Source organism: Vigna angularis, chromosome 2 (genome assembly GCF_016808095.1).
Source record: "Vigna angularis cultivar LongXiaoDou No.4 chromosome 2, ASM1680809v1, whole genome shotgun sequence".
Classification (NCBI taxonomy): Eukaryota; Viridiplantae; Streptophyta; class Magnoliopsida; order Fabales; family Fabaceae; genus Vigna; species Vigna angularis.
In genome coordinates, this window is record NC_068971.1 from 42,024,884 (window position 1) to 42,085,831 (window position 60,948).

General features: G+C 38.4%; 5 protein-coding genes across 6 annotated transcripts; 1 reads left to right on the forward strand and 4 right to left on the reverse strand.

Annotated features, from left to right (window-relative positions):
- The first annotated feature begins 5,464 nt into the window (after positions 1–5,464).
- On the forward strand, positions 5,465–8,028 carry LOC128195419 (inorganic phosphate transporter 1-4-like). 2 transcript variants are annotated; one of them, XM_052872853.1, is made up of 2 exons: positions 5,465–5,520; positions 6,122–8,028. In XM_052872853.1, the coding sequence occupies exon 2, from the start codon at positions 6,184–6,186 to the stop codon at positions 7,804–7,806; it is 1,623 nt and encodes a 540-aa protein (XP_052728813.1). In that variant the 5' UTR covers positions 5,465–5,520; positions 6,122–6,183; the 3' UTR covers positions 7,807–8,028. The 2 variants fall into 2 exon arrangements, with proteins under 2 accessions (XP_052728813.1, XP_052728812.1); XM_052872852.1 differs by lacking the exon at positions 5,465–5,520 and adding an exon at positions 5,596–5,679.
- Positions 8,029–29,498: 21,470 nt separating this feature from the next.
- LOC128195360 (uncharacterized) lies at positions 29,499–36,700 on the reverse strand. The gene is made up of 2 exons (XM_052872635.1): positions 33,138–36,700; positions 29,499–32,943 (listed from the first exon to the last, which is right to left on the reverse strand). Exons 1-2 carry the CDS (start codon positions 36,698–36,700, stop codon positions 29,499–29,501), a joined length of 7,008 nt encoding a protein of 2,335 aa, XP_052728595.1.
- Positions 36,701–37,451: 751 nt separating this feature from the next.
- On the reverse strand, positions 37,452–38,852 carry LOC128195361 (uncharacterized). Its single transcript, XM_052872636.1, has one exon. It carries the CDS (start codon positions 38,850–38,852, stop codon positions 37,452–37,454), a length of 1,401 nt encoding a protein of 466 aa, XP_052728596.1.
- Positions 38,853–51,349: 12,497 nt separating this feature from the next.
- Positions 51,350–58,551, reverse strand: LOC128195362 (uncharacterized). Its single transcript, XM_052872637.1, has 2 exons — positions 54,989–58,551; positions 51,350–54,794 (listed from the first exon to the last, which is right to left on the reverse strand). Exons 1-2 carry the CDS (start codon positions 58,549–58,551, stop codon positions 51,350–51,352), a joined length of 7,008 nt encoding a protein of 2,335 aa, XP_052728597.1.
- A 751-nt stretch (positions 58,552–59,302) lies between these two features.
- On the reverse strand, positions 59,303–60,703 carry LOC128195363 (uncharacterized). Its single transcript, XM_052872638.1, has one exon. It carries the CDS (start codon positions 60,701–60,703, stop codon positions 59,303–59,305), a length of 1,401 nt encoding a protein of 466 aa, XP_052728598.1.
- Between the last annotated feature and the right edge of the window lie 245 nt (positions 60,704–60,948).

A 60,948-nucleotide genomic window follows, 5' to 3' on the forward strand; every position in this document is an offset into this window, starting at 1 on the left:
TAAAATGTTAACAATAAAACCCTATCATAACACTGTTTACTGATATATTAGCACTTTATGGTATTCATTGTTTTTGTACCCAAACTTGCAAAGCTCCATATATGGACAGATGAGAATTGTATGTTTAACCGTTAAAAACACTAACTTCGCTCTCGTCTTCGTTTTCTATGTAATGAAGATTTGGGGAATAACAAACCCTAACATAAGAACAAAACTTCGTGGACATCTAAAAGAATTTTCAATTTCATAAAACTCAGAAAAACAGATACGCACATGAAACAAACAAAGTAAGAAAAGAAAAAAATAGCAAATACATACAAACATTCGTATGAATAATTCCTAATACATAAAATTATTCATACTATAATTCATCATCGGAATCTATGTATTGATATCATACTCATCTATGTATTGATATCATACTCTGAGGAATCATGCATTTATGGTGTCTTTTAATATCTTGTAGAGTTATTATGAATAGATTTCACTCTACCCCACACAAGGCTAATCGGTTAATTCTTGAGTATAGTAAAATACTAGGACCTCTTGTTCTTCTCACCACATACTTCACCTTTCTCTACTTAAGAATGAATGTTTAATAGAGTGATATGATACTTCCAATACCGAATCCATTCCTCAAGACATACACTATTGAAATCACTACAAGAAACTTATCATTGAAATTCATTCCATAACATTCATCATACATACTTACAACCATGTTATTAATCCATAATACATTTTAAATATATCTCATATCCATAGGAATCCATCTCAAATAAACCAAAACATCATAAAATCACAACATATACATTGACGCTCGAAAGGGCACTCAACACTAGACCTTTACAAAAAACAGTACTCAACGATAGTCTAGGTGAAAGATAACACTCAAAGATAGTCCTAACGTTATTCTTCTTGTAAAACGTCGCGCTCAACAACACCCTTTTTAAAACTCAATCACCTGGAATTAAATTGTTCCAAACCATGAAAAATAGTTGACGCCAAAGTGTTTATATTTTTGCACACTCATGGTACAAGCGTAATGCTCAATAGTTTAGAGCTAAAATTCTCCTAGACCTGTACAAAAAAATGGTGCTCAACATCAGCTTATCATCACTCAACGCCATACCAAAAATCAACATACTTAAAACTATGATTTGAAAAAAAAAAGATCTGTTCAAATGGTCAAATTAATATTCCTTACTTAGTACCTTGGTAAAAAAAATAGCTTTTAATGTCAGGATACATACCATACCAACTTACTCAAATGATTAGATCTTAGGTTACTTGATTCAACACCAATTCAAAGAATGCCATTAGCACACAATCATTTAAAATTTTCAACAACTCAAACACCAATATCAACAGTTCAAACAATTTTATGCCAACTAGTCCTGCAAACTAAAATTCTCAAAGCATCTATCAATACATGTAATTAGTTTTTCTTACTTGAAAGATGACAAAACAACCACTACAAGAAAAAATGTCATTACCTACAACCAAAATTTGTAGGTAATTCACAAAATTTGTAGGTAAGATAGTGTTACCTACAAATTACTTACAGACAAAAATCTACAAGTAAAATGATTGTAAGTAATATTACCTACAAATTTATTTGTAGGTAATTACCTATAGATTTTCTGTATGTAATTACCTACAAATAAGCGGTGTTTTACGAGTTGGGAGAAACGAGAAGAGAGGTGGTTCTCGGCATTGGTTTTTATTGACGATACTAAGGCAGTCCTGGTGTCGTCGACAATGACTTTGGCCAACCGGGGGTGGTATGATGATGATGAGGGATCTGACACGATGATCTAAGAAATGACTAGGGTTTTTCTTCTAAATTGTAGCAATTCACACAAAATTTGCATTAAATCACCACGCATGTTTATATCTAATGCTTTTACTAATTTTTAGGTGAAAAAGGGTAAAATATTAAGTTTATGCAAGATAATCAATCAAGATAACTGTCAAAATGTATGTGAATTATAAGCAAAATAAACACTTATCAAAAGACTTGTGGTTTTATGCTATGTAGTTTTGTCAAATGATTTGTTAAGACCCTAGACAATATTATATCCATTTAATTGGTCTAAACTTTGGTGTAATTTTTATTTAAATACTTAGTTGAATTAAATCTACATTGTTCAAAAGATTATTCCAGTGTGTGTCCCATGAAAGCTTCATTTCATCAGGTAGTTTGTTTGTCCACATTAGGAATCTTTCATGAAGTGTTTTTCTCTAAACCCAATTTCTTTAACTACAAAGTTCTCCAAATGTTTTAGATGAAACTCTAAGTTTGTTTTGTCTCAGAATTTTGTTAGATTAACTATGTGAGATAATGACTCAAGTTCGTCCATCCTTCAAGGTGTGTTAGATGAAATATTTCAAACTAATCATTCAGTTTGTTTATACAACATATTAGATGCAATATTCAGATGAAGTCTTTGATATCTTATTTTATTGGCTCAAATTCAAAATGTGTAAAATAAAACATCCAAATTATAATAATCATAATATATCTTTTAAAAATTAAAAAAGTATTATTTCATAAATATGAGATGTTACGAGGGGTCTTCACTTGTTTATTAAAAAACTATAACTTAAGAATATTGTCACACTCTAATGACATATCCCTTAAATACATGTTTTAAAGTGTAAGATGTGTTATGTAATTGATTTTGTATAGATATTTAAAGTTATAAGATTGATGTGTAGGGATTGAAATATATGATGAATTAATCTATATAATGTGATGTATTGAATTCAGGGAAGATTTATGCATACGATTGTATCATAATCAAGTTATAGTTGTTATATTAAGCATAAAAGTTACAGTTGGCAAAGTGGGTCAGAGTGGCTTAGCACACCAAACTAGCATGCCAAAGGTGGGTTGAGACGGACTTGCCTACTGGTTTAATTTTTTAAAATTAAAAATTGAAATAAAAATAATTTAAAAGAATAAATTTTCTATATCATATTTTAAGGATGAAAATATGCAATACCATTGTAATTTAAATAATGGACACTTACAAATTAAATTTCAATTATTTAATACAATAAAGTAATTTAAATGTAATATAATCAATTAAAAGCTTGAAAAATATTTACATGATTAAATATATTTTTAATATATATATTGAAATAAAAAAGTTTTAAAAAAATTTGAAGGCTTGGCTTGCCAACCTACCAACTCGTCCATTAGCGGGACAAATTAAGATTTTTAGTCTATTTTAATAAAATGGGTCAGCATGTCTCGTCCTATTTTTCTGTTGCTAATGGCTAGGTGAGTTAACTTATTTTGCCACTTCTCACAAAGACACATTAAGGAAAAAAGTTATTCCAACTAATTCAATAGTCTAAATAACGGAGATTAAAACATCCATTTATGAGAAGTTGGATGAGTTTCTTGTATCATGTTTTATACAATAGATATAAGATGTCACCTTAAATTAAAAAAATTGGTATTAAATTTTGATTAATCAAGTATTAATTTACAATGAGACATCAGGTCTTTTAATAAATTGCCAAAATTCATAGAAAAAACTTAAATATTATGATCCTTAAAATCACATTTGACATATTGTTTCTTTTGGTGTTTAAAATTCTGTTACATTTTTATCCTTAAAAATATATCGATTAAGATATATTTAAATTGTTATTAATATTGACTCTTAAGTTATGTGAGACTATTGACCATCGTCTAATCTAGTTGAGATTTAAAAAAATGAAAATTTATCTTAGAAATATTTTTTTCATTTTCCCAGTTGAGGACTAAAGATGCGAGGATTCATCTTTAAAATTAGCTCACAGGAACAAAAGTTTATTTTTAAAATATCTTTTTCTTTTCTATATAATGTTTCATTCCCAAATTCCCAAGTTTATTGAAATAAAATAATTATAGTTAATTATCACATATAATTATTTAAGAATGTAAAGTGATTTCAATTATAAATAGTATTTATTTGTTTAACGATCTATGTTTTAAAAGGGAATTGTAAGTTAGTAATATATAGAATGTGTGTGAGTGTGGATGTGTATTTTGACTATTAAACTATTTTTTTTTATTTTTTTTAAAATATGCTAATTTAATATATTTTCTAACTTTGCCGTGCTAACAAATTAAGTCTAAAAATAAAAAGATAAACCACATATTCCCAATAAAGTTTAGGAATACATTTACATATTTTTAAAACTTAAAGACTAAATATCTCAATTTAAAAATCTAGTGATAAAAGTTATAATAAAATACAAACACGGAAAAATAAAAATAAGATCCTCACCTACGAGCTTAGATAGTAGCAGGAGCGTTTTTGTCTATCTTTTAAACGTATTCTACTTTCTGATTCTAAATAAAAAAACATTTTATCCCTTAGTTTAAATTGTTTATTAAACCATAATAGTTCCATTAGGGAAAATTGTCAAATTATTCTTATCTTCTGCTTTGTTTGTTTGTTTTTTTCTCTCCATGACTTTTCTCTCGTATATTGGGTTAAAGACTATTAATGTGACATGTGATATAGCGTATTATTTAAACAGTTATCGAATAAATAAGTAATTATTTTCGTTATGTAGACATAAAGAACCATAACATTATAGGAAGATGAATTCATAGAAAATAATTATTAAAACTTAATAGCGACCATAATTGAGGGGTATGTAATACAAAAAGGCATAGTACTATGAATTGATTCATCATGATTCTTGAAAGTCAAAACAAGAACATGATTAATAAAAACGTCGTTGGCATTTAAAGATCAAAACTAACTGATCATTGATTCACACATATAAGTCGAGTGGTTTGAATTTGACTAGTTAAGTTGAAACAAACAGAGTATAGTTTTTGGAGGTCCCTTTCCCTACCATCAAAATTCAACTCACCATTTCTGTAGATGATGCAGTTCGTATTAGCAAATTAAAACACGAAACAACTTCATCAGTTCTGTGTGAATGGAATTTTTAGACAATAAATAAATAAATAAATAACTATCATATATAATTAAAATAATTATTATGCATATATAGTTCACTTTGTTTAAAAAAATTAATAATATGGTCTCAATAATCGAATTGACTAATTGTTTAGGTGTCACATGATTTGGATAACACGTCACTAACATATCACGTCATTATTTTCTTGATAATGTTTCATCTGACAGCAACATTAAAATAATATGTTGTTAAAAAGAATGAAACAGAAATTTAAAAATAGTGAATAAAATAAAAGAAAAAAAGAGGATTTGAATTAGTTTGAATTAAGTATAGTGTGTGTAAATGAAGAGGTAAGAAAAAGAGAATGCACAGTGATCCAAAGGCTTCGGGGAAGGAACGGCGTCGTAAAAGACATAAGAGAGGTTGGTTCAGAAATTGCATTGTGTTCCTTTTATGTCATGTTTTCTTTCTTTTTTTCTTATAAATTACTTCCACTCTCTTCACATTTTTTTTTCCACATCTCTCTTTTCTTATACTTCAAATCTTTCTCTTTCTCTATCGCTCTACAACTTTCTTCCACTGCAGGTGAATCTATTTTCTATTATTATTATTATTATTATTATTATTATTATTATTATTAAAATTTCATTCTTTTTTGGCATTCTTTCTAATGTGTCACTCCATGCATGCATCACGGGACTATCATTCAACTGCCCCGAGTCCTTAGTTCTTTTTCTTGTGACAGTTAAGATCCGTTTCATGTGTTTTCCTTCGCTTTACGTTCATGCTCATGATTTCATTCCTCTTAATCTGTAATACTTGTTTGAGCTGTTCCTGATCACTTCCAACATTGTGGGTACTGTGCCCTTTAGAAAAGACGCTCCTTGTGCATGTATGGCTTCATTCAATGTGAAAATTTCTCAAATGAGATTCGATTATTTGCATGGGTTAATTGGTTTAATCCGCTTGATATGCTTTGTTCTTATTTTTTTACCGCTTCTTATCTGGGAGTCTGAAAATTGATTGTTATGATGATTTAAAAATTAACCAGATTTTATGTGACTGTACGTCTTTTGGTTGACTTCATGTGATAACTTCTTCAAATCGATCCGAATTCTTAGTTCTTTTATTTAATCAATATGATCTCACAGTTGATCAAGTCTGACTCTTGTTTCCACTTCTGCAGAGAAGGAAAGCTTTTGATAAAGAGATACAGAAATAGCCTTGTAATTTTGGCTTGAAAAAGTCATGGCAAAGGAGCAAATTGAGGTGCTAAATGCGCTTGATGTTGCAAAAACGCAATGGTATCATTTCACAGCAATCGTCATCGCTGGAATGGGCTTTTTCACCGATGCATATGATCTATTCTGCATATCCCTTGTAACAAAGTTGCTTGGCCGCATATATTACCATGTCGACGGTGCACCAAAGCCCGGTACATTGCCTCCCAATGTTGCAGCTGCAGTAAATGGTGTGGCTTTCTGTGGAACACTTTCAGGTCAGCTTTTCTTTGGTTGGCTTGGTGATAAGATGGGAAGGAAAAGAGTCTATGGCATGACTCTGATGATGATGGTGATATGTTCCGTCGGTTCCGGCCTTTCATTCGGTCATAGTGCAAAATCTGTAATGGCAACTCTCTGTTTCTTCCGGTTCTGGCTTGGATTTGGCATTGGTGGAGACTATCCACTTTCTGCTACCATAATGTCTGAGTATTCTAACAAGAAGACTCGCGGGGCCTTCATTGCTGCAGTGTTTGCCATGCAGGGTTTTGGCATTTTGGCAGGTGGTATATTTGCAATTATAGTTTCAGCTGCATTCAATAGCAGGTATACTGCTCCAGCATATGAGGTTGATCCAGCCGGGTCAACAGTCGTACAAGCAGACTACATTTGGAGGATAATTGTGATGGTCGGAGCACTCCCAGCGGCATTGACTTACTACTGGCGGATGAAGATGCCGGAAACTGCCCGTTATACTGCTCTAGTAGCCAAGAACATGAAGCAGGCAGCAGCAGATATGTCTAAGGTTCTGCAGGTTGAGATTCAAGCTGAACCACAGAGTGAAGATCCGGCAAAGCCCAAGCCATATGGCTTGTTCTCAAAGGAGTTCCTCACTCGTCATGGACTGCATCTGCTTGGTACATCAAGCACTTGGTTCTTACTTGATATTGCATTTTACAGTCAAAATCTTTTCCAGAAGGACATCTTCAGTGCAATTGGTTGGATACCTCCAGCCAAAACCATGAATGCTATTGAGGAGGTTTACAAAATTGCAAGGGCTCAAACACTCATTGCTCTGTGCAGTACAGTTCCTGGCTACTGGTTCACGGTGGCTTTCATTGACAGGATAGGAAGATTTGCTATTCAATTGATGGGCTTCTTCTTCATGACTGTCTTCATGTTTGCTCTTGCCATCCCCTATGACCACTGGACTCATAAGGATAACCGGATAGGATTTGTGGTGATGTATTCATTGACCTTTTTCTTTGCAAACTTTGGGCCCAATGCTACCACGTTTGTGGTGCCAGCAGAGATTTTCCCTGCTAGATTCCGAAGTACTTGTCATGGAATTTCATCAGCATCTGGAAAGCTTGGGGCTATAGTTGGTTCCTTTGGATTCTTGTACTTGGCACAAAACAAGGACAAAAGCAAAGCTGATGCAGGGTACCCTGCAGGGATTGGTGTAAAGAATTCACTTATAGTCTTAGGTGTAGTTAACGTTCTTGGCTTCTTCTGCACTTTCTTGGTTCCTGAGGCAAAGGGAAGGTCGTTGGAGGAGATGTCTGGTGAGAATGAAGAGGATGTTGGGACCGGTGAAGAATCAGAACAATCACATTCTCACAACAACAACAAAACTGTTCCGTATGTTTAGGATACCTTCGTCTATAATGTTGTTGTTACAATAAAGTAGTGGCTTCAATTACACTTGGAAAGCACAAGCTTTCCTTGCCCATCACCAATATTTCTGTTAAATTTTGCTTGGACATCATGTAGTAAGAACTAGGGCTATCTCGTTTAAGAATATTGGCAAACTTGAGTTCCATTTGATGTATAATCATATTGGTGTATAGAACTTTCAATAACTAGTTTCACAGACCGGCTATCTTCTGCATGTCATCTTTATTTTCAATTTCACTTAACTCTAAGGAAAACGATGGCATTACACGAGGCATGTCTATAATTGAAATCTTAAAGAAAACAGACTACGGTTGAAAAAAACAGACTTCAGTAAAAAGTACTTAGTTTTTGCCAAAACAATTAACACCCATCATGTGGCTATGTGAAACTTGATCCCGACTTCACTCAATCAAAACTAAAAATATATATATAAATAAGAGTCTTATACACTTAAAAGATATTATTACACTGAGTAAAAGACATAATAAAGTTTTTCAAGAAACAAACATAAACAAGGATGAAACATTTTAACTTTATACTTTAGTATCACTTTAATCCTGCACCGGATTTACGAGAATATTTTTTTATGTTTATACCATTAAAGTGATTATTACAACCAAGAAAAATCACAAATAAACATACAAAGTAGAAATGGTAAGCTAATGTACAAAAAAAAATCACACAACATTTATATAGATATTAATACATATAAACATTTATATCAACAATTCCTAACACATGTAATCATTCTTACTATAATCAACCATTTGAATATATGTATCAATATCAGACCCTAGTGAGTTATGCACTTGTGGTGACCTTTACTGTTCTATATAGTCATTATGAATGAGTTTCACCATTTTCTAAATTTTATTATTTCAGCTTAATTTTTTCTTTTCTGAAATTAGTATAACCTAACGAATACGTTCACCAAAATAATATTTTTAGACAACTTTCACAAACACCCCGAGAAAACGATATTATAACTTGAAACGCCCAAAATTATTAGTTGCCATTTTTTTCAATGACAAATTTACCAAACAAAAAAGTATACTTAAAGTTTTCCATATACATTTACCAAATGATGAACACGACTTCCATTTCCCAATGAGAATATTGTCAAAAAGAACACTCTATTATGTTGAAATCAAACCAAAGAAGGAATCTAGAAAACGTTTACCAATGTTATAACCTTTAATTTTTAAGATTCTCTCATATAGATATATTTGTACAAACATTTGCAAAAGAATAAAAAATATTAGACAAATATATGTTTTTCATCCCAAAATTATTTTCAATAATTATATTATATTTTACAAATTAAATATATAAATATTTTCCCTATACCTTATAAAAATCATGTAAAACATTTTTCCTTGACAAACCATGTATAAAACTTATAATCACCGCAAAATTATAGTCTTTCACGTATCGTTTGTTACATTTTATATGACTTTTATGAATGGTAAGAACGAAATAAGCATATATGTAATTTTTTAATATAATTTGAAGACGAAAAGTATATTTCATTTAAAATTTGATTTTATATTTGCTTTAAATATGTTTATGAAGAAAGTAATCTAATAAGAATGTTGAATGCATGTGTTTTGTGGGAACTAATTTGGGAAGTTGGCATTATAGACAGAGAGAATCAAGTGGAAAAACGAAATAAAAGATATTTGATCAAAATCCCATATGGAGCATCCAAGATAGGTGGAAAGGAAGGCAAAATTAGGCCTTTATGGGATGAGCATTGCAAGTGCCACAAAAGATGCCTTTGAAGTTAGTCACAATCATTATTGCATAAAGTCCTATACTTTCAACCATACTTTTACTCCTAAAATATTTTTCCACGCCAAACAACATGGTTGCCATGAGAAAAAGAAATCATAAAAGCTTACACGCACCAAAAGGTAACAACTAATTTCATAATCCAATCAAAACGACAAACTTTATTAAAGATTAATCATGGGTTGAGCTGACATCCCTACATAAACTGTGGAAGTTTGTGCCATGAAGCAATGTAAGATCGTCAATATACCTATATATGGATCTACTTACGGATCAGTGATGGGCAGAATCATGAGCTACCGATCTAAAGCCAACCTATAATTTCTTGTAAAATATTTTTGGTTATTATACTTGTGTTCTTGTAATTATCTTTTGCAATTTTTTAGTTTGTATCGTTGTAACTGAAATATTCTCATATTCTTGGAGAATAAAAACAATTTGTAAGCATTTTACCTATAAATAAAATGTTAACTTTCACCGTCAAGCGACGAAACTATTTTGGTCTAAGCATTATTTGGGTTAAGAAAGTTCTTGATATTTTTTGTTTTCAGTAAAAGGTACTTAGTTTTTGCCAAAACATTTAACACCCATCATGGGGCTATGTGAAACTTGATCCCGACTTCACTCAATCAAAACTAAAAAATATATATATATATATATATATATATATATATATATATATATATATATATATATATATATATATAAATAAGAGTCTTATACACTTAAAAGATATTATTACGCTGAGTAAAAAACATAATAAAGTTTTTCAAGAAACAAACATAAACAAGGATGAAACATCTTAACTTTATACTTTAGTACCACTCTAATCCTGCACTGGATTTACAAGAATATCTTTCTATCTTTATACCATTAAGGTGATATTACAAACAAGAAAAATCACAAATAAACATATAAAGTAGAAATGGTAAGCTAATGTACCAAAAAAAACAATCATACAACATGTATAAAGATATTAATACATATAAACATTCATATCAACAATTCCTAACACATGTAATCATTCTTACTAGAATCAACCATTTGAATACATGTATCGATATCAGACTCTAATGAGTTATGCACTTGTAGTGACTTTTACTGCTCTATATAGCCATTATGAATGAATTTCACCCTTCCACACATAAGACTAATCCATTAACGTCTTTGGTTAAGGTAAAGCCCCTAAACTAGAACCTCCTACTCCTCTCACCATGTACCTCATCCTTCTCTACCTGAGATTGAATAGTTGTTAGAATAATAGGATAACTACTAATACAAAATACATACATCAATACATACACTATTAAAATAACTATAAAAAAATTCTCCTTGAAATTCCTTTCACAAAATTCACCATACATACTCACAACCATGTTATCAATTCATAATACATTTTAAATATATCTCATATCCATAGTAATTCATCTCAAACAAACCAAAACATAAGAAAATATCAACATATACACTAACGCTCAAAAGTGGTGCTTAATTCTAGACCCTGCAAAAGACAACACTTAGTAACAGTCATAGCGCTCAACGCCAAACCTTTTGCAAATGACAAGACTCAATGACAGTCATTGCATTCAACATCATTCTTCTTGCAAAATGTCACGCTCAGTGACACCCTTTTGCAACTCAGCGACCCAAAATTAAATTGTTCCAAATCGTGAAAAATGGTTGACGCCAAAGCGTTCATATTTTTGCACATTCAAGACTCTGAAGCTAAAATACTCTCACACTTGCACAAGGAACTAAGACTCAACATTAGCTTATCATCGATTAACGTCACACCAGAAACCAACATACTTAAAACTATGATTTGGGGAAGAAGAGACCTATATATTATATAAACACTTATCTTGCTTCAGCTACAATTTTCGTTTAAACTATATATTATATATGTTGTCACTCAAATTTTAGTATGCAGTACATGTAATCAATGATTTACTATTACTGATATTATAATCAACAAAAAAAAATTTAACTACACGTTTAACCCTCATTACACTCAAATCTTTTCTAAATATCAATGATATTGATAATAATTTTCATACTAAACATTAATTCCGTATATACTTTACAATTATTTTCAACCTTAGATACAAAGATACATACATATGTATTCAACATACTTATTAAAAATAAAAGAAATAATAGATACAAGGTGTACTTAAGATAGATAACGTTGTTTCCATTTTATTGATATTATTTTTTAAAATAAAGAATTGGAAATATGTATGTTAATCCTAACGAAAATAATATTTCTAAACAAGTTTCTAGAAGCAGTGGAATAAGAATATATGATTTCCATGACAATAGTGAAGTGGACCACCATGTGGGTGATGCATTAAGTCTTCTCCTTTCACATGCTCTTCTCACTTCCCAATATCCTCTTTTCATGTTTACACTTTATGTTGCACCATCTGCTACGCAATTTTAACGGTTGGTTCAGAAACTGCATTGTGTTGCTTTTATGTCACGTTTTCTTCCTTTTCATCCTATAAATTACTTTCGCTCTCTTTTCATTGCACTGCATTGTGATGCTTTTATGTCACGTTTTCTTCCTTTTCTTGCTATAAATTACTTTCGCTCTCTTTACATTTTTTTTCCCACATCTCTCTTTTCATTGCACTGCATTGTGTTGCTTTTATGTCACATTTTCTTCCTTTTCTTTCTATAAATTACTTTCGCTCTCTTTACATTTTTTTCCCACATCTCTCTTTTCATTGCACTGCATTGTGTTGCTTTTATGTCACATTTTCTTCTTTTTCTTTCTATAAATTACTTTCGCTCTCTTTACATTTTTTACCCATAGCTCTTTTTTCATTGCACTGCATTGTGTTGCTTTTATGTCACGTTTTCTTCCTTTTCTTCCTATAAATTACTTTTAAGTGATAATATGATTATTTAGTTGAGTGTTTATGTATTATTTGTAGCCTTCAAACTCAACTCATCTTTACATCGTGGTCCACGTTAGTAAAGCGAACCTCAACTCATAATTTTTAATTTATTTTAAATTTAAATTACGTACTCAAATTGTAGATAAGTTTGAGTATTACAAAACTAATATGGATTTAAAAAACCCTCTTCATGAAATTAGTGATCAAATCTCTTTGACAGTTTATTTTAAACCATCTATAATTTGCATTTTGGATATAATAAATGAAATTCATTCACAATATTTTGTTATCTTATATATAAATCAACATTTAACTTTGTTTGACACGAAATCAAACAACATATTTTGTAATTCTTATTATCAAAATGAATTAAAAAACCTAGAAGTTGCACCGACCCATCTAATATAATAATATGTAGTAATAGGTATTATATATATATATATATATATATATATATATATATATATATATATATATATATATATATATATATATATATATATATGTTTTTCAACTTCTTACCTCGTGATCTTTTAATCTATTTGGTTAGATCATCAATGAAGTTTCCTTCTTTTAATAGTTTTGTGGTTAATAATATGTTTATAAAGAATCACTCTTATAATGCTTATAATGGGTACACAATACTTTGACATTGAGGAAGACTTGAACATACGAGTAAGAATAGTCAAAGTAACAAGATTAATTATGTTTATTTCTCATTTAAACACTAATTTCACACTTGAGCACTTATTGCTTAATCACGTTCTTAAAAGGTTTGAGTATTTTCACAATGTCACCTTCAAGAAACTCTAAAAACATAAAGCACAGTGTTTCATCACCATACACTATATCGCTTCAGTGTAATTATATATTTGCACAATCTCACATATTTTAGAAGTTCATGCTCTATTTATATGATGCTCATATCAGCGTTATTTTCTTCAAAAAAGACAAAATTATATAAACACTTATCTTGCTTCATCTACCATCATAATACACATTTTCACTCAATTGAACACTAGCAGTCGTAAATTCAGCTATAGGGACAGCAACAAAGCTATTACAATCATGAATCACAGCCAACTCCCTAAGACCATCAACTAGCTTTTCAAAATCAGCGTCAGTGTAATTATGATCATAAGGTTCACATACACACTCAGCAAAATCAGCAAATGCATCTATACAATCATCACTCATCAGAAAATCATCATTAACAGAATTCAAAGCAGAATGTGAATCAGTGAAAGAAGGATTAGAGTATACAGAGGTAGTTGGATAATTAATCACTTGAAACTTTGGGGCAGCAGCTACCATCAGCGGTGCTTCATTGGTTGCTGCCTCTTTCTCTTCTTCAGCTCTCCCAGTCAACTTGTTGACAGGAGCTACTAACTCAGCCACTTGATTGGTCAGTCCTTGAAGTTTAGATGATGGTATGCCCTGCTGCCACTGATCAAAAAATTGATCCTGCAATGGTTGCAGCGACTGATAATTCTCCTGCTCAGGTGCAGCATACTGGTCCCAGTATAAGTGTGGCAGTTGCTGCTGCACATGCCAGGATTTCTGCTGCAAGGAATTCTCAGGGAAAGACTCATAGAACAGGTTAAACAATGGTGGGTGAGCATTATAAGGAACTGAACCGTTATCATAAGCAAAAGAATAATTCATGCTTACCAAAGGAACATTGGAAGAACACCAATCTGACCACTGAGACTTCTAATGCAGAACTCAAGCAAAAATCTATCAAAGAAAAGAAGAAAAACTAGACAAGACTAACCTAACACTCTAAAACTTAACTCGCCGAGTCCCCAACAACGACCCCATTTGTTAAACTGTATTTTGGTCGCACAAAATCAGAACAAACTAAGTTTCCTTACTAATGAAGTATAGGGACAACCTAGGTATCAATCCTCGGATTCGACTAGAATTAAGCTCAAAGTGTAGAATTAAATCTTGTATTTTATTTACTAACTACTAACTAACAGGTGGGGAAAAGGAATTAAAACAACGAAATTTAAAAAGAAAACAGTAAAGAAACGAAATCTGTTTTAAAAAGAAAAGAAGAAAAATAAAATGTAAGAAAATAAAACCTAAGCTAAACTATAGAATCTATGTATAACAGAACATAACCTAAACTAACATGATAAGTGAATGTAACTAAAATGATTTAAAACCAAAACTGTAATGTATAGAAAGAAACAATTAAATTTGGAAATTAAAAGCTAAACAGATCCTAAGAGTCAATTGAATGTGAACCTATATGAAATGCATGGATAAAGTGGCTATTCTAATCTGGAAAGTAATCAATGATGAAGAAAATTAACAAACACTAAAATAGTTTTACAAAAATACTAAAAACAAAGAACAGAGGAAAATGTGCAATAGATTGAATGAAAGAGTCTCAATTCCTCTTCAGAAAGACATTCCGAGAAATTTAAGCCCTCCTTGGGGTCTTTTGAGTTCATATTTCAGAACTTAAAATGGAAATTCTCACTCAATTATTCAATCAATGCACACTTTCACAAGAACAGGATTACAATACTGAAATTGAACTTAATCTGACAATTATGAAGCTTAACATCTCTCAAGAAGACCTCTTGATAAGTCATGCTCCTTGTGGAGTCATATTACATCCAAAACAGATGTAGAAATGTGGATGTTTTCTCCTTCACAATTCTCAAATAGAGTTCAATTACAGAATTAAAATCACATATCACAAAAATAATAGAAGAAAAAGAATAAAAACACAAAACCAAATGAGTTTTTATGTGTTGGACTCATCTCTGACTTGAGAAGACATCTCGAAAGAGAATGCTCATTGTGGAGACATTTAATTCCAAAAGGAATCATAAAATTGCAGAGATATAGAATCCAAATCGTTTTCAATGAGAACAACACAAGCACACAAGAACACGAAACACTAAAAGAGAACAATCAAAACACAAACGAGAATAGAAAAAGAACTTTATTAATATGAAAAGAAGATTACAACTATACCGGAAGTCACCAAGATTCTCGCGGCTGTCACTCTCGCAATTGTCTCGACAAAATCCAGAAGCAAATGTAAACCCTAATCTATGAAAGCGATAAACCTAGAACTACTTTCTATTCTACTCAGAAACTAAAACCGTAAAAGCTCTGTGAAAGTAAAGTGTGTGTTGTCTAATTTGTCTCTGTATACATGGTGAAAGCACTTTATATAGGGTCTGAAAAAAATATGAAAGAGGGAAGAAAGAGGAAAGGGAAAATAAGTCGAGAACCTTCTTCGGTATGCTTTGAGCTTCCCCATCGGACAGTCACCGCTCTTCCTTGCACTGCTCTCATCTCTACCCTCTGATCAGCTTCCATCTTTGCCGGTTCAGCTCCGGTCACCTCTTTGGGCAGCTCTGGTCAGGGTCCTCTTCACTTGCCTCTGGCTGCCTCGGTATCTGGGTACACTCTTGAGCTATTGGAACTCTCTTCACGCGTTCGCTTTTTCTCTCGCACATGCCCTAGCTCGAGGTGTTTATTCTCCAAATGAAAGACTAACGTGAATGACCCCAAAAGCAGTAGCAGCACACCAAACGACAGGGTGTTGCTCCCTCCACCACCACCCTGTACTTCCTCCACCTCCCCACATTATTTTAAATACAATTATATCCTTAAATTAAAAAGATTTTTACTTTTATCCTATTTTAAATAATTTGAAACCCTAATTTTACTTTCCCAGCACCCACCCACGAAACTCTCTTCCCCTTTTCCCATTTTCGTTTCACCTCCCCACCTCCCCACCTCCCGCACTTCCATTTCTTTTTCTTCCCAGTTTTTTTTTGGTTTGAAAGCTTCTATTGCCGCTGTGGTGTGAAGGAGCGTCGCCGTCGTGGTGTGGAGGAACATCGAGGAGCATCCAGAGCATCAACCAGCGTGAGGAAGTATACATCAACGGAGGTGACATCCTTCAACGAATGTCCCCTAATAAAACAAACTCTAAAATAAAAAATGTAACCTTTAAACGGAGGTGACATCTTCAACAGATGTCAACATCTGTTTAAGGTAAAACGGATGTCGACATCCATTTTTACTTAAACGGATGTTGACATCCGTTGAAGGATGTCACCTCTGTTTACAGGTTACGTTTTTTATTTTAGGGTTTTATTTCAATGTTTATTCGAATACGAGGAAGCACGACACACACTGCACCACTCCACGCACTGCACCACGAGAGCGACACTGCACCACGAGAGGGAGACTGCTTGATAATTCTTTCCACCACTACCAACTTTTGCAACTTGTAGTATCTCACAACGACGAAAGAAAGAGAGGAAGAAATATAATGTTAAAATGAAATAAAAGTATTTTACTCATGTACGGGACTAGAATATGTTATTAGTAAAATAGGTTGTGAATGGATAAAATTAAAAAATAATAACCCTAAAAATAAAATTTTACTGAGCGACAAAATAGTAAAGGAGAGATGGAGAAAGAAAGGTGTGGTGGTGGAGAGAGCAACACCCCAAACGACATCGTCCCACTTACGTAGGCCCAAATCTAGGGTCAATCTATTCAGCCTAATAAATTGTGGGTGTTTCATCCTACACCTCCAACTACTTCATCCTACACCTCCAAGTACTTCTTCTTGGACCTCCAAAGTTTTATAAAATATCTACATTACCCCTAATTAAGAAACTTGTAATATTTTTTTTATTGCTGTCAGAACAAACTTTCTCTCTTACTTCTCTCTCGCATTTCAATTACAGTCCTCGCATCTCATTTTTCTTGACTTTCTTTCGTCTCTCAATTTTTACACACACAGACCACCGCACTCGTGCCTTTCCTCTTCCTCTGTCCAGCAGGCACATAGCCGCGTTTTCCCCCTCCCTGGTGTGGATGGTGTGTGATGAGAAGAGAGTTAGTAGAAGTGGTTGTGGTGGTAGTTGCTAGGGAAACTGAGAGGATGCTCTTGGTAGGTTAAGAGTAAGAAATTTAAGTGAGAATATAATTGAGAGAGGAAGGGGTGAGATATAAAGATGAAAGGAAGAAAAGCGAGAGTTATAAAAGTTAAATGAGAGAAGAAGATAGTGTTGGTTGCATGGTTGTCTACCACGGCCTGGTTGTTACGTGCTTGAGGTGTTAAGTTGGGAAAAGAATAAGGAAATAAGAGAAGTATGGAGGAAAGAATAGTAGAAGAGTATGGTCTGTGAGCTATGAGATGCAAGGGAATGAAGGAAAAGAGAAGAAGAGATAACGTGGTAATAGAAACGAGGAAGAAGAACATTGTGAGTGGTGGGTAATGTGGAACGTTGATAATATACATAAATCTTAGTGGGAATAAATGGAAGAAAGAGAAGAATGAGGGAGGAAAGAGAGGTAGTAGATATTGGCCAGTGTTATACGTGAAAGAGGCAAGGGAGTGTGTAGATGAGGAAAGAGATGTGTCGCAACCGGAATCGCGACGGGACGACGATCCAATAAAAAAGAATAAATTATATTTTGAAAAGAGATTTTGGAGTCGCCACCGTAGTTTATTCTGGAAAACTACGGAAAAAACCATAAAATGATAAGGCATGGTCAAATTGAACCAGATTCTTGGTTCGGGAGTCGGTTACGTGTAGGGAAGGTATCAGCACCCTACAACGCCTGTCCTAAGACAGTACCTTTAACTAAATGTGCGAATGTGGATGTGGTTTTCAAAGTGTTTAACTTTCCCTTAAAATAAAACTCGAAAGAAACAAACAATATTTTTTAGCTTTTTTGGGGCCCGACAAGGATTGACCTTGCTCCTACGTATTCTCATGCGGAATGAGAAATCAGGGTTCCGTAGTTCATTTAGAAACTGCTTGAAAATATTGTTTAAGAAATTGTTTAGAAAATTTGTTTGGAAATGATTTGGATTTTTGGGAGAGTGAGCCTGACAAGGACTGGCCTTGCTCCTACGTATCTCCACTTTTGATGGAGAATCAAGGATCACGTAGTTCTGCAGGCGATATTGTTCGTAGTTTTGAAAAAAGTAGATGTTTTTAGTTTTCTAAGGATTTTTATATTTTTTGGTATTTTTTTTATTTAAGAGAATGAAAAGGTTTTTAGCACAAGGACGATGCGTGCGATCACACATGTGCCTAAACCTTTAAAACATATTTTTTGTAATTTAATTTAAAAGAGAGAAAAGGTTTTTAGCACAAGGACGATGCGTGCGATCACACATGTGCCTAAACCTTTGGAACATATTTTTGTTATTATTATTGAAGAAAGAGAAAAGGTTTTTAGCACAAGGACGATGCGTGCGATCACACATGTGCCTAAACCTTTAAAACATATTTTTGGCATTTTGAAGAAAGAGAAAAGGTTTTCGGCACAAGGACGATGCGTGCGATCACACATGTGCCTAAACCTTTAAAACATATTTTTTGTAATTTTGATGAAAGAGAAAAGGTTTTCGGCACAAGGACGATGCGTGCGATCACACATGTGCCTAAACCTTTAAAACGTATTTTTTGTAATTTTGATGAAAGAGAAAAGGTTTTCGGCACAAGGACGATGCGTCCGATCACACATGTGCCTGAACCTTTAAACGTATTTTTGGTATTTTGGAGAAAGAGAAAAGGTTTTCGGCACAAGGACGATGCGTGCGATCACACATGTGCCTAAACCTTTAAAACGTATTTTTTTGTAATTTTGATGAAAGAGAAAAGGTTTTCGGCACAAGGACGATGCGTGCGATCACACATGTGCCTAAACCTTTAAAACGTATTTTTGGTATTTTGAAGAAAGAGAAAAGGTTTTCGGCACAAGGACGATGCGTGCGATCACACATGTGCCTAAACCTTTAAAACGTATTTTTTTGGCATATTTTTGTAATTTCTTTTATTTAAATTGTAAAGATCTAGATTAAATAGATATAACAAAAAAAATAAAAAAAAAATAAAAAAAATAAAAAAAAAAAAAAAAAATAAAAATAAAACAAGCAAATAAAATCATCGAGCGTTGTGGAGAAATAACGAGCGTTCGTTTGGTGAACTAAAGAACGCTCGTTGAGGATGAAGAACAATAACGAGCGTTCGTTTCGGTTTAACGAACGCTCGTTGAGGATGAAGAGAAATAACGAGCGTTCGTTTCGGATTAACGAACGCTCGTTGAGGGTGAGGAAGAAGGACGTGCGTTCGTCGGGCGAACGCTCGTTGAGGATGAGGAGGAAGGACGTGCGTTCGTCGGGCGAACGCTCGTTGAGGATGAGAAGGAAGGACGTGCGTTCGTCGGAAGGACGTGCGTTCGTCGGGCGAACGCTCGTTGAGGATGAGAAGGAAGGACGTGCGTTCGTCGGGCGAACGCTCGTTGAGGATGAGAAGGAAGGACGTGCGTTCGTCGGAAGGACGTGCGTTCGTTTTGGGGCTGGCCCATCTGGGTGGTTTCTGACCTAGAGTCACCTTCTGATGCTGCCTTCTCACTCTTCTTCACTCAAACTCAGCTGCTCCAGAGGCTCAAAGTCTCTTTTCCCTCCCCGAAGGTCCGCCGCCGCTGCACCAGCCACCGTGACTGCCTCCAACCAAAACCGGCCGCCGCGAGTTGCTTCCGGTCTCTCTCCCTTATTCTCGTCACACACGCCGGAGAAAAACTAATGTCCCTGTGGGGGACCGTGGCTGCCCTCGACAGAGCCACCGCCACCACGGTCCCTTACGATCTGGACGTCGGCGGCGAAACCCAAATACCACCGGGTCCATTCCCCAACAGCGACGCCATTAGCCTTGGAAACCGCCGCCAACGGTTCTCCCAATCTCCTTTATCTACCCTTCGTTTTCTTGTTTTTTGGGTACGGACTGCCGAGAATGGCAGGTTGAAGATGAATGGGGGGAAGTGATATTCTATGAGTAAGACAAACTGGAGGCTGGTTGGGCGGTGGTATCTGAATGAAGATGATAGGTGTTCCCGTGAAGCGCGAGTGGTTGAAAATGAATGAAGAGTAAGTTGAGGATGATAGGTGCCGGAGGTTCAATGTTGGGGGTAAAAAGAATGGAAATGTGGTTGGGAAGTTACGGATAAGAGAGAGCCGGTGCCCCTACGCCGTAGTCACGAGTTGTTTGGGTGAAGGAAATCAAGTTGGGATGGTTACAGGCGAATGGAAGGATATGAAAGTATTGTTTTGTCATTTTTCTTTCTGTTGTATTTCTCTGGTGAATATCAGTTCATTGATTCAAACTCACTGTTGATGGTCGGAGGCGAAAATAGGCAACGAGAGCATAACTTTGTTATCTATTAATGGATTTCGCTTGGCTGTAAGTTGAGAAGATGGGCTCGCTCGGAGAAAAGAAATAGGACCATAGAAGTGGGTGCGGGAAGGGTGACGATGATATTCGGTAACAACAGACACATACAAATATTCACAACACCCAACATGCAAACGTAGCAACAACATAACAGAGACATGTTCAAAGACAGTGTAAAAGAGGCATGTTTAAGGGCAAGTAACCAAATCCGTGACATGGGGTGGAAAGCATCACTTACCTGTTGAAGACCCGTTTGCTGTTGTTAACCTTGTCTCTGCTGATTCTCCTTTCTTCCAGTAAAGTCCCCTTCTTTTATTTTTTTTCTTTGGCTCCGTCCTCTCCAGTAGCGTCTCCTTTCTAGCAACGCTTCCTCTATTCCAACCGGTATGAGATTAATGATGCTAGCTGTGGTGATGAGCGTTGGTTATGGGAGATGAATGAAGAGTGATCAGAAGTGTAACGATGATGTGGTGAAGGAGCGGAGATGGAGATGACGGTGAGGTTGGTAGAGGCGTTATGAGATGGTATCTATTGAAGATTATTACAGGTGTTGGAGATGAAGGCGACTTTTGGTGGCTGACCCGTGAGGAAGACAAACTCCTCAGGAAGAAAAACTTCAAGTGCTTGCCGTGGTATATCGTGAAGATGACAACAGAAAGGTCTCCTCTTGGCCGTGAGGTGTTAGGGATGATTATATGGTAGGTTGAAAATGGGTTAGGTTCAAAAAATGGGTTCCAGGCAATGATGTGTATTGGTGATTGAAAAATGAAGAGAAGGTGAAATCAGTTTCCCCAGGTCCTGGAGATTATTCCCGAGAGGTCCAGAGTGCGGGCCGCGTATAAGGTATTGGTGCTCAAGATGGATATGCCGACCTTGCTGGAAAATTCCCTCTTTTTTTTTTTATCGAAAAAAGGATGAGACCCCGAGTTGTTGTTGGAGAATCTCCCTGGTCATCCACCTTCTCTTGTTCTCCATCTCCCTTTCAAAAATAATTCTTCCACTCCTCTTTTCAGAGAAATCTGAACAACAGACGTTTCCCATTATGTCGCGGCAGGAAGCGTGCCACTCTCTGCATTTCTGAAGGTGGAAGGTGCAGCCTTTGGTCTCCCAAATGCAGCAAGGAAAATAATATCCCCATGCTTGTATGTGTTGCTGACATGCATCTCCACGTGTGTATGTTTCTTGTTTCAGAATGGAATGCACTTCCTTCTGTCTTCTCTTCGGCTGGAGTGTTGCATTTCCTTCTACCATAGGCCTCATTGCCTTGGTTCTTTTCCACGTAATAATAGCCCCCACATGCAACTCTACTTCTATTCCACAGCACATGCATGACACCACTTCCACGTGTATACGTTACATGTTTTTTTTTAAGTTTTATTTTTATTATTATTTTTTTTATTATTATATTTTTTTTTTGTATTTTTGATATTTGTTTCTTTCTTTTTTTTTTGATGAAAATAAATTTTATTTAAATCAATCCGGACGAAATTGAGTGTTGACAGCTGCCCCTCTTTACTTAGATTTTACTAGATCATATGATAAACAAAGTTTTCATATTATCAGAGTAAAAGATAAGTAAAGAAGAAATACTAATTTCGTTCGGATTTCAAAATACACAAAAAAAAAAAAAAAAAAAACAGAGAATTTTCAAAGAAAAGGAATCAGGAACAAACAGGGAATTTTTTCATTTTTTTTTTTGAATTAATTAGAATTTTTTTTTTGTTTTTCTTTTTGTTTTTTTTTTAAAAAAATGAACAAGATTAAATGAATGAGAAATTTGAATTTGATTGGTTTGACCATTGCCATGCAGAGGGTCGTTTGAAAAAAGTAAAAACTGGGCTCGACCATTGTCTTACAGAGGGCCGAGACACCAAAATTCAAAAGTGCTTTCGACCATTATCTAGCAGATGGCCGAGATAAAACAAAACAAAAAGGTGCTTTCGACCATTATCTTGCAGATGGCCGAGATAAAACAAAACTGAAAAGGTGTCCGACCATTATCTTGCAGATGGACGAGATAAAACAAAATTTGAAAAGTGCGTCCGACCATTATCTTGCAGATGGCCGAGATAAAAACAAGAGAAAAATGCGCTCGACCATTATATAGCAGATGGCCGAGATAAGAACAAGAGAAAAGTACGCTCGACCATTATCTAGCAGATGACCGAGATAAAACAAAAGAAAAGTGCGCTCGACCATTATCTAGCAGATGGCCGAGATAAAAACAAGAGAAAAGTGCGCTCGACCATTATCTAGCAGATGGCCGAGATAAAAACAAGAGAAAAATGCGCTCGACCATTATCTAGCAGATGGCCGAGATAAAACAAAAGAAAAGTGCGCTCGACCATTATCTAGCAGATGGCCGAGATAAAAACAAGAGAAAAGTGCGCTCGACCATTATCTAGCAGATGGCCGAGATAAAAACAAGAGAAAAATGCGCTCGACCATTATCTAGCAGATGGCCGAGATAAAACAAAAGAAAAGTGCGCTCGACCATTATCTAGCAGATGGCCGAGATAAAAACAAGAGAAAAGTGCGCTCGACCATTATCTAGCAGATGGCCGAGATAAAAACAAGAGAAAAGTGTTTGATTGCTTTGAATTTGAAAATTGGAATTGGTTGAAATTTTGAGAAATTTTTTTGATTTTTGACTTTGATTTTTTTGATTTTTTTTTTTTTTTTTTAAATTTTGAAATTAAGAAACAAGGTGTTGCATTTTTGTACACGTATATGGATTTTGAAACCTCAATGTGCAAGAGAAACATGGTTGATGAAAATTTTGAAATTTGGAGAAGAAAACTTTGATGCATGCTGATTTTTTTGTCTTTTTGAAGGAAGAAAGAATTTGATGAATATACATGGAGGCAAATTCAAAGTTGATGAAAACATGTACATGATGTATGGGAAGATTATGAAACTATGACACATTTTTTTTTGAGAGTCAATTTGTTTCCCTTGAAAACATCCAATTTATGACGATCTAGACTTCCAATTTCCTTTCAATGGACGTCCAAATTCTAAAGTCAACTGTTCAAAATGAAGCTTGTGTGCCAAAAATTTCTTGACGAGATACTAGTGTGTACATGCTTGATATCAGGGGTTGGAAAAAATATGTGGAGGATGATTGGAAGGATTTGGAGAGTACCGGGATGGCTACTTGGGCCTCTTACTCCTTAAAACGGCTACAAAGGCCAATGTGAGGTAGTAGATACCCAGAAGCTGCTCTGGAACATGGTAAAAGTATTGGTATGTATAAATGTATCTGTGAATTGAGAGGGAATAAGTCAGGAATGAAGGAGTGAGAATATCATGTGGGATTTGCAAATTGCCCCAATTTTGGTGGTTTGTAGATCTTTGAAGTTCGGGGCGAACCAAAATCATGCAAGGCCCAACAAGGGATGCCCTAGTCTTTGTATGAGCTTTGAATGTTCAGATGAAAATTTTTGAGATTTAACAAAATTGCTCAATACTCTGAATGGGTCGAAACATTTGAAAGTCACAAAGGTGCCTTGGTTTTGGGTATGAGTCAATTAAGCGAGGTTCAACAAAAGGCTGCCCCCCCATTTTGGGGTTTACGAATGATAAGATGGACTCAAAATCAAACAAAGCCCCAAAGTGTCTGCCCCTGTTTTGAGGGTGGATTCATGAATTTCAGTACGGACAAATGTGAGAGGCCCAACGATGGATGCCCCGGTCTTGGTACGAACTGAATATACAGATGTAACAAATCTGAGACAAACAAAGTTGCCCCAATTTTGGGATCCGAGGGAAGAGTTTGAATGGGATTTGAATGTGTTCAGGAGTTTGTGATGGATATGGAAAGGGTTGGCTTGAAAAGATTGCCCCAATTGGCTTGATTTTCCTTTGTATAATCTTAATCAAAAGGGAGATCCCTTCATCCGTGGACAATTATTTTTCATCATTTTTTTCATCATTTTTTTTATTGCATTGTTGGTCATTTTTGTCTTGTCTCAAAATTAAGCTTTATGAAAATTTAAACACCCATTATTCAATCTGTGTGAACTTTTATTGGGCTTGTAATGTGGCTTGGGCTAAAGGGTATTTAAAGAAAGGATATAAAGGCTCAAATAAATTTTGTGGGTATTTTTTTTGAAAAACAAGGGTTACCATCTGCGCTTGTATGAGTTATTTGTCAAATCTGTTTTGACTACTTTGCCCTTTCTCAAATTTCATTCTTTGCTTGCCATCACTTTGTGATTCTTTGTATTTTAGCTTCACTTTTGAGAAGTTCGCTTCATTTGATCACTAAGTGTGTTCTTCTTGCAACTTGAGTCGACTTCTACCGTGATGGTAACCCTTGTTTGGGTAAAATTTTGAAAAGAAATTTCTTATTGGCTCAAATTGGGTATCAAAGGATGTATATTTTTTTTGGATGAAGAAGGATGGCCACACATCATTTCAAATTTTGGTTGTTTTATTTTCAAAAGATTAATTAGGAGACAAAGACTAAATGATCTCAACAGAGTCATTTTTTTTATTTATTCATTTTTTTTCTTGTTTTTGTTTTGTCCTAACGGATTCAGGAATCTCCCAAATGAACGCTAGTGGAGGTAAAGGAAAATCTGCCCCAGTGTAAAACTTGGTGTTTATCAATTGGGCTCAAGAACATGATTGGGCCAATTTTGGTTTAATGAAGGCTGAAGGACGATGATTCCAAGCAATGCACACACAAATACCTCTTAAGAATATGTGATTTGATCATTTGACTCCAGGAGATTATGACATCCATTATATATTTTTTTTGAAATCTCATAAAATGGATGATTTGCATCGAAAGCAAATGACTCAATTTTTGCGTATTTTTTTTGGTTTTATGCATGAAGAAAAATATATGAAATGAAAATGATGATGCTAGTTGAAAAACAAATTCTTTTATTTTTATTTTGTGTTTTTTTTTTTTTTGTAGAATCTGGCCTTGCGGGTCAGTATGGAAACTGAGCTTTGCAAGCCAGTATGGGAAATGGGCATTCTGAGCCAATGTGGAAATTGAAATTTTTTGGCCATTGTGGAAACTGGGCCTTGCGGGTCAGTATGGAAAAATGAACCTTTTGGACCAATGTGGAAAATAGGCTTTGTGAGCTATGCAAGAATGATTTGATTTAGGAAAACGTTTTAAAAATGTTTTTTTTTTCAACTTTCTGACACAGGAAAATCCAGATCGGATCAGCCCTGAGGAGAAGTAACAAAGAAGGAAGTTGGACTTACCAGGCACATTGACCCAATGGATCAGATGACCTGAGCCGTGAAAGCTTGACAGAGGAGAGTTACAAAGGAAAATATTTTTTTCATTTTTTTCATAATTTATGGAACAAGCTAAAGAAAAACGATTTTTTTTTATATTTTTTTTTTATCAGAGGATTTCAGAAAATTGAATTAAAGAAAGCTTTACAACACTCTCGACCCAATGGGCCCAAAACTATTTTTCTTACAGCCATGACAAAAAATCTTCAAACAAGGTCTGAATTCCTCTATCTTTATTTTTCAGCACAAAAAAAATCTTATTCACACAAATCAAAAGGGAGATCATGAATTTGAATAAACAAAAACATGTATTTTTTCAGTAGTTCAGATGCACTGGGTTCCAGAGAAACCACATATGGCAACTGGGCCTAATGGGCTCGAAAGCTGTTCATCTTTCATTCTCAATTTTTGACAACAAATTCAGAGAAAATCACACAGGAAAATTTGGATAAATGTATAAAACATCATGCAACAGCAAAAATGTGAAAACAAAATATTTTTGACATATTTTCAAAAGAAGTATACTCGAGAGAAAACCATGAAGGCCATTGGGCCTAATGGGCTCGAGCACTGTTCTCTCTTTTTTTAATATTTTTTGATTTATTCAAAATGTGGAAGAAGAAGGAATAAAAAACAAACAAAATGGAGTGATGTGAAATTATAAACATGCCAAAATAATTCTTCATTCAAATTTATATTTCAGAAAGAATTGGGTTCAAAGAAGGCTAACATGGTAATGAGGCCCAATGCACCTGAAAAATGTCCTTTGTCATGTAAATGAAAAAACAATTTTGAACACTTCAAATTTTACATCACTCCACTCATTATTTTTTTTGAAAAATTTTTATTTATCATATTTTGATTTTTTTTGTTTTATTATTTTTTGTGAAATCGGGTCATCCAAGAAGTATTGAATTGGGCCGGATCGACCCAACAAAACCCTACCCGTTTCAGATTTTCAAAAATTTTATTATTTTTTTTTAACTCAGAAAGACCGGGACCGACACCAGACGGTTGTAGTGACCGGCACTGTAGCTACAGTGGATTTGCTCAGCTATAAGTCGAGAGCTCCTCCGCGTTGGGCGACATTTTCTGATCTCTCTCTCTCTCTTGCTCTCCCTTTCTCTCTCTTCTCTCTCTTCCTTGAGCGTCCTTTGAGAGCGTCTGAGTTCCTGCGAGGAGCTTCTGCCCCCGCGTGCCTTCGAAGGCGTCTGAGTCCTCCGACAAGCTTCTGCAAGCCCTCCACTTCCAGGTAAGTCCTCTAAACTCTTCGATCTTCTTTCTTCCCTTTTAAATTTTTCCTTTTTGTTTTTCTTCCTTCCATCCCTCCTTCTCTGCTTTTCTGTTCTTTCGATCTTTCCTTCTCTGTTTTTTTTTTTCATTTTTCTTTTCTCTTATGCTTTCCGGTTTATTCTTTACTCTCTAGCCTTCTGCTTCTGCTTTTCTTTTTATGCTTTTGCTTTCCATTTTTGCTTTACTTCCCCTCTCCCCTTTATGCTTTTCTTTTCTGCTTTCCTTTCTGCAAGTTCTTCTATTTTCTTCTGCTTTCCACTTTGTCTGCTTTTATTTCCGTCTCGCCCTTCTCTGCATTTCTTTCTGAGTCTTCTTTTCTCTTTTCTCTTTTTTTTTAATTTTAAAAAACTTAAAACACTTAAAAACACAACTGTCTTAAACTTAAAGGGGTATATAGGTTGGAAACCAGACGTTAATCCCCCTTCGATTGAAGGTATGGCAGAGACAATCGGGTAGAACAACGCCACGTACCCCATAAAATCAGAAAACTTAAAAAGAGAATTTTATTTGTATAAACCGGACATGGACCAAATGGACAAGGACAAAAGGACAAGGACAAAAGGACATAGATCCGTTTAGGACCCTCTTGCAAGGACCGTGAAACAGATCCGAGACCAGACACTGAAATAACAAAAACCGACCGGACAAAAATAAACTTAAAAGGAAACAAAAACACATAAAGAAAACACTGAAAATATTTTTTTTTTATGCTTCCGTTATGTTTTTGTTCTTTTTATTTTTATATTTTTTTTTTGTTTCAGAAAACTTAGAGAAGAAGGATGAACGAGATGGAGATGGATAGGTATACCAGTCAGCGGTGGCGACCTACTGACGATCAGATCAGAATGATGACCAATATTTTCAATTACGGGGTCACACATCCCAGCAGAGCGCAAGTCGTCGAAATTGCGTCTCGACTAAGGGTTTTCGCAGATGTCAGCGAATACAATGTGCACTGCTGGTTTAACAACCACGGCAATCGGGTCAGGCGCTGGCAAGCGGAGATAGACCCTACTGGCACTCAGTTCTCACAACTGCCGCTATACATGTATGGTAAGTACCCTGATCACTTCCATCTCCTTTTTTCTCTTTTTTTTTTTCTATTATTGACACAAATTTTCTTGCTTTTTTCGGAAAGAAAACGACTGGGTGATCATGAGGGCGCCGAGGCTGCTGAACTTGTTCCCCGTTCCGATCATCATTGACGACGATAGGGACACACGACAAATCGCTCCACCCATGCTTATCACATTCCGCACCAGAGCTCCCTCGACGGAGCTCTCCCTTAGACCACCGCAACCGGCCCGAGAATATTTTCGCTGAATTCCTTTTTTTGATTTTATTTTTAAATTTTCATGGTCTGTAATATTAACGATCACCAGTGATCGAACCCCGAACATTGTTTATTTGCCTTGTTTATTTGCTGCTTTTTTTTTTTTTTTTTTTATTTGAATTTGTGACCTTGCTTTTCTTGTTATATCTGCTTTTTTTTTTCTTTTTTTATGCACTTTTATTTCATTTATCAAATGTTAAGATCGTATGAGTGTATTTAAATTGGTATCTTTGTTCAAAATCATCTTTCCGACCTTACTGTAAATCTTGCTCTGATGATGAAATAAAATGGATTTTTATGCTTTTTCCTTTTTTTTTTTAAACGAAAATTTCTAATCTAAACGAAATAATAAAAAACGGGTTCAACAGAAAACAAATTATTTACAAAGAAAATGCGGAAAAATGACTTCGAAAGAAATGAAAACCAAAGTGAACGCCATGAGTATGAAAAACAAAATTTTGAAAACATTATGCTTGAGACAATGCAGAAATGGGAAGAGAGGAATAATGAACTCGTAAACAAAATTTGCACAATTTGAATTTTTGACAAATCTCTTTTTTTTTATTTATTTATTTATTTATCATTATTTTTTATTTGTTTTCTTCCACGACATCCTTGAGGTTCGAGTTTGTGCTCAATGAAATATACCCGTGATGCTTTAACTATTATTACCTTCCTTATTTTACCTTAAAACTCAGTGTGATATGAATCGTGTCGAAAAGCAAAAGATGAAAAAGTCGGATAATGAATGAAATCGCAGGCATTTATTGAAAGAAGTAACACAAAATACAACAAAATTTTCACAGAACAGTGTTAATATCCCTTAGTAGCATCCCCTATCTCGGAATCATCATGCGTAAAACTTTTTTACCGCATCAGAATTGACCGGTAAAGGTAACTCCTCTCCGTCCATCCTTGTGAGAATAAGTGCCCCTCCAGAGAACGCCCTTTTTACTACGAATGGCCCTTCATAATTTGGTGTCCATTTGCCTCTGAAATCCCTTTGTATGGGCAATATCTTCTTTAACACCAGTTCGCCTTCATGGAAATCCCTTGGATGTATTTTTTTGTCGAAAGCCTTTTTCATTCTTCTTTGATACAATTGCCCGTGGCACATCGCTGTCAGTCTCTTCTCTTCGATGAGATTGAGCTGGTCAAACCGAGCTTGAACCCACTCAGCTTCCTCCAATTGGGTTTCCAATAAAATTCGTAGAGATGGGATTTCCACCTCAAATGGAAGCACTGCTTCCATCCCATACACCAGCGAGAAAGGTGTGGCACCAGTGGACGTTCGTACTGAAGTACGATATCCATGTAAAGCAAAGGGAAGCATTTCATGCCAATCCTTATAGGTGACCACCATCTTTTGCACGATCTTCTTGATATTCTTATTAGCAGCTTCTACTGCCCCATTCATTTTTGGACGATAAGGAGAAGAATTAAGATGATGAATTTTGAACTCCTCACATAACTCTGCCATCATCCGGTTGTTCAAGTTGGTGGCATTATCAGTGATGATCTTGTTAGGCAACCCATATCTGCAGATCAACTCCCTTTTTATGAATCTGGTCACCACCTTTCTAGTCACGTTGGTGTAAGAAACGGCTTCGACCCACTTGGTAAAGTAATCGATTGCGACCAAGATGAAGCGATGTCCATTTGACGCTTTTGGCTCTATAGCTCCAATAACATCTATCCCCCACATTGAAAACGACCATGGTGCAGACAACACGTTCAAAGTCGTGGGCGATACATTGATATTGTCTGCATGCATCTGACATTTCTCGCACCTCCTTACATGTGTACAACAATCATTTTCCATGGTTAACCAGAAGTAACCAGCTCTCAGGATCTTCCTAGCCATGGAGTGTCCATTCATGTGTGTGCCGAACGTACCTTCGTGCACTTCTTTCAATATCAATTTGGCTTCTTTTGTATCTACACATCTGAGGAGAATCATGTCATGATTTCTCTTGTATAAAATGTCCCCACTCAAAATAAAGCTACCAGCCAACCTTCGTAACGACCTCTTATCGTTTTCAGATGCTTTTTCAGGATATTCTTGGGTCTTAAGATAGTGCTTGATTTCGAAGTACCAAGGTTTACCATCCACCTCCTCCTTGATGAACTGGCAATATGCTGGCTCCGTATGGCTCTTCATTTCAATCACTGGTAATTCTGTATTCGGGTCAACCTCAAACATGGATGACAAAGTAGCCAACGCGTCTGCTAACTGGTTATCTTCCCGTGGTATGTGGTTAAATGTGATGAAGTCGAAACACTCCATTAATCCTTTGATGTATGCCTGGTAAGGGATTAATTTTGCGTCTCTTGTTTCCCACTCTCCCTTCAACTGGTTGATGACTAAAGCTGAATCTCCATATACTTCCAGAATTTTCACTTTAAACTCTATTGCCGCCCGAATACCCATAGCGCAGGCCTCATACTCTGCAATGTTATTCGTGCAATCAAAACACAGCCTTGATGTCATGGGCATATACTGCTGCTCTGGAGAGATTAGTACTGCCCCTATGCCATGCCCCATCATATTCGACGCTCCATCAAATAGTAATATCCATGTTTCTTCGTCTCGGTATTTACTGCCTTCTTTGAATAGAGTCATGATATCTTCATCAGGAAACTCGGGTTGCATTGGCTGATAATCACTGATGGGTTGATGCGCCAGGTATTCCGCTAATGCACTACCTTTGACGGATTTCTGAGTGACGTATATGATGTCATACTCTGACAATAGCACCTGCCACCGAGCTATCCTTCCAGTGAGAGCGGGCTTTTCAAAAATAAACTTGATAGGATCCATCTTGGATATCAACAATGTAGAGTGACTCAACATGTATTGCCTTAGGCGATGAGCGGCCCATGCCAGTGCACAACAAGTTCGCTCTAACGATGAATATCGTTGTTCGCAGTCTGTGAATTTCTTGCTCAAGTAATATATCGCATGCTCCCTTTTTCCAGCTTCATCATATTGACCCAATACACAACCCATTGACCTTTCCAATACAGTTAAGTACAAAATGAGTGGTCTTCCTGGCTCGGGTGGACGCAATACAGGTGGGTCTTGCAGGTATTGTTTGATTTTTTCAAAAGCGGCTTGACAATCCTCGTTCCAAACCATAACCTGATTCTTTCGTAGCAACTTGAACATTGGTTCGCAGGTAGCGGTTAATTGGGAGATGAATCTAGCAATGTAGTTCAATCTACCCAGAAAACCGCGAACCTCCTTCTCTGTGCTAGGCGCAGGCATTTCTGATATCGCTCGCACTTTGTCAGGATCCACTTCTATCCCCTTTTGGCTAACCACGAAGCCCAACAACTTCCCGGATTTCACTCCAAATGTGCATTTGGCAGGGTTTAACCTGAGTTTATACTTTCTCAATCTCTCAAATAATTTCTTCAAGTTGAGGACATGTTCTTCTTCTGATTCAGACTTTGCAATCATATCATCCACATAAACCTCGATCTCCTTGTGCATCATATCATGAAAAAGTGTCACCATCGCCCTTTGATATGTTGCCCCGGCATTCTTGAGCCCAAAAGACATTACCTTATAACAAAAGGTCCCCCACAACGTGATGAAGGTCGTCTTTTCCATGTCCTCAGGCGCCATCTTAATCTGATTATACCCCGAGAAACCATCCATGAACGAAAATAGTGAGTACTTGGCTGTATTGTCAACTAAAGTGTCGATGTGTGGTAACGGGAAGTTATCCTTCGGACTTGCACGATTCAAATCACGATAGTCGACACACATTCGAACCTTTCCATCTTTCTTAGGCACTGGTACAATATTTGCCACCCATTGTGGGTATTTAGCCACAGCCAGAAATCCTGCGTCGAATTGCTTTTGTACCTCTTCCTTAATTTTCAATGACATTTCTGGTTTCATTCTTCTTAGTCTTTGCTTGACTGGAAGGCATTCCTGCTTAAGTGGGAGCTTGTGTTGCACAATATCGGTATCCAACCCTGGCATGTCTTTGTAAGACCAAGCGAAAACATCCTTAAACTCCTTCAGTAGGGCTCGCAGCCCTTCCCTCACTTCTTTTTTCATGCTAGTACCGATTTTTACTTCCTTTATCTCTCCTTCCTCTCCCAAGTTGAGTACTTCAACATCCTCCTGATGGGGTTTTATCTCTTTAGACTCTTGTTCCACTAATCTTAAGAGCTCTGGAGAGGGTTCCGAGTCATCTTCATAATCATCTTCGGTATTATCGATAGGGTGCTCAAAATTAGGAATATCGACATTGTTATTTTCAAAACTTTCATTGTCATATCTGCATTTTTTGAATTTATAAAAAGAAAAGAATAAATAAAAAAAGGAAAAGAAACCGATGACGAATGCAAAATGATGATAAACACAAACAAACACGATTTGATTATCACGCTGAGCACAAGAACAAAACATCAACCCGTAAGTCTTGAATCCTAAAGCCCCGGGTAAAGCCATAGGATTAATTAAAACTATTACATTTTATTCAAATTAAGCATCACGGGTAGACTCAGAGTTTCCCAATTGTTGAGTGGTGCAGCTGGGGAGCAAGCCCGCACGAAACTTGAATATTCAGAGCTATCATCATCCTCCACGGCGGCTATATGGCCCGCATTGATCCATCCAGCACTACGGAAGCTCTCCTTGATGTCACGAATACCAATCTTTTCCACCCGAGGTTCACGCCTTTCTACACGAGCCAGACCGTGCTCTCTCCTTTCCTCCATCAACTTTCGCTTGTCCTCTTTGTTGGGCTCATACCCTATGCCGTATCGGTTTCTATTCTGAACGACCTTTAGGGGGAAAGTTCGCCCCTGCCCATGCTTGCCTAAACCTTTACCAGGTATATACCCTTCTTTCAGCAAGACCTTGGCCATCATGATAGAAGCACGTGACAGACGCGGGCTTGCTAGGAATGGCTCTACATAGGCATTTCCCACGATCTCCAATGACTGGAAGGCAATTTCAGGAGCTTCCTCAGCCACCTCAATATATCGCGTGGACGATGGTCCGCTCACAAGGAGGTCCTCCTCTCCTGATATTATCACCAGCTTATCTCCCATAACATATTTCAGCTTTTGGTGTAGTGTGGAAGGCACAACTCCTGCGGAATGGATCCACGGGCGACCCAACAAACAACTATAAGCCGGGAGAATGTCCATAACTTGAAAGGTCACTTGAAAGACACAAGGACCGACTTGAACGGGCAATTCAATCTCTCCCATCACTACCCTTTTACTGCCGTCAAACGCCCTCACAATCATGGAGCTTGGCTTCATATGCATTCCCTCACAGGGTAGCTTCTCCAATGTCGATTTTGGCATGACATTCAGAGAGGAACCGTTGTCCACCAAGACACGCGCTATAACGTGATCTAAACATTTCACGGAGACATGAAGAGCCTTGTTATGACCTCTCCCCTCAGTGGGTATCTCCTCATCAGTAAAGGTGAGGTAATTGTTAGCGATGATGTTGCCAACGATGCCCTCAAACTTGTTCAACGAAATACCATGCTCGACATGAGCCTCACTGAGTACCTTCATCAACAACTTTCTGTGAGAGGTAGAATGCATAAGCAATTCTAACAAGGAAATCCGAGCGGGCATGCGATTCAACTGCTCCACCACCTTATATTCACTCTGTTGAATGAATTTTAAAAATTCGCAAGCCTCTTCCTCAGAGATTTCTTTCTTGTCTGCTTTGTCAGAGGTCTCCTCTACTTGCACTCCTTTCCCCTTTAAATGCTCCTTAGTATTTGCATCCATTGGTGTTTCATTATTACTAGATCCTTTTCCCGTCAAATTTGGTGGCGTGAAGATTCGACCACTCCTCGTCATTCCGCCGATGCCTGATATATTTTCAACAACTGGATCCTGGCTAGAGAAATGGCTTTCAATGCACTGTCCTTCGTCGACTACATGTGTCCCATACCTCCAAGGGACAGCTTTCTCGCTTTTGTAAGGAAAATGAACTGGTGTATGGATGACAACGGGTGATCTTCCTTGAATTACTGGTGTAGGGGTGGTTCGAGTGAAGCGGATTATCAACGGCTCTGGCAAAGCTACATCTGGCTCCATACCAGTTTGTGCGAACACCTCCTCATGCTTGTCTTCATAGCACACTTGCATCAAATTCCTATCAAGCAGATCTTGTAGGAACTTTTCGAATTCAACGCATTCCTCGATAGAGTGTTCGGTGCATGGGTGGAGTCCACATGCTCTTTCCAGATCATAATCCCCGTTTAAAAATCCCAACTTTAATAATTCCTTAAAAATAAACCTTCTGGAACTTCGGATCTTACTTGCATCCCTTATCAGTTCATGGTTCTTAGACTCAATGGCGTTTGTTGAGGCATTACTATGTCCGGATAACGGATTAGTATCAATGCTAGGTTTATCTTCTTGAAATTTTAGCCACCCCGCATCAATTAGGGCCTGCACCTTACGCTTGAAAGCCATACACCTCTCAGTTGAGTGACCCACGCCTTCCCCGTGATAACTACACTTGGCATCTGCATCATAACCCCTAGGGTATGGAGGCTGCAGAGGTATCATTGGGCATATAGCTACCAGACCCCTTTTGACGAGGTGAGGTAATAATTCAGTGTAAGTCATGGGGATGGGGGTGAAGTGGACAAAGTTTCTTTCCTGGGCTCTTCCCGGATAACCGCCTTGACCTGCATTCGGATTTGGATTTGCGCTTGGCCCATTCCTCCAAGCATTGCTTGTGACGGGTTGTGATTGGTAGAATCCTTGTTGTTGTTGAGGCCTGATTGGATGAGCAAAAGCCGCATTGGCTGAATATGAAGGTTGGCCTAGGTATGGTCTATAATTGTGAGAGGGAGCTTGACCTCTCCATACAGGCATCGCCAATGTTGCATGCACGTCTCCCTCTTTTTTCTTTCCTGGATTGAAAGAAGGCTTCTTTTTAGAGTTCTCCATCGTAGATGGACCACTTGCAATCTTCCCGCTCTTCACCCCAATCTCTATCCTCTCGCCAATTATGACGACGTCAGCGAAATTGGCGGACACATTCCCCACCATATATTCATAAAATGGTGGCTGAAGTGTATTTACGAACATTGCCACCATTTCTTTTTCAAACAAAGGCGGCTCCACTTGTGTGGCCAATTCTCTCCACCGTTGGGCATATTCCTTGAAGGTCTCATTATCTTTCTTTCCCATATTCTGTAATTGCAGACGGTCCGGTGCTACATGCGTGTTGTATATATACCGTTTTACAAAGGCGTCGGCTAGATCTGCCCAACAATGGATTCGAGAGGGCTCCAAGTGGGTATACCAGTTTAATGCTACCCCAACCAAACTGTCTTGGAAAACATGGATGAGTAACTGGTCGTCATATGCGTACGCAGCCATTTTTCTGCAATACATGGCCAGATGGATTTTAGGGCATGTATCACCCTTGTACTTCTCGAATTCTGGCGCCTTGAACTTATACGGTATTTTTACTCCAGGAACCAAGCTTAGTCTTGCAACATTTCCGAACCCATAATTTTTCATCCCTTCAATAGCCCTCATTTTTTCCTCCAGAATCTCCAGTCTGTTTTTAGCACTGTTACTGACGTCGGTCCCTGCACGCGCCGCGGTTTGTGATGCGGCTCTTGCTGAAGAATCGTGATTAACAATTACGTGCGGTATCGTAGTCACTCGTGTTCCTTCAACTGTGATCGGTTCATTCGTTTGAGCATTTACCAAGGGAGCTGACACAGAGGTAGGTCCATGAGTGGTGACTGGTGGGATATCAATAGCTGTGGAGATGGGAAACGACACATGCCCCCCTTCGATATATTCTCCTACGGAAGGAGTATATCCCGGGGGTAACCCATACAACGGGAAAGGAATTGATTGGCTCGTAGCATTGAAAAATGGGGGATAAAAATGGGCATTCCCGCCAACCAGCGTAGATGAAGACTCTCCAGTAGCCTTCAGGGCTTCAAGGGCAACCAAGATTTGTCCAACCTGGTCCTTCAACTGACTCATTTCAGCTTTGATGGATTCTTGTGACTCTTCCCAGCTTTCCATGATCCTTGAATTGGCTCGAGTCCTGTAGGGATGTCGTGGAAAGTTGGCCGTTTTTTTTTACTGTTTTATTATTAACTTAAGTTAGATGAAATGCTTCAAACAAAAAGGACAGAAAAGGGAGAAAGAAATAACAAGGGAAAAAAATGTGGTGCATGCTAATGATAGGCGGAAATCATAAGATCACGATAATGTTAATGATGGAAATCGATACAAGTTGATACCATACAAAACATCTTAAGTCTTTCATATAGAGAAAATCTAACAAGACATGAATCACTTCCTGGCCCGAGCAATGAAGGCCTTCATTTCGCCTACCAGCCATTTACAATGATTAATAAAAAGCATTATCTCGGGAGGCGGGTTAAAAAAGTGGGTCGTGGCTTCGGCGTCCAACACCATCTTTGGGATATCTTCAATTGCTCCATTCGCCAACATAGCCAATTGGGAAAAACTTCCCTTCCAATGCTTCACAGCCTCTTCTTGCATCGCGATGTGGTCTTTCATTTGTTTTACCAAGGCATGATGCCTTTCTCCAAACTCCATTAACCTCCACCGTTCCTCTTGCTCTTCAATGTACTCCTCCATTTGTTTTATCATGGAGCGATGCTCTTCTTCGGCCTCTGCCAGCTTCCAACGCTCTTGGTTCATCTCTGTCTCAAAAGACAAGGCCATTTCCTTCATCTCATGTCCCGCCTTTTCTACTTGAACCTGCGCTTCTCTTAGTCTCTTCAGAGCCTCTCGCTTATCTCTTTTAGCCTCTTCGTAGAGGAGCCTCCATTGCTTTCCTTCTTCTAATGCTGAGTTCTTTTCCTCCACTCTCATGGTCAGTTCTTTGCTTGCGGTTAAGAGGTCCATTCTGCTCCCTCAGTTTTTTCATCTCTATCTTCAATTGCTTCATCTCTTCGCTTTCTGGTTCTTGGGATGGCTCTTCGTTAGCTAGCTGATGAACGATCGGTTTGAAGGGCAATTTGATTTCCTTTACCCTTTCCCTGATCCAGGTGTGATAATTAATTTCATCGTCCATCACTCCCAGTCTTAAATCCTTTTCTGCTCGCACAACATTTTCCCAAGCACTTCTCGCTTTCCTCAGCATTTCAGTGCAATGCCCATCTTCATAGTAGATGAAAAATGCTGCGAGATAGTCCTGTGAAGGTGCCCCTTTCATGGGATGCCCGAATTGTCTTTGAACCAACAGAGGATTGTAATTGATGCCATACCGGGCCCCTATGAGAGGTACATTAGGAAAACGGCCACAATGTTGGATAGGCTGCCTGAGCTCAACCCAAGAAAGACGCCATTTTATTTTTCCTCCATTTAAACTAGCAAAGAAATGAGCCCACTCACTTCCTTCTTTGGTCGTAAGCCCCTGGCATGATAGTTCTTCCGACGGACGCCTGATATTGACCGCACCTTTAAAGAAACGCGCAGTCATCCAAACATACAGTGCCGATACACAACAAAGGATTTTCTTCCCCTTTCTTTCATGACAGAAACTCATGGTCCCATAAACCTCAGCAAGGACTGCCGTTACAGGATTCTCTGATCTTATTTTTCTTGCCACGAATACATCTATTGCGGTATAATCCACAAAGTCTTCTATTCTAGGGAATAAAACAATGCCGTATATGGTAAGAGCTAACACATCCATAAAAGTCTCCCACCTTTCCTTATCAGCTAGATGCTGTAGGTACTGTTCCAGATACCCTTGCGTCAGCCCAAGCTCTTGATGCCTTGTTACCAATTTGTCTTCCAGTTCCTGGGGCTGTAGTTTCATTATGGCAGCAATAGTCGCGATAGAGGCATGATGCTCCAAATGCTGATATGGCGTGGTACCCTCAAGTGGTAAACCGAGGATATGCTCGAACTCCTCTATAGTCGGAGCTAACTGAAAGTCTAGGAAGGTGAAGCATCTTAGCGGGGAGTCATAATACTGTGCCAAGGCTGTGATAGCAGGCAAATGTACCTCCACTTCTATTAGGCTCAACAGGTTTCCATATTTTTTCTTGAAAGTTTCCCTTTTTATGGTCGTTAGTTGTTTTCCTAAGCTTATCAGCCCTGTCAAATTACCCCCATGAATCCTCAGGCGAGGTTTCTTTCTCAACACGACAGAATCGACATGTTGTGTGGCATCAGCTCTTGTATCAACTTCCATCTTGTAAAAGATAAAGTAAACACTTGTGATTTCCCCTAAAACCAGCATGTCACCAAATGATGTATGAACACGATGCATGATAATATAATGAAGTAAAACATGACCAACAACACAAATGCATGCGTAACATGAAATGCAAAGTCATTATTTCGAAAAGAACAAACAGGAGGCATCTAAAACCAGCATGTCACCAAATGATGTATGAACACAATGCATGATAACATAACAAAGTAAAACAATGACCAACCACAAATGCATGCGTAACATGAAATGCAAAGTCAATACTTTTGAAAAGAACAAAACAGGATGCGGGTAGCAGTATACATCTCTCCCTTCGTGCCCTATCAAAGGTTGGATGACTGAAGTTCTAAGGCCAAATATATGCACTCACAAGGATAGCTTCCTAATGCTTAAATCAGGCCACCAGAGCTATGGCTCTTTTCACTGTTTCTCCACAACAGTCAGAGTAATCAACTAGATGTGGAGACACAAATGAAGAGAACAGACTCTGGCTGGGGTTCTCACGATAGCCAAACAGGAAGTATGTCCCAAATGACACCGCTACACAACCCCTCTATTTCTAAGTTGCGCTCAGACCCGGGTATAGGGCCCCACTCATGATATGCATATTGTGTGTGTGTGAAGGGAGAATGCAATCGTACACCCCCAAACCCTCACCTGCAAAACAACCAGAAGATTCCCAGGCAGATATAACATGTTTTCTACCCTAGGGTTCAATATAATCAAAACAAACACACGTACAATTATGACAAAAATCCAACAAAGATAAAGAAAAAGAAAGGGAAGAAAAACACAAAGAAAAACCACATTGAATTCGCACATTTAATTAAATGGCCTGACTCTCTGGTTGTCCCCAGTGGAGTCGCCATCTGTCGCAACCGGAATCGCGACGGGACGACGATCCAATAAAAAAGAATAAATTATATTTTGAAAAGAGATTTTGGAGTCGCCACCGTAGTTTATTCTGGAAAACTACGGAAAAAACCATAAAATGATAAGGCATGGTCAAATTGAACCAGATTCTTGGTTCGGGAGTCGGTTACGTGTAGGGAAGGTATCAGCACCCTACAACGCCTGTCCTAAGACAGTACCTTTAACTAAATGTGCGAATGTGGATGTGGTTTTCAAAGTGTTTAACTTTCCCTTAAAATAAAACTCGAAAGAAACAAACAATATTTTTTAGCTTTTTTGGGGCCCGACAAGGATTGACCTTGCTCCTACGTATTCTCATGCGGAATGAGAAATCAGGGTTCCGTAGTTCATTTAGAAACTGCTTGAAAATATTGTTTAAGAAATTGTTTAGAAAATTTGTTTGGAAATGATTTGGATTTTTGGGAGAGTGAGCCTGACAAGGACTGGCCTTGCTCCTACGTATCTCCACTTTTGATGGAGAATCAAGGATCACGTAGTTCTGCAGGCGATATTGTTCGTAGTTTTGAAAAAAGTAGATGTTTTTAGTTTTCTGAGGATTTTTATATTTTTTGGTATTTTTTTTATTTAAGAGAATGAAAAGGTTTTTAGCACAAGGACGATGCGTGCGATCACACATGTGCCTAAACCTTTAAAACATATTTTTTGTAATTTAATTTAAAAGAGAGAAAAGGTTTTTAGCACAAGGACGATGCGTGCGATCACACATGTGCCTAAACCTTTGGAACATATTTTTGTTATTATTATTGAAGAAAGAGAAAAGGTTTTTAGCACAAGGACGATGCGTGCGATCACACATGTGCCTAAACCTTTAAAACATATTTTTGGCATTTTGAAGAAAGAGAAAAGGTTTTCGGCACAAGGACGATGCGTGCGATCACACATGTGCCTAAACCTTTAAAACGTATTTTTTGTAATTTTGATGAAAGAGAAAAGGTTTTCGGCACAAGGACGATGCGTGCGATCACACATGTGCCTAAACCTTTAAAACGTATTTTTTGTAATTTTGATGAAAGAGAAAAGGTTTTCGGCACAAGGACGATGCGTCCGATCACACATGTGCCTGAACCTTTAAACGTATTTTTGGTATTTTGAAGAAAGAGAAAAGGTTTTCGGCACAAGGACGATGCGTGCGATCACACATGTGCCTAAACCTTTAAAACGTATTTTTTTGTAATTCTGATGAAAGAGAAAAGGTTTTCGGCACAAGGACGATGCGTGCGATCACACATGTGCCTAAACCTTTAAAACGTATTTTTGGTATTTTGAAGAAAGAGAAAAGGTTTTCGGCACAAGGACGATGCGTGCGATCACACATGTGCCTAAACCTTTAAAACGTATTTTTTTGGCATATTTTTGTAATTTCTTTTATTTAAATTGTAAAGATCTAGATTAAATAGATATAACAAAAAAAATAAAAAAAAATAAAAAAAAAATAAAAAAAATAAAAAATAAAAATAAAAATAAAACAAGCAAATAAAATCATCGAGCGTTGTGGAGAAATAACGAGCGTTCGTTTGGTGAACTAAAGAACGCTCGTTTAGGATGAAGAACAATAACGAGCGTTCGTTTCGGTTTAACGAACGCTCGTTGAGGATGAAGAGAAATAACGAGCGTTCGTTTCGGATTAACGAACGCTCGTTGAGGGTGAGGAAGAAGGACGTGCGTTCGTCGGGCGAACGCTCGTTGAGGATGAGGAGGAAGGACGTGCGTTCGTCGGGCGAACGCTCGTTGAGGATGAGAAGGAAGGACGTGCGTTCGTCGGAAGGACGTGCGTTCGTCGGGCGAACGCTCGTTGAGGATGAGAAGGAAGGACGTGCGTTCGTCGGAAGGACGTGCGTTCGTCGGGCGAACGCTCGTTGAGGATGAGAAGGAAGGACGTGCGTTCGTCGGAAGGACGTGCGTTCGTTTTGGGGCTGGCCCATCTGGGTGGTTTCTGACCTAGAGTCACCTTCTGATGCTGCCTTCTCACTCTTCTTCACTCAAACTCAGCTGCTCCAGAGGCTCAAAGTCTCTTTTCCCTCCCCGAAGGTCCGCCGCCGCTGCACCAGCCACCGTGACTGCCTCCAACCAAAACCGGCCGCCGCGAGTTGCTTCCGGTCTCTCTCCCTTATTCTCGTCACACACGCCGGAGAAAAACTAATGTCCCTGTGGGGGACCGTGGCTGCCCTCGACAGAGCCACCGCCACCACGGTCCCTTACGATCTGGACGTCGGCGGCGAAACCCAAATACCACCGGGTCCATTCCCCAACAGCGACGCCATTAGCCTTGGAAACCGCCGCCAACGGTTCTCCCAATCTCCTTTATCTACCCTTCGTTTTCTTGTTTTTTGGGTACGGACTGCCGAGAATGGCAGGTTGAAGATGAATGGGGGGAAGTGATATTCTATGAGTAAGACAAACTGGAGGCTGGTTGGGCGGTGGTATCTGAATGAAGATGATAGGTGTTCCCGTGAAGCGCGAGTGGTTGAAAATGAATGAAGAGTAAGTTGAGGATGATAGGTGCCGGAGGTTCAATGTTGGGGGTAAAAAGAATGGAAATGTGGTTGGGAAGTTACGGATAAGAGAGAGCCGGTGCCCCTACGCCGTAGTCACGAGTTGTTTGGGTGAAGGAAATCAAGTTGGGATGGTTACAGGCGAATGGAAGGATATGAAAGTATTGTTTTGTCATTTTTCTTTCTGTTGTATTTCTCTGGTGAATATCAGTTCATTGATTCAAACTCACTGTTGATGGTCGGAGGCGAAAATAGGCAACGAGAGCATAACTTTGTTATCTATTAATGGATTTCGCTTGGCTGTAAGTTGAGAAGATGGGCTCGCTCGGAGAAAAGAAATAGGACCATAGAAGTGGGTGCGGGAAGGGTGACGATGATATTCGGTAACAACAGACACATACAAATATTCACAACACCCAACATGCAAACGTAGCAACAACATAACAGAGACATGTTCAAAGACAGTGTAAAAGAGGCATGTTTAAGGGCAAGTAACCAAATCCGTGACATGGGGTGGAAAGCATCACTTACCTGTTGAAGACCCGTTTGCTGTTGTTAACCTTGTCTCTGCTGATTCTCCTTTCTTCCAGTAAAGTCCCCTTCTTTTATTTTTTTTCTTTGGCTCCGTCCTCTCCAGTAGCGTCTCCTTTCTAGCAACGCTTCCTCTATTCCAACCGGTATGAGATTAATGATGCTAGCTGTGGTGATGAGCGTTGGTTATGGGAGATGAATGAAGAGTGATCAGAAGTGTAACGATGATGTGGTGAAGGAGCGGAGATGGAGATGACGGTGAGGTTGGTAGAGGCGTTATGAGATGGTATCTATTGAAGATTATTACAGGTGTTGGAGATGAAGGCGACTTTTGGTGGCTGACCCGTGAGGAAGACAAACTCCTCAGGAAGAAAAACTTCAAGTGCTTGCCGTGGTATATCGTGAAGATGACAACAGAAAGGTCTCCTCTTGGCCGTGAGGTGTTAGGGATGATTATATGGTAGGTTGAAAATGGGTTAGGTTCAAAAAATGGGTTCCAGGCAATGATGTGTATTGGTGATTGAAAAATGAAGAGAAGGTGAAATCAGTTTCCCCAGGTCCTGGAGATTATTCCCGAGAGGTCCAGAGTGCGGGCCGCGTATAAGGTATTGGTGCTCAAGATGGATATGCCGACCTTGCTGGAAAATTCCCTCTTTTTTTTTTTATCGAAAAAAGGATGAGACCCCGAGTTGTTGTTGGAGAATCTCCCTGGTCATCCACCTTCTCTTGTTCTCCATCTCCCTTTCAAAAATAATTCTTCCACTCCTCTTTTCAGAGAAATCTGAACAACAGACGTTTCCCATTATGTCGCGGCAGGAAGCGTGCCACTCTCTGCATTTCTGAAGGTGGAAGGTGCAGCCTTTGGTCTCCCAAATGCAGCAAGGAAAATAATATCCCCATGCTTGTATGTGTTGCTGACATGCATCTCCACGTGTGTATGTTTCTTGTTTCAGAATGGAATGCACTTCCTTCTGTCTTCTCTTCGGCTGGAGTGTTGCATTTCCTTCTACCATAGGCCTCATTGCCTTGGTTCTTTTCCACGTAATAATAGCCCCCACATGCAACTCTACTTCTATTCCACAGCACATGCATGACACCACTTCCACGTGTATACGTTACATGTTTTTTTTTAAGTTTTATTTTTATTATTATTTTTTTTATTATTATATTTTTTTTTTGTATTTTTGATATTTGTTTCTTTCTTTTTTTTTGATGAAAATAAATTTTATTTAAATCAATCCGGACGAAATTGAGTGTTGACAGCTGCCCCTCTTTACTTAGATTTTACTAGATCATATGATAAACAAAGTTTTCATATTATCAGAGTAAAAGATAAGTAAAGAAGAAATACTAATTTCGTTCGGATTTCAAAATACACAAAAAAAAAAAAAAAAAAAAAAAAAAAAACAGAGAATTTTCAAAGAAAAGGAATCAGGAACAAACAGGGAATTTTTTCATTTTTTTTTTTTGAATTAATTAGAATTTTTTTTTTGTTTTTCTTTTTGTTTTTTTTTTTAAAAAATGAACAAGATTAAATGAATGAGAAATTTGAATTTGATTGGTTTGACCATTGCCATGCAGAGGGTCGTTTGAAAAAAGTAAAAACTGGGCTCGACCATTGTCTTACAGAGGGCCGAGACACCAAAATTCAAAAGTGCTTTCGACCATTATCTAGCAGATGGCCGAGATAAAACAAAACAAAAAGGTGCTTTCGACCATTATCTTGCAGATGGCCGAGATAAAACAAAACTGAAAAGGTGTCCGACCATTATCTTGCAGATGGACGAGATAAAACAAAATTTGAAAAGTGCGTCCGACCATTATCTTGCAGATGGCCGAGATAAAAACAAGAGAAAAATGCGCTCGACCATTATATAGCAGATGGCCGAGATAAGAATAAGAGAAAAGTACGCTCGACCATTATCTAGCAGATGACCGAGATAAAACAAAAGAAAAGTGCGCTCGACCATTATCTAGCAGATGGCCGAGATAAAAACAAGAGAAAAGTGCGCTCGACCATTATCTAGCAGATGGCCGAGATAAAAACAAGAGAAAAATGCGCTCGACCATTATCTAGCAGATGGCCGAGATAAAACAAAAGAAAAGTGCGCTCGACCATTATCTAGCAGATGACCGAGATAAAAACAAGAGAAAAGTGCGCTCGACCATTATCTAGCAGATGGCCGAGATAAAAACAAGAGAAAAATGCGCTCGACCATTATCTAGCAGATGGCCGAGATAAAACAAAAGAAAAGTGCGCTCGACCATTATCTAGCAGATGGCCGAGATAAAAACAAGAGAAAAGTGCGCTCGACCATTATCTAGCAGATGGCCGAGATAAAAACAAGAGAAAAGTGTTTGATTGCTTTGAATTTGAAAATTGGAATTGGTTGAAATTTTGAGAAATTTTTTTGATTTTTGACTTTGATTTTTTTGATTTTTTTTTTTTTTTTTTTAAATTTTGAAATTAAGAAACAAGGTGTTGCATTTTTGTACACGTATATGGATTTTGAAACCTCAATGTGCAAGAGAAACATGGTTGATGAAAATTTTGAAATTTGGAGAAGAAAACTTTGATGCATGCTGATTTTTTTGTCTTTTTGAAGGAAGAAAGAATTTGATGAATATACATGGAGGCAAATTCAAAGTTGATGAAAACATGTACATGATGTATGGGAAGATTATGAAACTATGACACATTTTTTTTTGAGAGTCAATTTGTTTCCCTTGAAAACATCCAATTTATGACGATCTAGACTTCCAATTTCCTTTCAATGGACGTCCAAATTCTAAAGTCAACTGTTCAAAATGAAGCTTGTGTGCCAAAAATTTCTTGACGAGATACTAGTGTGTACATGCTTGATATCAGGGGTTGGAAAAAATATGTGGAGGATGATTGGAAGGATTTGGAGAGTACCGGGATGGCTACTTGGGCCTCTTACTCCTTAAAACGGCTACAAAGGCCAATGTGAGGTAGTAGATACCCAGAAGCTGCTCTGGAACATGGTAAAAGTATTGGTATGTATAAATGTATCTGTGAATTGAGAGGGAATAAGTCAGGAATGAAAGAGTGAGAATATCATGTGGGATTTGCAAATTGCCCCAATTTTGGTGGTTTGTAGATCTTTGAAGTTCGGGGCGAACCAAAATCATGCAAGGCCCAACAAGGGATGCCCTAGTCTTTGTATGAGCTTTGAATGTTCAGATGAAAATTTTTGAGATTTAACAAAATTGCTCAATACTCTGAATGGGTCGAAACATTTGAAAGTCACAAAGGTGCCTTGGTTTTGGGTATGAGTCAATTAAGCGAGGTTCAACAAAAGGCTGCCCCCCCATTTTGGGGTTTACGAATGATAAGATGGACTCAAAATCAAACAAAGCCCCAAAGTGTCTGCCCCTGTTTTGAGGGTGGATTCATGAATTTCAGTACGGACAAATGTGAGAGGCCCAACGATGGATGCCCCGGTCTTGGTACGAACTGAATATACAGATGTAACAAATCTGAGACAAACAAAGTTGCCCCAATTTTGGGATCCGAGGGAAGAGTTTGAATGGGATTTGAATGTGTTCAGGAGTTTGTGATGGATATGGAAAGGGTTGGCTTGAAAAGATTGCCCCAATTGGCTTGATTTTCCTTTGTATAATCTTAATCAAAAGGGAGATCCCTTCATCCGTGGACAATTATTTTTCATCATTTTTTTCATCATTTTTTTTATTGCATTGTTGGTCATTTTTGTCTTGTCTCAAAATTAAGCTTTATGAAAATTTAAACACCCATTATTCAATCTGTGTGAACTTTTATTGGGCTTGTAATGTGGCTTGGGCTAAAGGGTATTTAAAGAAAGGATATAAAGGCTCAAATAAATTTTGTGGGTATTTTTTTTGAAAAACAAGGGTTACCATCTGCGCTTGTATGAGTTATTTGTCAAATCTGTTTTGACTACTTTGCCCTTTCTCAAATTTCATTCTTTGCTTGCCATCACTTTGTGATTCTTTGTATTTTAGCTTCACTTTTGAGAAGTTCGCTTCATTTGATCACTAAGTGTGTTCTTCTTGCAACTTGAGTCGACTTCTACCGTGATGGTAACCCTTGTTTGGGTAAAATTTTGAAAAGAAATTTCTTATTGGCTCAAATTGGGTATCAAAGGATGTATATTTTTTTTGGATGAAGAAGGATGGCCACACATCATTTCAAATTTTGGTTGTTTTATTTTCAAAAGATTAATTAGGAGACAAAGACTAAATGATCTCAACAGAGTCATTTTTTTTATTTATTCATTTTTTTTCTTGTTTTTGTTTTGTCCTAACGGATTCAGGAATCTCCCAAATGAACGCTAGTGGAGGTAAAGGAAAATCTGCCCCAGTGTAAAACTTGGTGTTTATCAATTGGGCTCAAGAACATGATTGGGCCAATTTTGGTTTAATGAAGGCTGAAGGACGATGATTCCAAGCAATGCACACACAAATACCTCTTAAGAATATGTGATTTGATCATTTGACTCCAGGAGATTATGACATCCATTATATATTTTTTTTGAAATCTCATAAAATGGATGATTTGCATCGAAAGCAAATGACTCAATTTTTGCGTATTTTTTTTGGTTTTATGCATGAAGAAAAATATATGAAATGAAAATGATGATGCTAGTTGAAAAACAAATTCTTTTATTTTTATTTTGTGTTTTTTTTTTTTTTGTAGAATCTGGCCTTGCGGGTCAGTATGGAAACTGAGCTTTGCAAGCCAGTATGGGAAATGGGCATTCTGAGCCAATGTGGAAATTGAAATTTTTTGGCCATTGTGGAAACTGGGCCTTGCGGGTCAGTATGGAAAAATGAACCTTTTGGACCAATGTGGAAAATAGGCTTTGTGAGCTATGCAAGAATGATTTGATTTAGGAAAACGTTTTAAAAATGTTTTTTTTTTCAACTTTCTGACACAGGAAAATCCAGATCGGATCAGCCCTGAGGAGAAGTAACAAAGAAGGAAGTTGGACTTACCAGGCACATTGACCCAATGGATCAGATGACCTGAGCCGTGAAAGCTTGACAGAGGAGAGTTACAAAGGAAAATATTTTTTTCATTTTTTTCATAATTTATGGAACAAGCTAAAGAAAAATGATTTTTTTTATATTTTTTTTTTATCAGAGGATTTCAGAAAATTGAATTAAAGAAAGCTTTACAACACTCTCGACCCAATGGGCCCAAAACTATTTTTCTTACAGCCATGACAAAAAATCTTCAAACAAGGTCTGAATTCCTTTATCTTTATTTTTCAGCACAAAAAAAATCTTATTCACACAAATCAAAAGGGAGATCATGAATTTGAATAAACAAAAACATGTATTTTTTCAGTAGTTCAGATGCACTGGGTTCCAGAGAAACCACATATGGCAACTGGGCCTAATGGGCTCGAAAGCTGTTCATCTTTCATTCTCAATTTTTGACAACAAATTCAGAGAAAATCACACAGGACAATTTGGATAAATGTATAAAACATCATGCAACAGCAAAAATGTGAAAACAAAATATTTTTGACATATTTTCAAAAGAAGTATACTCGAGAGAAAACCATGAAGGCCATTGGGCCTAATGGGCTCGAGCACTGTTCTCTCTTTTTTTAATATTTTTTGATTTATTCAAAATGTGGAAGAAGAAGGAATAAAAAACAAACAAAATGGAGTGATGTGAAATTATAAACATGCCAAAATAATTCTTCATTCAAATTTATATTTCAGAAAGAATTGGGTTCAAAGAAGGCTAACATGGTAATGAGGCCCAATGCACCTGAAAAATGTCCTTTGTCATGTAAATGAAAAAACAATTTTGAACACTTCAAATTTTACATCACTCCACTCATTATTTTTTTTGAAAAATTTTTATTTATCATATTTTGATTTTTTTTGTTTTATTATTTTTTGTGAAATCGGGTCATCCAAGAAGTATTGAATTGGGCCGGATCGACCCAACAAAACCCTACCCGTTTCAGATTTTCAAAAATTTTATTATTTTTTTTTAACTCAGAAAGACCGGGACCGACACCAGACGGTTGTAGTGACCGGCACTGTAGCTACAGTGGATTTGCTCAGCTATAAGTCGAGAGCTCCTCCGCGTTGGGCGACATTTTCTGATCTCTCTCTCTCTCTTGCTCTCCCTTTCTCTCTCTTCTCTCTCTTCCTTGAGCGTCCTTTGAGAGCGTCTGAGTTCCTGCGAGGAGCTTCTGCCCCCGCGTGCCTTCGAAGGCGTCTGAGTCCTCCGACAAGCTTCTGCAAGCCCTCCACTTCCAGGTAAGTCCTCTAAACTCTTCGATCTTCTTTCTTCCCTTTTAAATTTTTCCTTTTTGTTTTTCTTCCTTCCATCCCTCCTTCTCTGCTTTTCTGTTCTTTCGATCTTTCCTTCTCTGTTTTTTTTTTTCATTTTTCTTTTCTCTTATGCTTTCCGGTTTATTCTTTACTCTCTAGCCTTCTGCTTCTGCTTTTCTTTTTATGCTTTTGCTTTCCATTTTTGCTTTACTTCCCCTCTCCCCTTTATGCTTTTCTTTTCTGCTTTCCTTTCTGCAAGTTCTTCTATTTTCTTCTGCTTTCCACTTTGTCTGCTTTTATTTCCGTCTCGCCCTTCTCTGCATTTCTTTCTGAGTCTTCTTTTCTCTTTTCTCTTTTTTTTTAATTTTAAAAAACTTAAAACACTTAAAAACACAACTGTCTTAAACTTAAAGGGGTATATAGGCTGGAAACCAGACGTTAATCCCCCTTCGATTGAAGGTATGGCAGAGACAATCGGGTAGAACAACGCCACGTACCCCATAAAATCAGAAAACTTAAAAAGAGAATTTTATTTGTATAAACCGGACATGGACCAAATGGACAAGGACAAAAGGACAAGGACAAAAGGACAAGGACAAAAGGACATAGATCCGTTTAGGACCCTCTTGCAAGGACCGTGAAACAGATCCGAGACCAGACACTGAAATAACAAAAACCGACCGGACAAAAATAAACTTAAAAGGAAACAAAAACACATAAAGAAAACACTGAAAATATTTTTTTTTTATGCTTCCGTTATGTTTTTGTTCTTTTTATTTTTATATTTTTTTTTTGTTTCAGAAAACTTAGAGAAGAAGGATGAACGAGATGGAGATGGATAGGTATACCAGTCAGCGGTGGCGACCTACTGACGATCAGATCAGAATGATGACCAATATTTTCAATTACGGGGTCACACATCCCAGCAGAGCGCAAGTCGTCGAAATTGCGTCTCGACTAAGGGTTTTCGCAGATGTCAGCGAATACAATGTGCACTGCTGGTTTAACAACCACGGCAATCGGGTCAGGCGCTGGCAAGCGGAGATAGACCCTACTGGCACTCAGTTCTCACAACTGCCGCTATACATGTATGGTAAGTACCCTGATCACTTCCATCTCCTTTTTTCTCTTTTTTTTTTTCTATTATTGACACAAATTTTCTTGCTTTTTTCGGAAAGAAAACGACTGGGTGATCATGAGGGCGCCGAGGCTGCTGAACTTGTTCCCCGTTCCGATCATCATTGACGACGATAGGGACACACGACAAATCGCTCCACCCATGCTTATCACATTCCGCACCAGAGCTCCCTCGACGGAGCTCTCCCTTAGACCACCGCAACCGGCCCGAGAATATTTTCGCTGAATTCCTTTTTTTGATTTTATTTTTAAATTTTCATGGTCTGTAATATTAACGATCACCAGTGATCGAACCCCGAACATTGTTTATTTGCCTTGTTTATTTGCTGCTTTTTTTTTTTTTTTTTATTTGAATTTGTGACCTTGCTTTTCTTGTTATATCTGCTTTTTTTTTCTTTTTTTATGCACTTTTATTTCATTTATCAAATGTTAAGATCGTATGAGTGTATTTAAATTGGTATCTTTGTTCAAAATCATCTTTCCGACCTTACTGTAAATCTTGCTCTGATGATGAAATAAAATGGATTTTTATGCTTTTTCCTTTTTTTTTTTAAACGAAAATTTCTAATCTAAACGAAATAATAAAAAACGGGTTCAACAGAAAACAAATTATTTACAAAGAAAATGCGGAAAAATGACTTCGAAAGAAATGAAAACCAAAGTGAACGCCATGAGTATGAAAAACAAAATTTTGAAAACATTATGCTTGAGACAATGCAGAAATGGGAAGAGAGGAATAATGAACTCGTAAACAAAATTTGCACAATTTGAATTTTTGACAAATCTCTTTTTTTTTATTTATTTATTTATTTATCATTATTTTTTATTTGTTTTCTTCCACGACATCCTTGAGGTTCGAGTTTGTGCTCAATGAAATATACCCGTGATGCTTTAACTATTATTACCTTCCTTATTTTACCTTAAAACTCAGTGTGATATGAATCGTGTCGAAAAGCAAAAGATGAAAAAGTCGGATAATGAATGAAATCGCAGGCATTTATTGAAAGAAGTAACACAAAATACAACAAAATTTTCACAGAACAGTGTTAATATCCCTTAGTAGCATCCCCTATCTCGGAATCATCATGCGTAAAACTTTTTTACCGCATCAGAATTGACCAGTAAAGGTAACTCCTCTCCGTCCATCCTTGTGAGAATAAGTGCCCCTCCAGAGAACGCCCTTTTTACTACGAATGGCCCTTCATAATTTGGTGTCCATTTGCCTCTGAAATCCCTTTGTATGGGCAATATCTTCTTTAACACCAGTTCGCCTTCATGGAAATCCCTTGGATGTATTTTTTTGTCGAAAGCCTTTTTCATTCTTCTTTGATACAATTGCCCGTGGCACATCGCTGTCAGTCTCTTCTCTTCGATGAGATTGAGCTGGTCAAACCGAGCTTGAACCCACTCAGCTTCCTCCAATTGGGTTTCCAATAAAATTCGTAGAGATGGGATTTCCACCTCAAATGGAAGCACTGCTTCCATCCCATACACCAGCGAGAAAGGTGTGGCACCAGTGGACGTTCGTACTGAAGTACGATATCCATGTAAAGCAAAGGGAAGCATTTCATGCCAATCCTTATAGGTGACCACCATCTTTTGCACGATCTTCTTGATATTCTTATTAGCAGCTTCTACTGCCCCATTCATTTTTGGACGATAAGGAGAAGAATTAAGATGATGAATTTTGAACTCCTCACATAACTCTGCCATCATCCGGTTGTTCAAGTTGGTGGCATTATCAGTGATGATCTTGTTAGGCAACCCATATCTGCAGATCAACTCCCTTTTTATGAATCTGGTCACCACCTTTCTAGTCACGTTGGTGTAAGAAACGGCTTCGACCCACTTGGTAAAGTAATCGATTGCGACCAAGATGAAGCGATGTCCATTTGACGCTTTTGGCTCTATAGCTCCAATAACATCTATCCCCCACATTGAAAACGGCCATGGTGCAGACAACACGTTCAAAGTCGTGGGCGATACATTGATATTGTCTGCATGCATCTGACATTTCTCGCACCTCCTTACATGTGTACAACAATCATTTTCCATGGTTAACCAGAAGTAACCAGCTCTCAGGATCTTCCTAGCCATGGAGTGTCCATTCATGTGTGTGCCGAACGTACCTTCGTGCACTTCTTTCAATATCAATTTGGCTTCTTTTGTATCTACACATCTGAGGAGAATCATGTCATGATTTCTCTTGTATAAAATGTCCCCACTCAAAATAAAGCTACCAGCCAACCTTCGTAACGACCTCTTATCGTTTTCAGATGCTTTTTCAGGATATTCTTGGGTCTTAAGATAGTGCTTGATATCGAAGTACCAAGGTTTACCATCCACCTCCTCCTTGATGAACTGGCAATATGCTGGCTCCGTATGGCTCTTCATTTCAATCACTGGTAATTCTGTATTCGGGTCAACCTCAAACATGGATGACAAAGTAGCCAACGCGTCTGCTAACTGGTTATCTTCCCGTGGTATGTGGTTAAATGTGATGAAGTCGAAACACTCCATTAATCCTTTGATGTATGCCTGGTAAGGGATTAATTTTGCGTCTCTTGTTTCCCACTCTCCCTTCAACTGGTTGATGACTAAAGCTGAATCTCCATATACTTCCAGAATTTTCACTTTGAACTCTATTGCCGCCCGAATACCCATAGCGCAGGCCTCATACTCTGCAATGTTATTCGTGCAATCAAAACACAGCCTTGATGTCATGGGCATATACTGCTGCTCTGGAGAGATTAGTACTGCCCCTATGCCATGCCCCATCATATTCGACGCTCCATCAAATAGTAATATCCATGTTTCTTCGTCTCGGTATTTACTGCCTTCTTTGAATAGAGTCATGATATCTTCATCAGGAAACTCGGGTTGCATTGGCTGATAATCACTGATGGGTTGATGCGCCAGGTATTCCGCTAATGCACTACCTTTGACGGATTTCTGAGTGACGTATATGATGTCATACTCTGACAATAGCACCTGCCACCGAGCTATCCTTCCAGTGAGAGCGGGCTTTTCAAAAATAAACTTGATAGGATCCATCTTGGATATCAACAATGTAGAGTGACTCAACATGTATTGCCTTAGGCGATGAGCGGCCCATGCCAGTGCACAACAAGTTCGCTCTAACGATGAATATCGTTGTTCGCAGTCTGTGAATTTCTTGCTCAAGTAATATATCGCATGCTCCCTTTTTCCAGCTTCATCATATTGACCCAATACACAACCCATTGACCTTTCCAATACAGTTAAGTACAAAATGAGTGGTCTTCCTGGCTCGGGTGGACGCAATACAGGTGGGTCTTGCAGGTATTGTTTGATTTTTTCAAAAGCGGCTTGACAATCCTCGTTCCAAACCATAACCTGATTCTTTCGTAGCAACTTGAACATTGGTTCGCAGGTAGCGGTTAATTGGGAGATGAATCTAGCAATGTAGTTCAATCTACCCAGAAAACCGCGAACCTCCTTCTCTGTGCTAGGCGCAGGCATTTCTGATATCGCTCGCACTTTGTCAGGATCCACTTCTATCCCCTTTTGGCTAACCACGAAGCCCAACAACTTCCCGGATTTCACTCCAAATGTGCATTTGGCAGGGTTTAACCTGAGTTTATACTTTCTCAATCTCTCAAATAATTTCTTCAAGTTGAGGACATGTTCTTCTTCTGATTCAGACTTTGCAATCATATCATCCACATAAACCTCGATCTCCTTGTGCATCATATCATGAAAAAGTGTCACCATCGCCCTTTGATATGTTGCCCCGGCATTCTTGAGCCCAAAAGACATTACCTTATAACAAAAGGTCCCCCACAACGTGATGAAGGTCGTCTTTTCCATGTCCTCAGGCGCCATCTTAATCTGATTATACCCCGAGAAACCATCCATGAACGAAAATAGTGAGTACTTGGCTGTATTGTCAACTAAAGTGTCGATGTGTGGTAACGGGAAGTTATCCTTCGGACTTGCACGATTCAAATCACGATAGTCGACACACATTCGAACCTTTCCATCTTTCTTAGGCACTGGTACAATATTTGCCACCCATTGTGGGTATTTAGCCACAGCCAGAAATCCTGCGTCGAATTGCTTTTGTACCTCTTCCTTAATTTTCAATGACATTTCTGGTTTCATTCTTCTTAGTCTTTGCTTGACTGGAAGGCATTCCTGCTTAAGTGGGAGCTTGTGTTGCACAATATCGGTATCCAACCCTGGCATGTCTTTGTAAGACCAAGCGAAAACATCCTTAAACTCCTTCAGTAGGGCTCGCAGCCCTTCCCTCACTTCTTTTTTCATGCTAGTACCGATTTTTACTTCCTTTATCTCTTCTTCCTCTCCCAAGTTGAGTACTTCAACATCCTCCTGATGGGGTTTTATCTCTTTAGACTCTTGTTCCACTAATCTTAAGAGCTCTGGAGAGGGTTCCGAGTCATCTTCATAATCATCTTCGGTATTATCGATAGGGTGCTCAAAATTAGGAATATCGACATTGTTATTTTCAAAACTTTCATTGTCATATCTGCATTTTTTGAATTTATAAAAAGAAAAGAATAAATAAAAAAAGGAAAAGAAACCGATGACGAATGCAAAATGATGATAAACACAAACAAACACGATTTGATTATCACGCTGAGCACAAGAACAAAACATCAACCCGTAAGTCTTGAATCCTAAAGCCCCGGGTAAAGCCATAGGATTAATTAAAACTATTACATTTTATTCAAATTAAGCATCACGGGTAGACTCAGAGTTTCCCAATTGTTGAGTGGTGCAGCTGGGGAGCAAGCCCGCACGAAACTTGAATATTCAGAGCTATCATCATCCTCCACGGCGGCTATATGGCCCGCATTGATCCATCCAGCACTACGGAAGCTCTCCTTGATGTCACGAATACCAATCTTTTCCACCCGAGGTTCACGCCTTTCTACACGAGCCAGACCGTGCTCTCTCCTTTCCTCCATCAACTTTCGCTTGTCCTCTTTGTTGGGCTCATACCCTATGCCGTATCGGTTTCTATTCTGAACGACCTTTAGGGGGAAAGTTCGCCCCTGCCCATGCTTGCCTAAACCTTTACCAGGTATATACCCTTCTTTCAGCAAGACCTTGGCCATCATGATAGAAGCACGTGACAGACGCGGGCTTGCTAGGAATGGCTCTACATAGGCATTTCCCACGATCTCCAATGACTGGAAGGCAATTTCAGGAGCTTCCTCAGCCACCTCAATATATCGCGTGGACGATGGTCCGCTCACAAGGAGGTCCTCCTCTCCTGATATTATCACCAGCTTATCTCCCATAACATATTTCAGCTTTTGGTGTAGTGTGGAAGGCACAACTCCTGCGGAATGGATCCACGGGCGACCCAACAAACAACTATAAGCCGGGAGAATGTCCATAACTTGAAAGGTCACTTGAAAGACACAAGGACCGACTTGAACGGGCAATTCAATCTCTCCCATCACTACCCTTTTACTGCCGTCAAACGCCCTCACAATCATGGAGCTTGGCTTCATATGCATTCCCTCACAGGGTAGCTTCTCCAATGTCGATTTTGGCATGACATTCAGAGAGGAACCGTTGTCCACCAAGACACGCGCTATAACGTGATCTAAACATTTCACGGAGACATGAAGAGCCTTGTTATGACCTCTCCCCTCAGTGGGTATCTCCTCATCAGTAAAGGTGAGGTAATTGTTAGCGATGATGTTGCCAACGATGCCCTCAAACTTGTTCAACGAAATACCATGCTCGACATGAGCCTCACTGAGTACCTTCATCAACAACTTTCTGTGAGAGGTAGAATGCATAAGCAATTCTAACAAGGAAATCCGAGCGGGCATGCGATTCAACTGCTCCACCACCTTATATTCACTCTGTTGAATGAATTTTAAAAATTCGCAAGCCTCTTCCTCAGAGATTTCTTTCTTGTCTGCTTTGTCAGAGGTCTCCTCTACTTGCACTCCTTTCCCCTTTAAATGCTCCTTAGTATTTGCATCCATTGGTGTTTCATTATTACTAGATCCTTTTCCCGTCAAATTTGGTGGCGTGAAGATTCGACCACTCCTCGTCATTCCGCCGATGCCTGATATATTTTCAACAACTGGATCCTGGCTAGAGAAATGGCTTTCAATGCACTGTCCTTCGTCGACTACATGTGTCCCATACCTCCAAGGGACAGCTTTCTCGCTTTTGTAAGGAAAATGAACTGGTGTATGGATGACAACGGGTGATCTTCCTTGAATTACTGGTGTAGGGGTGGTTCGAGTGAAGCGGATTATCAACGGCTCTGGCAAAGCTACATCTGGCTCCATACCAGTTTGTGCGAACACCTCCTCATGCTTGTCTTCATAGCACACTTGCATCAAATTCCTATCAAGCAGATCTTGTAGGAACTTTTCGAATTCAACGCATTCCTCGATAGAGTGTTCGGTGCATGGGTGGAGTCCACATGCTCTTTCCAGATCATAATCCCCGTTTAAAAATCCCAACTTTAATAATTCCTTAAAAATAAACCTTCTGGAACTTCGGATCTTACTTGCATCCCTTATCAGTTCATGGTTCTTAGACTCAATGGCGTTTGTTGAGGCATTACTATGTCCGGATAACGGATTAGTATCAATGTTAGGTTTATCTTCTTGAAATTTTAGCCACCCCGCATCAATTAGGGCCTGCACCTTACGCTTGAAAGCCATACACCTCTCAGTTGAGTGACCCACGCCTTCCCCGTGATAACTACACTTGGCATCTGCATCATAACCCCTAGGGTATGGAGGCTGCAGAGGTATCATTGGGCATATAGCTACCAGACCCCTTTTGACGAGGTGAGGTAATAATTCAGTGTAAGTCATGGGGATGGGGGTGAAGTGGACAAAGTTTCTTTCCTGGGCTCTTCCCGGATAACCGCCTTGACCTGCATTCGGATTTGGATTTGCGCTTGGCCCATTCCTCCAAGCATTGCTTGTGACGGGTTGTGATTGGTAGAATCCTTGTTGTTGTTGAGGCCTGATTGGATGAGCAAAAGCCGCATTGGCTGAATATGAAGGTTGGCCTAGGTATGGTCTATAATTGTGAGAGGGAGCTTGACCTCTCCATACAGGCATCGCCAATGTTGCATGCACGTCTCCCTCTTTTTTCTTTCCTGGATTGAAAGAAGGCTTCTTTTTAGAGTTCTCCATCGTAGATGGACCACTTGCAATCTTCCCGCTCTTCACCCCAATCTCTATCCTCTCGCCAATTATGACGACGTCAGCGAAATTGGCGGACACATTCCCCACCATATATTCATAAAATGGTGGCTGAAGTGTATTTACGAACATTGCCACCATTTCTTTTTCAAACAAAGGCGGCTCCACTTGTGTGGCCAATTCTCTCCACCGTTGGGCATATTCCTTGAAGGTCTCATTATCTTTCTTTCCCATATTCTGTAATTGCAGACGGTCCGGTGCTACATGTGTGTTGTATATATACCGTTTTACAAAGGCGTCGGCTAGATCTGCCCAACAATGGATTCGAGAGGGCTCCAAGTGGGTATACCAGTTTAATGCTACCCCAACCAAACTGTCTTGGAAAACATGGATGAGTAACTGGTCGTCATATGCGTACGCAGCCATTTTTCTGCAATACATGGCCAGATGGATTTTAGGGCATGTATCACCCTTGTACTTCTCGAATTCTGGCGCCTTGAACTTATACGGTATTTTTACTCCAGGAACCAAGCTTAGTCTTGCAACATTTCTGAACCCATAATTTTTCATCCCTTCAATAGCCCTCATTTTTTCCTCCAGAATCTCCAGTCTGTTTTTAGCACTGTTACTGACGTCGGTCCCTGCACGCGCCGCGGTTTGTGATGCGGCTCTTGCTGAAGAATCGTGATTAACAATTACGTGCGGTATCGTAGTCACTCGTGTTCCTTCAACTGTGATCGGTTCATTCGTTTGAGCATTTACCAAGGGAGCTGACACAGAGGTAGGTCCATGAGTGGTGACTGGTGGGATATCAATAGCTGTGGAGATGGGAAACGACACATGCCCCCCTTCGATATATTCTCCTACGGAAGGAGTATATCCCGGGGGTAACCCATACAACGGGAAAGGAATTGATTGGCTCGTAGCATTGAAAAATGGGGGATAAAAATGGGCATTCCCGCCAACCAGCGTAGATGAAGACTCTCCAGTAGCCTTCAGGGCTTCAAGGGCAACCAAGATTTGTCCAACCTGGTCCTTCAACTGACTCATTTCAGCTTTGATGGATTCTTGTGACTCTTCCCAGCTTTCCATGATCCTTGAATTGGCTCGAGTCCTGTAGGGATGTCGTGGAAAGTTGGCCGTTTTTTTTTACTGTTTTATTATTAACTTAAGTTAGATGAAATGCTTCAAACAAAAAGGACAGAAAAGGGAGAAAGAAATAACAAGGGAAAAAAATGTGGTGCATGCTAATGATAGGCGGAAATCATAAGATCACGATAATGTTAATGATGGAAATCGATACAAGTTGATACCATACAAAACATCTTAAGTCTTTCATATAGAGAAAATCTAACAAGACATGAATCACTTCCTGGCCCGAGCAATGAAGGCCTTCATTTCGCCTACCAGCCATTTACAATGATTAATAAAAAGCATTATCTCGGGAGGCGGGTTAAAAAAGTGGGTCGTGGCTTCGGCGTCCAACACCATCTTTGGGATATCTTCAATTGCTCCATTCGCCAACATAGCCAATTGGGAAAAACTTCCCTTCCAATGCTTCACAGCCTCTTCTTGCATCGCGATGTGGTCTTTCATTTGTTTTACCAAGGCATGATGCCTTTCTCCAAACTCCATTAACCTCCACCGTTCCTCTTGCTCTTCAATGTACTCCTCCATTTGTTTTATCATGGAGCGATGCTCTTCTTCGGCCTCTGCCAGCTTCCAACGCTCTTGGTTCATCTCTGTCTCAAAAGACAAGGCCATTTCCTTCATCTCATGTCCCGCCTTTTCTACTTGAACCTGCGCTTCTCTTAGTCTCTTCAGAGCCTCTCGCTTATCTCTTTTAGCCTCTTCGTAGAGGAGCCTCCATTGCTTTCCTTCTTCTAATGCTGAGTTCTTTTCCTCCACTCTCATGGTCAGTTCTTTGCTTGCGGTTAAGAGGTCCATTCTGCTCCCTCAGTTTTTTCATCTCTATCTTCAATTGCTTCATCTCTTCGCTTTCTGGTTCTTGGGATGGCTCTTCGTTAGCTAGCTGATGAACGATCGGTTTGAAGGGCAATTTGATTTCCTTTACCCTTTCCCTGATCCAGGTGTGATAATTAATTTCATCGTCCATCACTCCCAGTCTTAAATCCTTTTCTGCTCGCACAACATTTTCCCAAGCACTTCTCGCTTTCCTCAGCATTTCAGTGCAATGCCCATCTTCATAGTAGATGAAAAATGCTGCGAGATAGTCCTGTGAAGGTGCCCCTTTCATGGGATGCCCGAATTGTCTTTGAACCAACAGAGGATTGTAATTGATGCCATACCGGGCCCCTATGAGAGGTACATTGGGAAAACGGCCACAATGTTGGATAGGCTGCCTGAGCTCAACCCAAGAAAGACGCCATTTTATTTTTCCTCCATTTAAACTAGCAAAGAAATGAGCCCACTCACTTCCTTCTTTGGTCGTAAGCCCCTGGCATAATAGTTCTTCCGACGGACGCCTGATATTGACCGCACCTTTAAAGAAACGCGCAGTCATCCAAACATACAGTGCCGATACACAACAAAGGATTTTCTTCCCCTTTCTTTCATGACAGAAACTCATGGTCCCATAAACCTCAGCAAGGACTGCCGTTACAGGATTCTCTGATCTTATTTTTCTTGCCACGAATACATCTATTGCGGTATAATCCACAAAGTCTTCTATTCTAGGGAATAAAACAATGCCGTATATGGTAAGAGCTAACACATCCATAAAAGTCTCCCACCTTTCCTTATCAGCTAGATGCTGTAGGTACTGTTCCAGATACCCTTGCGTCAGCCCAAGCTCTTGATGCCTTGTTACCAATTTGTCTTCCAGTTCCTGGGGCTGTAGTTTCATTATGGCAGCAATAGTCGCGATAGAGGCATGATGCTCCAAATGCTGATATGGCGTGGTACCCTCAAGTGGTAAACCGAGGATATGCTCGAACTCCTCTATAGTCGGAGCTAACTGAAAGTCTAGGAAGGTGAAGCATCTTAGCGGGGAGTCATAATACTGTGCCAAGGCTGTGATAGCAGGCAAATGTACCTCCACTTCTATTAGGCTCAACAGGTTTCCATATTTTTTCTTGAAAGTTTCCCTTTTTATGGTCGTTAGTTGTTTTCCTAAGCTTATCAGCCCTGTCAAATTACCCCCATGAATCCTCAGGCGAGGTTTCTTTCTCAACACGACAGAATCGACATGTTGTGTGGCATCAGCTCTTGTATCAACTTCCATCTTGTAAAAGATAAAGTAAACACTTGTGATTTCCCCTAAAACCAGCATGTCACCAAATGATGTATGAACACGATGCATGATAATATAATGAAGTAAAACATGACCAACAACACAAATGCATGCGTAACATGAAATGCAAAGTCATTATTTCGAAAAGAACAAACAGGAGGCATCTAAAACCAGCATGTCACCAAATGATGTATGAACACAATGCATGATAACATAACAAAGTAAAACAATGACCA

What these genes read in the sequence shown, in the direction of transcription:
- LOC128195419 (XM_052872853.1), top strand. Translation starts at nt 6,184, where the DNA reads ATGGCAAAGGAGCAAATTGAGGTGCTAAATGCGCTTGATGTTGCAAAA.
- LOC128195360 (XM_052872635.1), bottom strand. Translation starts at nt 36,700, where the DNA reads ATGGAAAGCTGGGAAGAGTCACAAGAATCCATCAAAGCTGAAATGAGT. An exon ending in ATGCTTAATTTGAATAAAAT is followed by an intron (nt 32,944 to 33,137) that starts GTAATAGTTTTA and finishes CAAAAAATGCAG; the next exon opens with ATATGACAATGAAAGTTTTG.
- LOC128195361 (XM_052872636.1), bottom strand. Translation starts at nt 38,852, where the DNA reads ATGGAAGTTGATACAAGAGCTGATGCCACACAACATGTCGATTCTGTC.
- LOC128195362 (XM_052872637.1), bottom strand. Translation starts at nt 58,551, where the DNA reads ATGGAAAGCTGGGAAGAGTCACAAGAATCCATCAAAGCTGAAATGAGT. An exon ending in ATGCTTAATTTGAATAAAAT is followed by an intron (nt 54,795 to 54,988) that starts GTAATAGTTTTA and finishes CAAAAAATGCAG; the next exon opens with ATATGACAATGAAAGTTTTG.
- LOC128195363 (XM_052872638.1), bottom strand. Translation starts at nt 60,703, where the DNA reads ATGGAAGTTGATACAAGAGCTGATGCCACACAACATGTCGATTCTGTC.